The 71,708-nt window shown below is 45.4% G+C and overlaps 4 protein-coding genes across 4 annotated transcripts; 3 read left to right on the plus strand and 1 right to left on the minus strand.

Moving 5' to 3' along the window:
- Positions 1-245: 245 nt before the first annotated feature.
- Positions 246-4,757, plus strand: LOC123404116 (RNA-binding KH domain-containing protein PEPPER-like). Its single transcript, XM_045098040.1, has 6 exons — positions 246-733; positions 1,765-2,020; positions 3,140-3,288; positions 3,387-3,599; positions 3,811-4,005; positions 4,270-4,757. Exons 1-6 carry the CDS (start codon positions 314-316, stop codon positions 4,450-4,452), a joined length of 1,416 nt encoding a protein of 471 aa, XP_044953975.1. The 5' UTR covers positions 246-313; the 3' UTR covers positions 4,453-4,757.
- Positions 4,758-20,209: 15,452 nt separating this feature from the next.
- Positions 20,210-24,125, plus strand: LOC123402050 (probable alkaline/neutral invertase F). Its single transcript, XM_045095910.1, has 4 exons — positions 20,210-20,645; positions 20,889-21,323; positions 21,955-22,507; positions 23,417-24,125. Exons 1-4 carry the CDS (start codon positions 20,244-20,246, stop codon positions 23,734-23,736), a joined length of 1,710 nt encoding a protein of 569 aa, XP_044951845.1. The 5' UTR covers positions 20,210-20,243; the 3' UTR covers positions 23,737-24,125.
- Positions 24,126-26,241: 2,116 nt separating this feature from the next.
- LOC123406355 (light-harvesting complex-like protein 3 isotype 2, chloroplastic) lies at positions 26,242-28,306 on the plus strand. The gene is made up of 3 exons (XM_045099861.1): positions 26,242-26,705; positions 27,528-27,665; positions 27,838-28,306. Exons 1-3 carry the CDS (start codon positions 26,330-26,332, stop codon positions 28,083-28,085), a joined length of 762 nt encoding a protein of 253 aa, XP_044955796.1. The 5' UTR covers positions 26,242-26,329; the 3' UTR covers positions 28,086-28,306.
- Positions 28,307-28,423: 117 nt separating this feature from the next.
- Positions 28,424-32,735, minus strand: LOC123406354 (general transcription and DNA repair factor IIH subunit TFB4). Its single transcript, XM_045099860.1, has 12 exons — positions 32,539-32,735; positions 32,374-32,462; positions 31,890-32,160; positions 31,760-31,806; positions 31,493-31,530; positions 31,361-31,406; positions 31,064-31,117; positions 30,885-30,953; positions 29,980-30,056; positions 29,402-29,497; positions 28,846-28,953; positions 28,424-28,762 (listed from the first exon to the last, which is right to left on the minus strand). Exons 1-11 carry the CDS (start codon positions 32,567-32,569, stop codon positions 28,893-28,895), a joined length of 879 nt encoding a protein of 292 aa, XP_044955795.1. The 5' UTR covers positions 32,570-32,735; the 3' UTR covers positions 28,424-28,762; positions 28,846-28,892.
- Positions 32,736-71,708: the final 38,973 nt, after the last annotated feature.

Here is a 71,708-nt window from a genome sequence, read left to right on the forward strand (position 1 = left end):
CTGTGGCGGGCCGCCGTGCCTTAACGTACCGCGGGCCGACCCGATTAGGCCATGTGTCGTGCTTGGGCCTAGGAGGCTGGCACGCGGGCCGGCACGGCTCGGCCCGTATATTAATCGGGCCCAAGCGGGCCGTGCCGTGCCTGGCACGATTATGACGGGCCGGGCTGTGCGGTGCCGGGCCGGCCCGTTTGGCCAGGTATGACCCTACGGGCCACCCAAACGAAAAAAGACCGGTGGGTGTCCGTTTGGGTCGGCCCGGAGTTGCCCTCACTCGCTTAGTCCACGGTCGTGTCCCTCCCCAAAACCCTCGTCCATGGCGACCGCGGCACCGCCGCCCGAGGAGTTCGCCCGCCAAGCTATGGCCTACGTAGCCGAGGAGGAAGAGGAGGACCCGGAGGAGGTGGAGGCGTGGGTTTCCTCCGACTCGGAGCCGGACGAGCACCCGGCGCTCAAGCGGCTGGACCCTTACCCCGACTCGGAGCCGGAGCAACCGCACCAGCCGCCGCCGCCGCCGCCTGCGCCGACGAATTCGGCGTTCGAGGTGGCGGAGGAGGGGAAGAAGGCGACGCCTTGGCCTGGGTTTCCCGGCGCGAGCGTGTTCCGGCTGGTCGTGGCCGGGGACAAGGTGGGCGGCCTCATCGGCCGCCGGGGCGAGGTCATCAAGCGCCTCTGCGAGGTGACGCGCGCCCGTGTCCGCGTCCTCGACCCCACGGACGGCGTCTCCAGCCGGATTGTATGGCTCCTCCCTCGGAATTTTGGTTGGTTCATGCTAGGGTTTATTGCTCGATGGTGGTGGTTAGGACATTGGGAATTGGGAATTGAGTCGCTTGTGCCATCCTTAGTATGCGCTTGGGCGCGTGGAGCCTGAATTTCTATGGTCTCGTCTGGTCACAGTCAGGTTGATGGATTAGCAACATAAGCTAGTAGCTAAACTCGAAATTGCTTTGGGATCTGTGCATGCTCATTGTAATTTGGGCCGTGGCGTAAGCGTGGGTCTGCCACAAGCAACTCTCGGCATGTAGATCAGCAATTGCGTGCCAGCATTGCCCTGGTTTGGGTTAGTCAATTCCAGGTTTTCTTGGGAATTGCGCATTTTGGCTGTCGGCACATTGATACTGTCATCTTGCAACACTATCCTAGATGGAATTGTGTTGTTTCTTGCATAAGGACAGTGATGCGTTCTCACAAGGTCAAATAATTAAACAATCCCCATGCTCTTTCAAGTTCCAACTCACACGGAGGCGGCTAATCGTCATTAGAGAAAATGAGTAGACAACTGTAAGACCATAGAAACCAGGCTGGTCCATCATATATGACAGTTCTGGGACCTAATTTGGTTATGAAATGGACGAAACAATGGCATCAATGTTAGCTTTATAGTTCTAGTTGTTCCATGAGCTTTTTTTCGTTAGTATTTAATAGATAAGTGACTTATTGTTTAATTTAATTGCTCTACAAGATGTCTCCATTTTGGTAAGTCTTGGCCATGTTATCTCTTGGGTTCTTGTTCTAGTTTAATAGTTTCTTGCAATCATAGGAACAAAGGCATTACTAAGGCTATTTGTAGGGGAAGTTGAAATGACTTGACAAAGTGAACAATTACTCTCAGTCTCATAAGCATAAACTTTTTAAAATGGGAGGATTCTAATGCGACACATTGAGGTGGTACTTATTGTGAGTACATAAACAACAACAAAAAAGGTTAAACTGAGTTCATTTGTTTGTACTTTATTCATCGTGTTAAATTTTACATCCCCTCTTTAGGTCTTGATATCCGCAACAGAAGAAACACAGGCAGAACTGGCACCTGCTATGGATGCTGCAGTTAGGATCTTCAAACACGTAAATGACATAGAAGGGATCAACCCTGATTTCACATTACCTGTTTCTGGACCAGAAATTTGTTCTGCTAGATTACTGGTTCCTAAAGCACAAGGGAGGCACTTAATTGGCAAGCAAGGAACCACGATCCAGTTAATGCAAGAATCTACTGGTACTACCATAAGGATTATAGATAAAGGTGCATGGTTATACATTTTCATGTCAATTATTATGTGATACATTTCCAGTTTGATCCATAGAATTACCAGTCATTTTTACCACCTATGAGTTAATGATATTGATTTAACTTGTGGATGTATAACTTTAACTTGAAAAGGTACATGGTCCTACATTTTCATGCCAACTATCATGCGATGTATTTTCAGTTTGATTCATAGAATCCCTCGTCATTTTTGTTACCTATATAAATTAACGACAATGGTTTCATTCTTGGATGTATAACTTGAATGAAGCAAGGGACTATGCTTGGGCACTGTAAAGCAAACATGGTGTCCCTAACTTCTATGACCCGTTCTTGTACAAGAGTCCACCCGTATTTGAATGTCTAGTTCTTCTTGCCAAGGAAAATCCAGAAAAAACTATTGGACTGTTTTCCCAACATTGTGTTGTAGCACCACTTCTCTGGAAAGTAGCACCTGCCATCTCCCAGAAATTAGTAGCACCGGCCCTGTTCACTAGAATAGTGGAATGCACCCTGCAGTTTCACCACTGACAATGGAATGGAATTGATAGGATTCTTGTTCTTGTGTTATCTAACTTGTTAGCACAAGAATACTTGGTTTCGTTGTTAGGCTCCAATTTGACAACCAAATGGTATTTTGTGACCCTTGTAGAAAATGGTGGTTGCTTAAGGGATTTACACCAATTAGTTAACCAGATGGTTTGTCGTCACCATATCACTTGAAAATTCAGACTCATTTAATTTTTTCATAAAATATTGAGATGGAAGTCACATAAGTTTTCAGATTGGATTGCATCCCTATATGTACCAGTGGTATAATCCAAATAGATTGGATTCTTCCTTCATGCTGCATAAAGCACTGAGATATTCATTACGGCAGAGAAGCAACTTGATTTTGATCTGGTATTCGTAGCTACTAATATCGTGGAGATCCTTTTGCACACTGTAAAGAGTCTGCCTGGTAGGTTGCTATTTTGAAAAGCCAAACAAAATACATTTCATTTCGTTCGAGCTTATTTCTTTCTGCCAGCTTTTCTATTTTGGTCTCGTTTAGGTGGTTGTGAATTCAATGCAGACCACTGGATATAACACATGATACTTGATCTACCTTTCTAGACGAGCTTTTGAGTAATCAGATGGTGGAAGAAAGAATTGTGGAGATACGTGGTGCTTCCCTCAAGGTCCTCAATGCCCTAAAATCAGTACTTGGACTTCTCCGGAGGTTCCTAGTTGATCATAGTGTCCTTCATCTATTTGAAAGAAAGGTAATCCTTGTTACAGTAGTTGCTGCATGCTTTATTATAAGGATGAGAGCAGCTTGTAACGTTCTCATGGAATTGATATTTCTGTTGCTTATCTGCAGAACGAAGAAGTAGCCGAAGTTCAGAATAGTTCTAAAGAAAATCAGGTTACCAATGATTATGCTCTTGTAGTGAACCAGGACCTTTTGTTATCTGACAGTCGAAGCCATCATAACCCGAATGGCGGCAGATATTTGTCATATGGACATGACCCATCTGTTTGTGATCCATATTCACGAGATATCAGACGCCCAACTGTCTCCTTGATATCAAAGGTCTAATGCTATAACTATTACCCCTTAGCTTAAAACCTATACTATATCAGTTATTAGCTTGTAAAAAATGTGATCGGGTTTCACCTGGTACGGGCAGATTTCTTCTGTTCATTTTCCCTTTTGAGTTTTGACCCTCGAAACCTGACTTGGTGCAGTCATCTTACATCAGGCTGCTACAGTCGTTGTTCTTACAGAATGTTTTGGCTTCCAGATTACGCAGACAATGCGGATCCCTTTGCCGCAAGCAGAAGAGATAATTGGTGTCAGGGGACAGACCATTGCTCATATACGTTCTGTCAGTGGGGCGATGGTTGTCCTCGAGGAAACTGGAAATTATCTGGACGAGGTTCTGGTTTCGATTGAAGGCACTTCGTCACAGGTTCAGACCGCACATCAACTCATACAGGTTCATTACCTATGTCCTGATGAATCCTACTCTTTTATTCAGTCGCTGAATTAAATTCGGACGTTGTCACACCACGCAACACAACCCTTGCTACTCCGGTTGTCACAGCGTGGAGACCAGCCATCGACGCCTCTTAATCAAATGAAACGTCCATTACAAAACACAGGATTCATTGTACTGCCTTGCACGGTTGATTTATCGATAACAGTCATGAATCGCACGCCGGGCGTCTGTTTTTTGACCTGTCGCCATTTTTGCACGCAGGAGGTCCTACTGGGCAACGGAGAACCTCTACCGCCCTGGAGCAGACGGTACGGCAACCCTGACGCTGGCCCAGTTCGGCTGCCGTTCGCCCTGCACGGTTCTCCAGCGAGTCCGGAGTGCGCCCTGCCTCTGTATCGCGAGTATCGGTCGTCGTCAGCTGCTTACCACGGGTACAGGCTGTAGCGCACTGTGCCGAGCAACGGACCGCGCGCCTAACCCCGTCGCCTCGCCTAACCTGGACCATGGCTGATTGAGGGGAAATTGAGTGGGACGGCTTAGTTGTGATAAGACACTACGCTCCGGCAGTTCCTTGCCTATGGTAGCTCTATTATATTCGCCCTTGCCTGAAGAAAGCACAGGGGTGCTTGCTGCTGGTTCTGAAGATTGTGGCACCTGGTTTGGGTGGTTTCCATGCTGGAAGGACCCTGATTGTGATGGAGAAATGCTGTAGATTGCACATGATCTGCCAAACACTGCTTCCGCCCTTACCCTTCGACCTAGCTGGTGCATTCCTCCCTTGACCCATGCATGTCTCCTCTGCGATGAAGTTCTTGGCTGTCCCTGTGGCTGTGAGAGTGGAGCGGCGATGACGCTGCCCCCACCCCCTCCTCTTGGTTGATTACATTGTGTTCAGTTTTCGTACAAAGGGCGTGGACTCGACGTTTCAAGGCATGGCAGTGATCGAACATTTAAATTCTGGGCTCCCAAATAAAAATTCGAGCATTACACCGCACTATTAATTAATTGTAATAACCTAGAGTCAGGATGACGAACTAGGGCAGGTACAGCTTGGGGAAGAAGAACTCTGAAGAAGAGAGATGTGGAAGTGATTCATTCACTAATTCTTAATTGTCGCTTATACCACCGTGGTTACATGTGCCTCACCCCAACTCACTCAAGCGCACTCACTTAATTCAAGCACCCCTAAAAAACACACAAAAAAATTATCCAAGCCCCATTCCTCTTCCCACGTCTCTACTCTTTCAGCTTCCTCTTCCTTGGTGTCTTTTTCGTCAGTGTCGATGCCATGGCAATGACAACTATCTAAGGTATTGTAATTAAAAAAAACAAAATAGAAACTACTCGTGTGCGGAGACAACTAAATTAACAGACCTACAAAAGCCTTGGCTTCATTGAACCCTACAAAAAGCCTTAAAACCCGGGTATTCAATTTGGCTCTAGGGAGCATATGCTCCTGCGTGTTAAAATTGTATTTTACAAAATTCAAAAAGAATTAAAAAAAAATATGTTCATTGTCACACTTAAATGGCACATGCAAATCTATAGGTCAAAAACTTAAGTATTTTGGCATGTGCCAAATGAACAAGTCGAACGTCAAATGTTATCTCCAAATATTATACTCCCTCCGTTCCAAAATAAATGACTCAAAAGTGGCTCAATGTTCCACTACTTTAGTGTAAAATTGAGTCACTTTTGAGTCACTTATTTTGGGACGGAGGGAGTACTTAATTTTGTTTTTTCACCAACGAAGCACCGCTATCCCATATGGCATAAAAATTGGCAAGCACATTTCCGATCAGACCCCGCAAACGCGTCTGACCCGTAATTTTTTTGAGGGGCGCGGTAAAATCCCCTCTCTGACCTGTGAAAACACAGGTTTCCGCCTCGCGTATACGGTGTCCTGTATCCCACGGAAGCGGTTGGCGGGACAAACATTTCAGCCCGTGCCCTTTCCCCACCCCCTTCGGTCGCCGCCCCGCCATTGGTTCCGCCAGTCCGCCAAATCTGCAGGGTGAATCGCGTTGCTCGGGCGCCCCTGCCCACTTCACCGAGCCGCTGCACCGGCTCCCCCGGATCCGCCAATCCACCACGGCCGGAGAGCCACCGCTGGAGATGGAGTTGAGCCTGTGCGAGAAGTTTCTGCTCGAGGATTCAACCGATTCGGATGACTCAGATGTTGAGACGATGCTTCTCACATTTCGCCAACAGAGTTTGATGATGTTCCTTGCCGTGAAGGAGCACGAAGACAAGAACTGAAAGAGGCGGCGAGGATCGACCGTCGGTCGTCTTTGCGTTCGAAATCGCCATCTCGGGAACGAGGTGCTTATGCAAGACTACTTCGCCGCTAATCCAACATACCCGCCACACCTCTTGCAGAGAAGGTACCGTATGCGTAGATCCCTCTTTGTAAAAATTGTTCAAGCTTGCGAGGTCAATTGTCGATATTTTACTCAAAGAAGGAATGTCGCGGGCTTGAAGGGATTTAGTGCATATCAAAAAATCTCGGCAGCTATGCGGATAATTTCATACGGCGTTCCAGCTGACTATACCGATGAGTACCTTTGCATCGGAAAAGATAGTACAATTGAGTCAATGCATATGTTTGCCAAAGTGATCGTCCATGTCTTTGGTCCTGAATATCTTCGGACACCGAACAAGGAAGACACAAAAAAATTGATGGCATTTAATGAAAGAAGAGGTTGGTTTGGCATGCTAGGAAGCATAGATTGTGTGCATTGGACTTGGAAAAATTGCCCAAAAGCATGACATAGAATGTACTGTGGCAAGTCTCGTGATGCAACAATTGTGCTAGAGGCAGCCCGAAAAGACAATGAAAGACCATTTGGGGTTTTGCAATCTAGGTTTGCCATTGTTCGTGGTCCTGCTCGGTTTTGGAACAAGCGGTCCTTGAAAACAGGGCCGACCCACAGGCCGGGGCAATGGGGCGCCCGCCCTGGGCCCTTCGGAGGTAGGGGGCCCGGCCCAGCACCGTGGCACCTAGCGACTAGCGAGCCTGTTAGCACTCTCGTCGCCTCGCCTCCTACGGTCGCCTCGCCTCCAGAGTCCAGATGAGGAACAATGTCGCGGCTCCTGCAGTCCCGTGCCTGATTCGAGGCGACGAGGCCGTCGATCCCGTGCCGCCATTAATGGAGACCAATGGTGATTTCCCTTCCCCAATCTTCTCCCTCCTTTCTCAATCCCGCAGTCCTGCAGATTTGATGTTAAATAGCTGAGAGACTCCTCCTTCAGATTCGGAATTTCAGAGCAGGGGAACTGGGGAAGGACATCGCCTTCTCTACACGCCGGTGCATGGCCTGTGGCGGTGGAGAGCCCCTTCTCTACTCGCCGGTGGAGAGCCCCTCCTCCAGAGTCCAGATACGAAGCAGGGCCCCTTCTCTACTCGCCGGTGCAGGGGCAGGGCCTGCGCAGGTGCATCTCTGGAGGCTGGAGCAAGCAGGTTGCCATTTCTCATTTTCTCTGCTACTTGGTCCTCTACTCCTCTATGAAAACTGATTTATTCTTGATACAGAGAGAGTGTAGGGAGCACAGGGAAGATTTCACATCGAGCCCATATCTAGAGAGAGTGTAGGGAGCACAGGGAAGATTTCACATCGAGCCCATATCTAGGTGCTTTTGTTCCCTGTATTGACTCTCTTTTTTGCAAATTGATTGGTGACATGTCTTTTAGAAAATGTGTATCTGGTAGTGAGAAAAGGAAGAGAAAAAAACAGAAATATGAACTAATAGGATCCGATAAATTTCATGTGGCGTGTGTTTCATTGTCCCTGTTCAAAGACCATTGATCTATACTATGTACTGATTACTGAATTGTTGTTGAAATACGATAAATTTCAAATTTTTATCTGTCTACAAGGGCCCAGTTTTGTTGTCTCGCCCGAGGGCCTCTGAAATGTATGGACCGGCCCTGCTTGAAAAATATCATGACATGTTGTGTTATTCTTCACAATATGATTCTCGAAGATGAGAGAGGCATGAACTTGGAGTTCTTCTATGACAATGTGGGTAGCCATGTCAAACCGGCTAGAGACCCTAACCGAATTAGAGATTTTCTTCAGACCTATAGGTAGATTGAAAATGCAAACACCCACTGTCAACTTCAGAAGAATCTCATTAAGCACCATTGGCAAAGAGCTGGGCAGTAACACATTTCATTTTTCCATTCATTTTCATTTCATTCATGTGTGATTTGTATACGGGACAAGTTTTTTATTGAATTATTTAGTTTGCTACAGTGATTTAAATAATTATTGTACTTTGGATGATTATTGTATTTGTAATGTTGACATTTTACTTATATTGCACATTAGTAATTCTGATTTATGGGGTCTTCGGTTTGCGGGGTCGACGCGGTGTCGCCCCCACATTGCCGACCTGTAAAAAGCATCTTCTGCGAATATCCTTTTTTACGTATCCAATTTGCGGGATCTGACTCTGTCCGCACCCGCGTCGACCCGCAAAAACCTTTTTCCGCGAACTGTAAATGAATTTTGCGGGTTGGTTTTATACGGGGTCTGCTAGAGATGCTCAAATCCTTCTCTCTTCTCCCCGTATCTTCCTAAGAGCAATGACAACCAAAGCCCCATACCCCTTCCTCTCAAACGTTCGGGCGGCTTGCCTAGTCTGCCCTGACAGAAAATTGCCACCCAACCAGACCTGTTAAACGCAACCATGTCTGGCTTGACCGACAGCCCTCATATTTAGCTCATATGTGTGTGGATATAGGGACACCAAGACACGCTTGGATGCATCCGCAAGTATAGACTGACGTATGGGCCCGCGCTAAAATCGTTGGTCCGATGGGCGCTTGAAAGCACAACTTCTTCCTAGGTGGTTTTGGTAATTAATAACAACATACATTTCATTGGACTAATGACTCTATCAAGTATATTTCAGGAAAAGTTTAATGAATGGATTGGCAAATCCACTAGATGCAAGGAACATCAATTGGCAACAAACTTCAGGACTCTACATTTTGCATTTTGTGAGAAATCACATTTGAGTCCATATAAAATCCAATACTATTAAAAGGGGATGAGGTATCTATGATGATTTGGTTGCTCAAGTGCTAATAGTTAGCCACCAAAAACCCTCATGAATTCTCCCACAAAAATATTATGTCCAAACCCCAAAACCTAAATTTGCTGCCACCAAGCTTACAAATTCAACCCTACGGAGTTTTACCCTAGACATAATCCAGAGCCAACCCTAAACCTTCGGGGACACCAAGTCCCATTTTAGTGCAAACAAAAACAATGACCAATCACTTATGTCCATTTGCTAAAAATCGGAATTTTCGATTTTTGCGAATTGGTGCCACCGTGTTTGTGTAACTTCCTAGGCCTGCCAAAATTAGACTCACCGGGATTTATATATCGGTCTCACCGAAATGCCAAAATTTGCCACATTTTGCACTAGTCGCTGCAACCTAATTTTTGCTTCGGTTTCACCGAGGGCAGTAATGTTGTAACCATTGGATTTTTGGAGAAGCCTATATATACACCTCCACCTCCCTCTCATTCGTAGTGAGAGCACTCAGAACAAGCCAATACTTGTCCCATGCATTTTTTGAGAGAGAACCACCTACTTATGTGTTGAGATCAAGATATTCCACTCCAACTATAGGAATCTTGATTTCTAGGCTCCCCAAATTGCTTTCCACCCATTCAATCTCTTATACCAAGCCAAATTCCGTGAGAGAGTGATTGAGCGTCGAGGAGACTATCTTTTGAAGCACAAGAGCAAGGAGTTCATCGTCCATACCACATCTATTACCTTTTGAAGAGTGGTATTTTCTAGATTGGTTAGGTGTCGCTTGGGAGCCTCCGACTTTGTGTGGAGTTTAACCAAGAAGTTTGTAAGGACAAGGAGATTTCCTACTTCGTGAAGATCTACCCTGACTGAGGCTAGTCCTTCGTGAACGTACGCCGTGATGGAATAGACGAGGTTACTACTTTTTGGACCCATTATGGGTGGAGATCTTCATGGACTCTCACGACCGCTACCCTTCGTGGGTTGAAGTCTCTATAGCATGGAAGTAAGATAGCACCACCTATCGGAACCACGGGAAAAAATCTTCGAGTCCCTGTTCGTTTGATCTTCCTATCTCTATCCTCTACTTATATGTGCAAGTCTTTACTTTCCGCTGCTATACTCTTAGACTTGCATGCGTAGGATGTGCGGACTTGATATAATTACTAAAACTTGTCAACCTTTAAAATTGAGAAAATGCTAATTTTTTTATTTTGGTCAAGTAGTATAATTACCCCCCTATAGACATACTTCAGATCCTACAACGCCTTGTCCGGCTTGGTGAGGATGCATTCATGTTGCTGCTTCAGAGCATCGCCTCGCTCTCGTCTATACGACTATACAAGCCAATTTCGTATTGGTGGTGACGAAAGTATAGGAGAGGAAGACGTCGCAAACACATCGGAACAAAGAAAGAAGAGATCTGGAGGGGAAAGACTTCGCTTAGATCCGTTCTAGCTTCCTCTGCATCATTCTTCGACATCATCCATCAGAGATAGAGAGAGGGAGGGAGGGAGGGAGGGACGGAGGGAGAGAGAGATTACAACTTGTAAAGCTAGGGTTGTAACTCTATTCATACTTCATCCGCGTCGAAGAGTGGTTTAAACATTTGTTTTATTGTGAAAAACCACGATATCGATATAACATTCATTTGTATAATATATGTGATTGATTGTTATTCTTATTTCATGGGCAAGTAATTCTCCATAAGCATGAGAGATATATGGGATTAACGGGATTCATATATGTATATTCTCTATGTCCTTATTTGTAAAACTACATGAGTAGTTAATTATTAGCTAGGTTGATTATCTGTGATGGGCGTAATGCTTGTTAATTATCCAATTTAAAGGCTCAAACAACAGGATCAGAAGGCATATTGTAACGACCAAGATGCGGTCCTTTCCGATCTGGGGGTCGAGGCCCCGAATAGGAAAGAAGCGCATCTAAGCGTTTCGCAAGCAAGTAAACATAGCACAGAAATATAATTACAAGTAGACAATTTGGGATTCAACTGTCTTCTTATTAATAATACAGAGTACAACGCAGATACAAACAAGGTAGTTCTGGTACGGACTACAAAACAAGGAAAATGCTATGCTACCCGCTGCAGGCCCACGATCACGACCACGCCTCAGTCCTCGGGATAGTTCACGTAAAGGCGGTCTGTCTCCTCGTCGTACTGCCACGCCAGCTGGGTGCCGTCGGGATCATCTGCCTCTGGGGGACCTGTACCTGCTGGGAGTTTCGGAGGAATCCGTGAGCCACGGGGACTCAGCAATCTAAGACCTTGGTGCCAGAACTAGTTATGTTATTGGGTAAGGAAGGGATGAAGTGTATCAGGCTGTTGCATCCTATGTTTGAATAAGTGGCTAACTTACGCAAAAGAGAAGTGAAGGTGGACTACGCTAACGGTCGGGATTACTTGATCAGAAAGTGATCCTGAACACCTACCTACGGCATTCATAACCCCACCGTGTTCCCGATCGAAGAGAGATCTTCGAAGGGACAGTCACGGTTACGCACACAGTTGGCATTTTTATTAGTTTATGTTTAAGTTCTCTAATACCGGATGTTAACAAAATATTCCAAGTTGCCACATAACCGCGGGCACGGCTTTCCGAAAGATTCAACCCTGCAGGGGTGCTCCAACTAGTCCATCACAAACGAACACAGGCCGCAAAGGCATCCTCTATCACGAATCTCGTGATCTCGTCGGATTCCTTAGAGGACAACCTCAACTCTGGGGAAAACCAAAGCTTCACTGGGATTCCTATACGCAAGATATACCGCTAAGGTAAGACAAGGCTAGCAGGACCTCCCGACGTGTCGACGACCCCGATAAGAGCCGCGTATCTCAATCTCAGGACACACCGGATGGAACTAGCTACAGGTACCAAACCTCAAGTTTCCTTGTGGTGGCCCCGCAGGCAGACCAGTTTGGACCAACACTCATGAGGAGCACTGGCCCGGATTGTTGATTAAGAAACCTCGGGGTAGCTACTCCCTATGCAGATTATTATTAAGTGATTAGCAAATTAACACCAAAGTTGGGTCCTGCCGAACAAGCCTTAACACTACGCGATTTATCAAGGGGGTCCCCATAACAACCCCGAACGTGTTAGGAGCGATCATTATGGAATCAAACACCGGTAACCGGTAACTAAAGCGGCAATAACGGAACAAAGCACCCGGCAAAAGGCTAGGCCTCCCATCATTTACCAAATATATAGGTGCATTAAATAATAACATAATTTTAATATAATGATATCAAGCTCATGTCATCACATGAGTTTAAAACACCTGCAACTAACAATGCTAACATTAGTAGCTGAGCAAGCCTACCTAGCCATACAAGTTTGCTAGGAAAGAGAACGGTGTTTAGGCTCATGGCATTTGAAGATGCAATTTAATTTCAGTGGTAGGCAGCGAGCAATATGACATGGAATCGAAACTAACATAACAAGTCTAGAGATGGAATCAAGGTCATATCATCTTGCCTGTGATATCCTCAGCTTGGAATGGTTCTGGATCGTTCTGCACGTACTCTCCTGACTCCACGTATTCGTTCTCCGCTCTCGGTGCTACCCAACATAAGAATAACAGCCAATGAACAGCAGCACCACAAAATGCAACAATCACATGATGCATGAGATGAAAGTTGAGCATGCACCACTATTTCTATCAATAGCACAAGTAAAATAAACTACAACAAATTTCTGAACAGAACTTTGCACTAAACTATTTTGACAGGTATGAGAATGACATGAACAGATGCAGCTCGTAAAAACGGTGCAAAACTATATAAAGAACATTGCAAACAGAGCTACGGATCAATGGGAATCAACGAAACAAGATATGAAGCCCTACGTGAAATATTCAACACCACACACACAATTGGCACAAATCTGGTATTCCCAGGTAGCCAAGACATGTAATAACCCAACATGAATGAAATGGAGCAAGGTAAAACACCACAACATCAATTAAGCTCAAACTTTGAACAAAATGGCAAAACTACATAATCTGCCAGAATCTGCATCTTAGCTGTTTGGGAGCAACATGCAACATAGCTACAGGTCTTCAAACATGACAAATAATATATGTGGTTGTTGCCAACCAAGAACAATACAATCCCCAGCAAGAATCACAGCAAAAGGAATTAAACTCTAGAAGATACAAGGCCACAAACTTTCCCAAAACCATAAGATCTCAGGGACTTAGTGAAAATTCCTGCACCTGAGTTTCTGTTTCTGTTCTGAATCCTTTTGACAGCAATCAAAACATAATCTACTGGACTCCAAATGAGTTGAAAATTGACAGGAAGCTTCACAAACATACCCGGTTCAAAATACTAGCACTGAACCAAGGCCAGTTCTCAACAGAATGACCAGCACATCCTCATCTACAGGGGAAGAAAATGCTTCCAGCATCCCAGACTTAGTGAAATTTTCAGAGTTCAAAAATCTGGAATTTTCCAGCCACATGCCCACTATTTCTAGGCATAGTTTGCACACACATGTCACCAAGAGGTAGTTGACACCACTATGGTGTTGAGCACAAACCCCTACTATTAACACACAAAAATCCATGCCCTTGGGCTCCTCCTATACCATGGAATCAAGGACCAAACTTTCAACAAAATGTAAATGCAACTCCATAAGGTATTCTTCTAAGATGACATCTACATAGGGTGAGTTTCATGTGCACAATGACAAAGTGACATGGGGGTTTGAACCCCATGTTTGTGTCATGCACATCAACAACACCAACACACACAATACCTCACTAGCACTAGCATCAAACACAACACAATGTAACTCTATGCTAACAAGAGAGTATGCACACCCCCACATATGGGCATGTGATGGTACACACTCTCACATGCACCACAAGGATCACCCTTGGAGTCATGTCACCCTCAAGGTGCACCCCCACAAGAATCTACCCATGCTTAACTAGTAAGCTTCATCTACACATGCTTATCATAGCTAGCCACCTAGTGCATCACATACACCACAATACATGAGGTGAGGGGGAGGCATCCACACCCCACTAAATCTATACAAGCAAATAAAACTACAAGAACAACTTAGTCCACCTAAAGCTCAAAAGATGTGACCAAACATGCTCAACTAGTGCAATCTCTCACACCTTAAGGCACACCACTTACAAGAAACCACATCAACATGCACAAACTCCTACCAAGTGTAACTTCACACCACAAGATGCAATCATCATAGGTTTACAAGGCTAGCAATACATCATCTATCACTCTCTAGTGTGCAACACACACCACACAAAGAATTTTGCACCTAACTACACTCGCAGGGAAAAGGATTAAAATGCCACCTTGCTGCCCAAGCATAAGGAAGAGGAAGAGCAAAATAAAAGACAGCAAGAATAGCAAAAAAAACACATGCATCAGGGGTCCTGGGAATCGAACCCAGTACCTCCTGGTACACAGGAGCACCACCTAGCCACTACACCATCCTCACCAAGTCGACAGGTTAAGTGAAGGGAACAGGGTATCATATCCCTGATGCTCTTGCGCCGGAAATACAGTAAAACAAACAAAACAAACAGCGCCGAGGGGGGGGAATCGAACCCACACCCTTCTCATCAGACACACAACACCCCTACCGCTTTGTCTACAGCACAGCATCTGTTCGTTTAACACGCAACGAAACAGAAGTGGACTCTCCTCGCAACCTGCTGCCCTGATCAACCAAGCACGCCTGAGACAGAGAAACCGCCGGGGTAGTCTACTACGGCTCAGCAACAGCGAGGGGCCAGCCCAGCCACGGCGCGGCTACCACGAGGGGAGGAAGCCCCTCTGCGTAAACACGCCCCCACGCACTGTCTCCTGCAGATCCTTCCCCTACTGATGCACCCTACTGCAGTTCTACTCGAACAGAGGTAAGCCGCACCACGGGCAGATCCGAGCCGAGCTACGGAGGAGGAAGGAAGGGGGAGGCGCAACCTCACCTTGGGAAGGAAGGGGGGTTCCGATCTGACGGAGAGGAAGCCGGACCGGAGGGAAGAAGGCGAGCCGAGGTAGTTCTGCCGTAGACCGAAGTAGAGGTAGCAGTACGCCCGGTTTGCGCCATTGACGAGGACGAGCTCGACGGGAGGGTCGCTCCCCGGGGCTTCTAGCGCCGGGAATGGGTCGCGGGGAACCACCCCGAGCCCCCGGACATGGCGGCCTTGCCGCTCGACGGAGCACACAGGGGTAGACGCGATGAGGCACTGCTCTGTTCTCTCTGCTATCCCTACAGGAAGCTTACCTTGGGAAGAAAGGAAGAGATGGAGGGGGAGGAAGGAGATGGCGGCGGCAGGAGGGAGCCCTAGGCGAGGGGAGGGCTCGGACGCCCAGCTAAATAGGGGCCCTCGACGTTTGTGCCACGGCACCGTCAACTCCCCTCTCTCTCTCTCTCTCTCGTTCTGACGAAAAGGAGAAACGCGGGGGGAGGAGTGACGGCGTCAGGAAGGAGGAGGGGCTCGCTCGCATGGGCTCCTAGCACCGGGAGGAAGATAAATGGGCCAGCAAGTGGAAGGAAGCCCACAGGCGACCACTATAAGAAAGGCCCCAGTGGCCTTTCCCGAATAAAAGAAAAACCAAGAAGGAAAAGAAATAAAACAAATAATCTGGTGGGAATAAACTTAAAAGGAAAAATCTCCTGGTCATAGAAAAATATGACCTAAAATAAAAAAATAAGAACAAGATTTTTAAAGTATGCAAATATTTTACAAAACAGCATTAAGTTTGCTGTTTTGTGCCATTGCCACCTGTATAAAACACTCTCAAAATCACCAAACTAGCATGTCTACACACTCACCTTAATCCCTAAACACAAGACATTTTAGAACCACTTTTGGGAAGATGAAATTTGAACATGAGATAAAAGGAAAGGGAAAGGGTTTGAAATAGCAAGGAACTTTGAAAATACTTAGCACTCACTCCTACCCAACATACCCCAACATCACATGCATCACACAAGATAAAACAATACCACAACACCACAACATCACCCTAGCAAGATCACATGCAATCATAACATGACATAGAATCATAAGGTATGACAAGGATGGTATGGCATGGATGCATGCATGCAAATGCAAAATAGAAGGTGACACATGAAATCATACATGCATAAAAACTCTCATGACAAAGTCAAGGTGGTCCCATATGGAAGGTTACAAAAGGGAAAGTCCTACACTTGGGGCATTACACATATATACATGTAACGCATATTGTCCAGCAAATCCGTACGTCCAAATGTCAGGTGTTAGCCCGGTAAAGTATTGTAACGGAATCGTCTGTGACCTTAATTGCTGAAACGATGTGCATATGACAACACTGATACATGACAACAGGGTTAAAAAATATTCTACATGATAACACATCTGTATATAGTCTACTAGTGAAATCTCTAAAAAACTTATATTTAGGAACGGAGGGAGTATGTGTTATCGCTGCACTGATACGTTTGATGAACACCGTCGCCTGAATGTCCCCATGCCCAACCTCTCCACTGCACACAACCGACAACTTATTATTGCTTCTCTACTTCTATGTTGTTTACTTTTTATTCTCACAATTTTATTCTACCCTTTACTCACTTGTTTTCTGAAGCAACATCCATGCAATAATTTACACAAGACCGATTATAAGTTGTGTGCGACGGAAACACTCACATTAACACTTTACACGAAAATGCTATAACTAACCACATGTGTCTTACAAAACACCAGGGTCTCAACCCAACTCACTCAAACACTCACTTAATTCAAAGACAACCGGTACCGGACCATTCATATTCCCGCGTCTCTACTCTTTTAGCTTTCCCTTCCCCTGTATCTTACTTGTGAGTGCCATATTTAACAACTATCTAAGACATCGTAATTTTTTTAAATAAAATTACACGTGACAAGACAACTAAATTAATAAATCAACAGAAGTCGTGGCTTTCTCGGCCCCTATAAAAGCCTTCAAACCCCGCTATGAACGGCATCCCCAAATCTCTACGGGTCCTTGGATTGACCAAGGGCTTCTTTCCTAGCATCCCCAAATCTTTGCGGGCCCTTGGATTGCCTAATGGCTTCTTTTCTACTATTTCATTCTCTCCTCCTTTCTTCCTAACCATCCCTCATTGCATTCGACAGAAGAAGAGTTAGAGGGAAGATCTATCTAGAGTTCTTGCATCGATTCCACTTCCTCGACAAAACCAAACTTGCTCGGGCCGTCCCAAGTTCTCTTTTGCAGGAAACGTGAATCACCAATAGAATGTTAGAATGAATTTATTGGACGACATTTCACATTTTTACATAAACCCAGGTGTCTCCAAAAGGAAGAAAAATAGGTCAGAACTCAACAACCTTGACGTCAAATTAAATTTATTCAAAAACCACATGTTTTCTCCGAGTTTTCATTTTCTTTCTTTCTTTCTATTTTGAACTCAACGCGATGCACCAAGTTGGAAGGAAGCCAACGTGATGAGAAGGGAATCGCTTTGCCTTGTTTGCCACGTGTACCTGTAGGACCACACCCACCGCTCTATTCTCTCTTTTTATCCTTTCTTTTAGCCACACGTTTTTCACACCCCTCGTCAAAATCGTATCCTCCGTAGAACTGTTTTCTCAAGTGATGCGAGGGGTGCTGCTAGGGGTGGTCTAGCTGTTGCGAGGGCGGTGGTTCGGCTGCGACGGCAACCCTAGCTCCGGCGATGCTGCGACGGCGCCGTCGTGTTGTGAGCCGGTGTTGCGACAACGCCATCGTGCTGCGAGCCGATGCTGCGACGGTGCCACGTGCTACGAGACGGTGATTTGACGGTGTTGTCGTGCTGCGAGCCGGTGTCGGGACGACGTTATGCGAATTGGGTTGCTAATGCTGCGACGAGGCCGTCGTGTTGCGAGCCGCTGCGAACGGACCGTCGTGCTGCGAGAGGTGCTGCGACGGGCCGCTAATGCTACGACGCGGTGCTGCGAGCCCCTGCCGCAAGGTCGCGAGAGTTGCTACCAGAGCAACGTGTGTTGAAGGTGTCGCGTCAGGTTGGACGGACCAACACGCCTAGAAGCAGATCAACAAAGAAAAGATTATACGGTCAAAAACTTAGCATGTGACGGCTAGCAACACAAATGTTGTTTGATCAATGACATCCGGATGAGGCCTAGCACGGGCCAAAAAAGTATCCAATCGACCAGTGCAAATTGTTTGGATTCACCCCGACTCATTTACCTCATTTTGCAAGAAATCAAAGAGTGAAAAACAGCAATCGATGGAGTTGGAGCCCTGTAACGACTTGTAAGAGTGTAGCCTAGTTAGGGATTTGGTGTGGGTGTGGTTGTTCCGTTATCAATATTTGCATCTACTAGTGGAATTTTATAACTATTTGTTTTCTTGTATAAAAATATGGCACGTTACTGCCTATTCTAAAAAAAAACCGCAACTCATTTCCCCCTCTCTAGAAACCATTTTTTACCGGTATAATATTGGTGACGTCACGTGCTCCCGTCGCAACAACAAAGCCAGGGGCAATTAATTACCACATCTGTTTGTTTTTACAGTAAAATTACCACAGAGTTACTCCAGTCTTCACCGACCTACCCCTACAAAGCCGCGGCGCTAAACCCACCCCTCCCCCACTCCCCCATTTCCCACCCCACCGGCTCCGAGCACACCCCCCGCCTCCCACCCCGCCTCGCCGCCCCCGCTCCTCCCCGCCGGGACACGGGCCGCTCCACCGCCGTCTCCGCCCCTCCCGCCCGCCCGCAGCATTCGCCCGTCGGCCCCGAGGTACGCGCGCACGAGGCTGCTTGTCCCTCCCCCCAGCGATTTCTCCCGCTTAAATCCGACGCAGGGGCCGGCCCTCGCGGCCTCCGTGGGCGCGCGCGCGCGCCGTCTAGATCCGCGTCCGCTGGCCTCCTCGCCGGCGGGCGCGGAGCCGCGCCGTCGATCGGGCTCCCCTCTCGCCCCGCTTTCCCGCGCGGTTTCGCCGCGCTCGAGGTTTATGGGGTGGGTGGGAGAGGGTTTTGCGGTTTCGTGCGCGCGGGTTCGCTCGTCCCCCTGTTCTGGCCATGGTTTTTTCTCGCGTTCTACCTAGGTCCTCCGATCCGCTCCGCTCCGGGTCCTCCGTCCATGGCGCGCTCGGTCTCGGAGGCTGCCGCCCTGGCGGCCGCGCCTCTGCTCTTGTGGCTGGAATGCTTCGCTGGTTTTGGTCCTAGTGGTGCGTTCGCGTCGGCCGCGGTTGGCCACCGTTTACAACCTGCTGTTCTGCGTACGATAAGGGGGTGTGCTATCCTGTTTCACGTTTCTCTACTTAGAGGTCGAATTCGTTGATGAATCATGGTTATGTTGTGCATCCGTAATAATTGTTTATTCTGTACTGATTGGGTTGAGGATATAGTGGATGTTCCCGTGCTTTTGTTAACAACTTGAGATGTGGTGGTCGGTGTAAGACAGTCCATCAGCGGCTTGTAATGTTGTGCTGTGCCCCTGTGCTTTGATAGTTTTCGTAGTAAGTGATTGTTTGATCTGCATTTGGAGTCTCTGAGCATTCTGAGCAAGGACAAGCAGTATTGGTCTCTGTGCTGCACATGAGAGAAGTATTTTACAGGGCTTACTGGCCAAACATGCGTAGGTGGCTTGTGCCACAGTCACAATAGAATTATGCACTGTCCATAGCCCATCTTATTTTCAGACAGTAGGCAGCCTCAGGCAATTCTCCAAAGCTATTGTTCCTAGCAGTATGTGAGTAAATTACCAATGTTAGTCCCTTGCTGTCATTGCGTTTTCCTATGGATAAGATGATGTGTTCCTCCTATTTTGTTGGTTTACATTTTAACGACATGGTAGTTTGTTTGTGTGTCGTTCTGAAGTAAGAAAGGTGCAGTGCATGTTGGTTTTATTTTGCTCTGCTTTCATCTCTGGTTCATGTTCTGGTATCTCAGTTTGTCATTGGTAACCTTCACCAAACATATACCCGTTTCCACCTGTAAGGTGCACGAGCTACTGGCAGAATGCTGGCCTTTTCAGTTAGAATGCAATGTATTTTATTTATGTGGAGTATAGATTTTCTGAATTTCGAAATGAATTCAACTCACTCTTGGATAAAATCTGACTTGCATTTACCTTTTTTGTGTTAGCCGAGGTTTTGGTATTTTAGAACTCTTGAACTAGAAAGATGGTACTGTCCCCAATAAAAGCCGCTCGAAGTAAGGTCACAGAACTGACAGATGATACCAAGTATGATTCCTTGAATCTGGAGCAGAAGAAAAAAATGTGGCCTATTGAACGGCACAGATCTGCTGAAGTGAGTCAAGCATTCTTATCTAAGATAGAGCATGATGGTTTTCAACTTTGTCATCAGCCCCAAATCTTGGAGATCGTTAAAGGTGGTTGTACACCAAGATCTTCATCTGATCCTCCTGGAGAATCCACTGCAGACAGCAATGGAATGCACAGGCACACAATCACAGATGCTGCTTGGGAAGCCCTAAAGCAATCAATAGTTTACTTCAAAGATCAGCCAATTGGGACTCTTGCTGCAATAGACAAGTCTCAGGCAGAACTCAACTATGACCAGGTTACCTTTTCCTTCCCAGTTGAACCATCGTTTCTTTCTTCCTTGGTAGTTATGAACACCCCTTACTCTATTCTAGTATTTGTTAGAGCAAAATTCTCGAATAGCGAACATTGATGCTTTTAGTTATTCTGTCTCTTGTGTAAAGCACCTACTGTGTGTCTCATGAAGAAACTTATAAATCTCCTTGTACCCTACATACATTATTATCAACAGCGATGAAATTCTTGCCATATCCTGGAACAGGTTTTCATGAGGGATTTCGTTCCTAGTGCCTTGGCTTTCTTGATGAAAGGGGAACCAATGATAGTGAAGAATTTCCTGGTAGAGACTGCTCGCCTTCAATCAAGAGAGAAGATGGTTGATCTTTTTAAGCTTGGACAGGGTGTGATGCCAGCAAGCTTCAAGGTGCACCATTCCCACCCTACGAAGAAGACTGAAACTCTGCTTGCTGATTTTGGTGAAATTGCTATCGGGCGAGTTGCTCCTGTGGATTCTGGCCTATGGTGGATTTTTCTTCTTCGTGCTTACACCAAATATACAAGAGACAGTTCTCTGGCTGAAAGTCCTCATTGCCAAAGGGCCATGCGCCTTATTCTCAAGCTGTGGCTCTCTGAAGGGTTTGATACATCTCCAGCATTACTTTGCGCTGACGGCTGCTCCATGATAGACCGTAGAATGGTAAGCCACTCATAGACACCACTAAAGAAATGTGTTCTGTTATTATGGTTCACATTTTATCTTGTGCCTGTTTGCTTATCATCAAAATTGAAATTGTCCCATTATCCCATTAGTTCTATTACAAAGTAACTGTCCAGGCACATTCTTACAAATGCACTATTGAGTCTTGATCAAAATCGAAATTGCATTAAGCTCATTAGGATCATGTGAGTGCTTATAAGGATATTCTATGTAGGGAAAAACCACTGATGCATGATATACTACGAATGAGATAAGGAATCTGAAATGTGATCAGTCTGAACATTAGGAATCATACATTACACAATAATGCAGAAGTTTTGAAAGTATGAGCATTTTGTAGTTATGAACAGCATACTTTCAGATAAGCGAATGCCATCAATCAAAGTGTTGAAGGGATAAGGCGATTCGTTTTAGTCACGTATCACGGCTCTTATTGAGATTGGGACTGGAAACAATGTTCACATTAGATTGCATAATAATGTTGTACACGGTCAAGTAAATAGCACAGGCCATCTTATGAACTTTGGATGGGGAACTATCTGAATGTATATCTTAAGCATTTGTTCATGGCCATATTTTCTCTTGCTTATAGTAATTAAAATGCATGCAGGGTATATATGGCTATCCGCTTGAAATCCAGGCACTCTTCTTCATGGCTCTGAGGTGTGCCTTAAGTTTGCTGAAAGACTCTAATGACGACTTTGTGTACCAAATAACAAAGAGGATCAAAGCTTTGAGCTACCATCTGCACAGTTACTACTGGCTTGACTTCCAAAGACTCAATGACATCTATCGCTACAAGACAGAAGAGTACTCACAGACAGCTCTGAACAAGTTCAACGTGATCCCTGAATCGATCCCTGACTGGATATTTGACTTCATGCCTAGCCGTGGTGGCTACTTCATTGGAAATGTCAGTCCTGCAAGGATGGACTTCCGCTGGTTCTGCTTGGGCAACTTCATTGCGATCCTGTCATCTTTGGCAACTGGAGAACAAGCTGAGGCCATATTGGATCTCGTGGAGGAACGCTGGGAAGAGCTTATTGGAGAGATGCCCTTGAAGATCTGTTACCCTGCAATGGAAAACCAGGAATGGCAGATAGTCACTGGATGCGACCCAAAGAACACCAGATGGAGCTACCACAATGGAGGGTCATGGCCAGGTAAGTCTGAAAATACTTGGATTAACACCTGATAGTTCAAATGTTATGCTGGTCTGGGAGTAATGTTGATCTGTTTTAGTTACCTCTTCTGTCAATGATTGGTTGATGCATCTTGTATGATTCCTTGGTGAAGTTAGAATCTTGGTACGATAGCTCTTACAAAGTAAACAAATACCTGTCTAGCACACTCGTATTGTGTTTGATGTAGATTTTTAAGGCATTTGTCTAAAGAAAAGGGTTGTGCACAGTATCAGTATTTCCAGGAATATGATGATGACACCTTGCCCTATCATGCCCCCCCCCCCCCCCCCCCCCTAAAACACATGAGTTTGTTTTACTTTTCCCCTGTCATGGTTCTGCAGAAGTGTTACGTGTTACTCCCTGAGTATGTAGTACTCCCTCCGTCTGAAAATATTTGTTGGAAAAATTAATAAAAATGGATGTATGTAGAACTAAAATACATGTAGATACATTCATTTCTCCGACAAGTATTTCCGGACGAGGGAATAGTATTTACTTTTCTGTTCTGCTCTATACCTGTGCATGGTCTACTAGTTCATGACTTGAGGACACACTTGTGTTGTGTGGTGGCATTTTACTTTTCTGTTTGGTTTTATACCTGTCCATGGTGTATATATGAATGTCCTGAAATCAAATAACCCTCATAGGAGATTGGTAGTTTATCCCATAAAGATGATCTTATAGTGAACAGTTCCAGATGTTTGATGCATGTCGCTGCTGTTTGTTTATCGCCACATCTATGTTCATTCAGTATTAGCTCCTTGGATCTGTGCCCATTCCCCATGCATTGTATTCTCTTCTTTCCATATATGCACTGCATTTCTATATGCCAATAATGTGCTGACCCTCTGTTGTCCTGTTCGTTTCCGGGGCGCGCTTAAACTGCAGTGCTGCTGTGGCTCCTGGTGGCGGTGAGCGTGAAGCTGGGGCGGCCCCACATCGCCCGTAACGCGGTGGAGCTGATGGAGAAGCGTCTGGCCAAGGACGACTTCCCCGAATACTACGACGGCAAGACGGGGCGGTACATCGGGAAGCAGTCGCGCAAGTTCCAGACGTGGTCCGTGGCGGGGTACCTGGTGGCCAAGATGCTCCTGGACGACCCCTCCAACCTCCGCGCGGTCTCCCTGGAGGACGACGGCCACATCCGGGAGCCCGTCCTCAAGCGCAGCAACTCCTGCCCAGGCCCGCACGTCTCAAACTGGCAGTAGAGGTTCTCACTCACTCGGTTCCCATGGCGAGGAGCACATACGATACGAACATCGCGATGGATGGTGGCTGCTAAGTTGGCGTACGTGACACTTTGACAGGTTTGTAGAGGGAACTCGTTTTTTCCTTGGTCTCGCTGCTGTCACTCGTTACTTACGGTAGGAAGGAGCATTGGTACTCTAATAGGTAGGATCGATGGGACGGTGAGGAGCAAGTGGTAGAGAAGATAACTGGTGATTTGCTTGTGCATGCGCTGGTTCGCCGGATGTCCAGGCCGGTGAAAGGAGGTTTTGGTACGTAGTACTAGCTCTCATGTTTTTCGCGTGCACAGATTTTGGGTCATGGAATTGTCGAGTGGTCAAGTACCGATGGAATGATGTTTGATGGATGATGCCGAGTGTTCCTGCATGACCGACGGTGATGGTACACTGTTGGCTTTTGTCTGCGTTACACTGTTGGCTTTTGTCTGCGTTTGCAGTCATGAGAAATGGTTGGGCTGGTGATGGTGATGGTGATGCGTGGTTTAACCCGCTGTACTTGCTCGCCGATCAGTCGTTTTTCTCCCTCGCTACTGCTATCTAGCTAGCCTTCGGTTCTTTTACTGCCCTTCCGTTGGCATGTCGCTGCCACTTGCATAGCGCCACTGCCAGTCGATGCTGACTGCTATCGGGGGTGGATGGATTCGGTTGGACGGACAGGGTTAGCCCATCCTGCTGCTCCATTTGCCGTTCAGGAAGTATGGTTGAAACTAAGTGAGATGGCCCAACGGACCAGCCCATTTGTTATCACAATGCTGTGCGCGAGCACGTCATCTTCCTTCGAGAAGAACTCTCCACATCAGGATGCATGTACTTTCACGCCCCACAAAAAGGTTCAGGAAGCAAGTAATTAGAGCAACTCTAACGTGGTGATGCATTTCGTTCACGTGTATTTGATTGAGCCCGTGGACAAGAAACATAGTCTAACACAGGGACTCAATTTCATTTTATGTCCGTTCCGATCCATTTTCATCCTAAAATTGAATCACATTTGGATCGGAGGAGTATACAAAGCGGACGTTTTCTGTGTCCGACCTTAGACCACCTTTCACCCACCAATCTCTTTCTCCTTATTTTATTCGTTGGCCTAGCCCTCATCCTGCTCCTCTCCTGTTCTTCTCCTACCGCGATGCAGTGGCGGAACCACCTCCCGGCTATCCGGGGCAGCTGCCCCGGCTCAACCATGGATTCACGTTTGAATAATTGCAGCAAATGAAAAGCTAATTACCAATTTTTAGGGGCAAACAACTGATAGACATCAGCTCGTGTACTTTGCCCCGGCTCCCGGGATGAGCTGGCTCCGCCACTGCCGCGATGGGTGCCCGAGGTAGCAGCTCCAGGGGCGGCGACACTCTCACCGTCGCCGCTCAAGGCCGTTGGTCGTTCTCTCTCCCGCAAGTTGTTGCCGTCGTACCGTTGAACCTTGTCGTCGAAACTCGATGTCGTCGAAGTTCCCTGCTACCCTGCTCCTCCGCCTTTCCTTCCTTCTCAGGCCATGAAGCGGATGTCCGACGATGTGAGCGGGCGAGGTGGGCATCCTGAAGCACGTGAACCACTCCAGTCTTGTCCGCCTCTTCGGTCTCTGCATTCACCATGGCGACACCTACCTCGCTTTGACTTCGTCGAGAATGGCACGCTTAGCGATTGGCTCCATGACGGCGGTGCCACCCTCGCGTGGAAGCAACACGTGAAGGCGGCCTTCGACATTGTCGATGGCCACGTTCGCGAGAAGGCCTGCGGCATAGGAGCCCGGGGCAGTTCAAGGAAGGACTCTCACTAGGTGTTCCACGGAATGTCAGGGCCAACATGTCATAAAATGTGTGTGTTTCTGTTAGACGCACTGTTGATCCAAATAAAAAGCAAACACGACCAAGCGGGTGGACTATCCAAATAAATAAAAAGACGAACAAAATCGACGTTCGTTTAAAGAGTTGCTCTTAGCCTTCACCCGTTACACTTTGTTTGTGCCCAGTGTGTCATCTCCGCCGCCACGGGCCAATGTCGACACAACTAGCACCATCCACACCATCCACGCACGAGCCACGCGGGCATCATGCCAGCAAAAAAGACAAACAATAAGACACACAGTCAGCAAAATTCGCAAATTTGACCTACGGACAAAAGTATTTCACAAACTGAATCACGTTTGAAGAAATTTCACGTAGCTGATCTTTTTTTATAACGTTCGACAGTTAGGCGTCACACCACATTGTATGACGCATTTGCCTTAGGCGCGAGACAGTGTAGTGTGACGTCTATGCCTTAGACGTCACACTAGGTCTCGGATGCCACACAACGTAGTATCGGACATCACACAATGCAGTGTGGCGTCTAAGATAAAGACGATCAGACAAATGAATTTTTTTGACGGAGAGTTTATTTTGTGAATTAGTTTGATTTTTGGGTTAAAAATTTCCATTTTGCCACACGCAGTCCCACCCCGCACTGCCCTGCCCTGCCCAAAGAAGCCCCTCGCTCGCTCTATCCTCAAAAGGGGAAGAAAGGATAGAGAGTGAGGAGCGGAGCTCAGCTCAGCTCACTTCAGCAGCTCCCCCACATGGCCATGGCGACCTCCACCTTCTCCCCGCACCCACTCTCGCTCAAGCCCCAGCTCGGCCCCAAGCCCCACCGCCTGCACCTCGCCCCCTTCCCGCGCCTCCGCGCCCTCCGCCGCCTCGCCGCCGCCGCCGGGGAGGCCCCCGTCGAGGCGCCGCCCAAGCCGGCGGAGGCGGATCCCTCCCCCGCCGCGTCCAACGGCTCCGCCGCTCCCGCTGCTCCGGTCGCCGCTGCCGCCACTCCGGTCGCCGCGGCCAAGGCCGAGGCGGTGGCGTCGCCCAAGTTCCAGGACTCGAGGTGGGTCAACGGGACCTGGGACCTCAGCCGGTTCGGCAACACCGGCGGCGCCGTCGACTGGGACGCCGTCATCGACGCCGGTGAGATTGCCGCTCTCCCCCTTCATGCCGCTGCTAAGCAGCAGTAGTAGACAGCAGGCTAAGCATAGCGCAGCATTTTATCCGGATCCGGATGGGGAACTATAGACTCGATTTCACTCATGCCAATAACATCAAATACATGCATATTGCTTGAGGGTTGAGTTCCATTAATGGCTGCCGCGGTATGTTGTTGTCGGATGTCGTCGATGCATATGATGGATGCGAGCAGCGCCCTTTCGGAGAATCGCGCGCTAGCTCTCCGGCTCAGTTGCTGCTTAGCGTGCTTGATGAGGTAATGCTCAGGATGGCACAAACTGAAGCAGATGGATTTTCAGCTACATATATATGTGCTATACTCTCCATGGGTGTCTAGACCTATCCGAGCGCGTTGCGCAATATCCATAGAGCTAGCGTCTTCCATCTTCTGCGCGTCCAGGCGGAATTTTTCCACGGGTTCGATGCCTCCGAATGCATCACTACATTTCTGAAGAGTGTTGTTGATGGAAAGGTTCGACAACTAGACGGTTCCAATTGGGAATTCACCACTTTATATGTAAAGTAGCTCTCACATATGATAAAAGTAGGGGTACTAACTAAAGTTAGAACTGTTTTCAAAGTTCAAATCCATGTATTTTCTGAACTAATTCCAAATTGGACCACCTTGCCAGCTGTTTTTACGTTTCTGTAGTGTTTCTGCATGAAGTGGCTACTTGTTGATCATGCAGAAGCTTGTGCCACTTGTCCATCTGCTGCTGTGAATGGAACAAACATTGCATTCCTGACAATCTGATGTGGCTGAATGGCATCTTTGTTTGTTTCCAGAGGCCAGGAGGAGGAAATGGCTTGAAGATTCCCCGGAGGCAAGTAGCAGCGAAGACGCCGTTGTGTTTGACACTTCGATTATCCCATGGTGGGCATGGATCAAGCGGTTCCATCTCCCTGAAGCCGAGAAGCTAAATGGTTATTCTTGAATCCTTTTGGTTTAAATAACAGAATTATGTGCTTTCGGTCGATTCAAACTGCTGGTGTGAACGGGCGGTATGGCATTGGAAAGAACAGTGCATTCATATCTATGTACACCTTTTGCCTTTTCATTTCACATCTTCTAATAGTGTAACCAATGTCTATGCAGGCCGCGCTGCCATGGTGGGCTTCTTCATGGCTTACTTTGTCGATAGCTTGACGGGCGTGGGGCTCGTTGACCAAATGGGCAATTTCTTCTGCAAAACCCTGCTGTTTGTTGCTGTGGCTGGGGTGCTGCTAGTCAGGAAAAACGAGGACATCGACAATCTGAAGAAGCTCATCGATGAGTCAACGTTCTACGACAAGCAATGGCAGTCAACTTGGCAAGATGATTCCACTTCCGGGCCAAAGAAATAGCTCTGAAGTTGAATTTTGCGGTGGCTGAGGGGCGATGCGGACTTTCCTCCTTATGTTGTATTGTTTTCTTTTGTCAGCCTTCTTTTCCGAAAAACTTTGCAATAACTATGCCATCTTGTAAAAAGTATGAACTCAGTCATGTGCTAGAGCCTAGAGGTAAACGCTTCTGCGGGTTATTTAGCTGAACGTTTTGCTGATGCATATCGTTGCAGATTACGATACAAAATCTTGTTGTGTATGCTTGCTCGTCGATGCTGCATGGGTACATTATATCATGCAATATACGCACTAGAGATCTATTTGGGATTATAACAGCAACAGAAAAAATCCCAAAGAGATACTTAGAGAGTCTTATTTCCTTGATCAAGCCGAAGTTATCTAACTTCCAACATTGTTTTGCATCAGCTTAGCTAGATATCATGTTTGCTCCCAAAGAAGAGTGAAATATAAGAAGTTATCTATTTTCCATCATTGTTCTGCATCAGCTTAGCAAGGTTTCAAGTGGTACATTCAGGGCGAAGTTCCCAAAGAAGAATGTAGTACCAAAACTAATGTGCATTCTTCACTTGGGATAATGTCCACAAAGTTGCACTCCAGTTTCCTTGGTAGTTAATACATTGACAGCCCTTCAAATATACACACACGATCCCCTCCTCAGCTCCTCGCAGCGATTCGGCCTGTAGAAAAACGATGATGATATGAGATTAGATATTGTAAGCCATCAAAGGAAGTTCAATTCTGAAAGGCACATCAGACAAACCTGTGAAGAAACAATATGCAGTCTGGCATTTCCCTGTTTACAGAGTACTACTGCCTTTGATCTGGCAAGGAGTTTAAATCAGGCATGCTGACACGGCTGAATTCTGACCTGCAAACGTAGCACATAAAGTTAAACTTTCTGTCACTGCATCTGGTAACTATGTCGACTACACCACATCAAAGAAAGCAGGAACAACTTTACGAGAAAAACTGAAAATACAACCGTTTTACAGATGAAGGGGATAACATGAGAAAGGTAATTGTACAGATAACTGTAACCTGCTAGATCAAATGTATTTCATGACATCTTTAAACCAAAAATAGTTCAAAAATTGAACTGAAACCAAGACACTTATTTTGAAACGGAGGGAATATATACAATGGTTGGCATAATATTAAGACAAACATGAAAGAAAATTGAGAGAGCACACAGGAATGCGTAGCTGTTAAGGTAGACAAGTAAACCAGGTAGATTAACATGCCCACAAGTTAGTACTAAGTAAAATTAAATTCCCAGGGAGAAATACAAGAAATAATTAAATACTAAAGCAACTTACCCACAAGTTGAACATTTCTTATGATACTTGCAGAATATTGACAAGCAAACTGAACAAACATATCCCATGTCAATAGTCTTCTTGTGGCAGAAACATCTGTGGAGTAGAAAAACAAGTTAGAGGCTGTTGACTGTCGATGACACCGGCAAATAGGGATGTAAATGGCAAATAAATGGCGCTCGTTTAGTTAGTTTTACCAAGCTCGATAGTTCATTTTCCTCGAAAAAAACTTTATTGAACTATTAGACCATGAGTGGGCTTAAACTGGATTAAATGGGACCCAGTTTATATCCCTACCGGCAAACTAATACCAATACAAAAACCTACTTTGGTAATCCTAACCAGACATTTGGTAAAGTACAATTTCAGAAACAAATTAGTTACTTGTGTGTTTCTCATAATTTACATGATTTTTGCAGCTTTGCTGTAGTATTATGCCATGTTAAACAATTTTATAGCTAGCATCTCAGAGTTAAGTGACAAAGACTCTTGAAATGCCAGTTAACCTAATCCCTCAAGGATATCATTGCAGAAGAAACAGATATGTGTTTAGTGGAGAGAAACTGAAAAGAACTTACGAGGCGCGGAAATCTACTCCCAGGGTCTTAGGGAGGCGCAGAAAAGTTCTGGAGTGTAAGTCCGTTGCAAATACAGCCTGCATATTTGTTGAATGAGTCATGAACTTAAAAAAACTAATCATTTGTACTAAGATGAAAGTTATCACACTCAAAATATAATGTAGGCAGACACAGAGGGGAACCATATCCAAGAAGTAAACAGACAAAATCCCTTGTACTGCCAAAGAAAGGGATGACACTGAAACAAAAGATTTGCATCGCAATACAATCAGTACCCATTCTGTCAGACCATATCCAACTCAGATTTATATAAATACTAAATAGTGTCAAATCTCTATACAGATTTACAAACATATGGTGTCCTAATCTAGATAGGATTTCTAGTATCTGAAACTAGTTAGTGTTTCTAACATCTGAACTTGTCTGGAGACAATATTTATTTATATTCACCACTTGACACAGAAAGCTCCCAACTCCATCACACATTTATCATTAGCACAATCCATAAGCATATCTGTGCATTTGAATATGAAAGGCAAGTTGGTATACAAGGTAGGGTAATAGGGAACTTCTCTGTTCAGTACACAGAATAAAAAGGGAGGATGTGATGGGATTAGCAGATGAACAATAGCATGTGAATGTGTATTTGGCTTTATAGCATAACAGCATTCCAAATTATTTTAGATGATCACTTCAGAGATGCCAACCGAAACATTGCATGTGGATTTTTGTCATATTCTATTTTCCTTTTTATATTATGTAAAATATGATAGAAGAGAATGTGAGCATAAAAAGAAAAGAATACCACAAGCTTTCTATGAATATATCACACTTCTAAAGAAGATAAGAGACACCGCTGCAGAGGAAAATAACTAAATTGTGTGGTAGGGGACTGAATAACTTACAGCAAGGTATTGAAATAGACCACTTAGTTCTTGGGGCTTCATATAAACTCCTCCTGTTATATATGAAGCCTGCGAAATGAAGCAACAATATGTACTGAGCAAGGAAAAGTGTTATGTGGGCAACACTTGTAAATGACCATATAATCAGCAACATGCAAGAGGGCACGAAAGAACATCACCTGCTGCAAGAAAGCGGAGTCTTGGGTCCCCACAATACATGTATCGATTGGAACCTAAAAGATTTGTTAAACATTTGTAGTATTATGCAGCAGAAGTAGTCAGTGAATGATTTAAATAATTAAACTACGTAGTGATGTATGTCGACATGTCACAAGGTACTGCTGCTTGCAGTTCAAACTTATTAAGATTACCACAACTTGAAAAGTAACAGAATGCAAAGTAATCACAATAACAAGAAACCACCAAGGAGTCTAAATCCAAATATTGCCAAATAATAAGGGTAGTTCAAGTAATACCATGGATCGTTGAGCTGAAAATATAGAATTCATCACAGCCACATATCTGCAGATAATCTGGTTAAGTAAGAATAAGTACAAGAAAATATATATGTGCATAAAAATACAGTACTGATGAACAAGTATGCGTACTGTTCAGGTCCATCGGGAGAACCCTGCAGGCACAAAATCTGTATTTCATGTTAGCATAAGACATGGTGCTAAGGCATTTTATGTGTAAGAATACCAGTAAGAATTCAAAAGAACAAATCTTAAAAATGTATAATCAACTAGAAGCCAGGCTATTGCCAGTAAATTCTGTTCATTGCATTCCTAACTAATATATTTACCCTTGTACATCGTGAGTAAATCTACCAAAAAGGCATCGAAACCAAGTATAACTGGAAAAAAGATACTCACCCGAGGTTGCGGATGCCGACTACCAGACCGAAAAATCCTCTGTATATCTGAATATCACATATTAAGGACACAGATGCACCAAGGTAAAGAGGCCAATGCACAACGAGCAAGAAACAAGATCCTAGGATACAGCACAGAGCAAGGGACAGCGCGCCAGAAAACAGCGACGCCGCACCGCCATCAGCAACGGTGCCATTGCCGACAGTCTCACGGGCGTCTTGCTTAATTAACTCCTCCAACTTGCGGCTGGCCTTGCCCAAGGTTTCAGCAACATCTGCTGTGCCGGAGGCACCAGCATTGCCCGAGTCGAAGACGTATGCGCAGGAGCTGACACCCGCGGCGATGATGACCACGTGGTTGAGGTTGCTCAGCAGCAGGAGCGAGTTCACGAAGTGGATCAGCTGCACCCGCACAGAGCCCAGTAAATAACATCGAAGGATGAAGCATTTGGAGAAACCGAAACTTAAATCAAACCAAATTGGTTAGATCAGGGAAGAGCCCCCCCCCCCCCCCCCCCCCCCCCCTATATGCTCAAAAAATGCCTACACATCGGAAGGGGAAGCAGGTAGTGGGGAGGAGAGGGTTAGGCTTTCAGGAGCGCGGCCGTCGCGTACGTGGGACAAGAAGTCGGCGAAGGGGAGCGCGGCGCCGGCCCAGAAGAAGGGGTTGGTGTCGACGACCACCACGACGAGGCTGACGTCATCTGCGAGGCGTGTTGCCCGTCAGCTAGAGCCACGCGGGGTTGTCGCGGAACACGGTGAGGGGAGAGGGGTGCGTACCGGAGTAGAGCTTGGAGTGCGCCGAGGTCATCGCCGCCGGCGGAGGCAGAGCTGGCGCGCTCGGTGGTCAGCGGCGGCCGGTGGCTGGCTCTAACGGTCCTCCGGTTCGTGGAGCGGCGCTCGCGCTTGTTCGTAGGCGCGGCTGGGGGACGGGGAGCTGGGCGGCGCCGGCGGCGGCGGAGGAGGGAGGGGGTATGCCGTGGCTGTAGGCTGTTGAGAGGGGCTTCGACTTAGAAACAGGCCTTGCTAGTGCGTAATTAGGGCCATAGATACTCACCGGCCCAGTCTAGGGTCACGTGTTGCTGAGGCCCGCTACACACTAATAGACTGGGCCTGTGTACTGTGTGCTGGTGAGTATGCATGGCCCTGATTACGCACTAGTAAGGCCGAAAAGAAGTTATTTTGACTTGTCTAAAAAAACAGTTATTTTGACAGCTTAAAAGATAAACCGTGTCCTCCTATTTTTTCATAAACAGTTATTTTGAAAGTTACTTTAACAGCTTAAAAGATAAAATAGTTATTAAATAACTAACTTAGAAGTCTCAATAAATTTGAAGGTCCATTTATTTTTTAACCGGGAAAAAAACTTATTTTTGAGCCGCTGAAAAGAACTAGTCCTAAATGTATTTAGCTAGTGAAATCACTGTTTTGCTTAGACTGTCGCTAGCAGATCTCGCAAATTGGGCTATACGGTATAAAATCGTTGGGATCCCGAATCCGCGAGCTCATTTCCTTCATATGTATGGGATTACGTCTCGTTTTGAAGGATCCCCTTTTCTTTGGCGGAAGAGAAATTTCAGTCCTACCATTTTTCTCGTAGCCGGTGCCATGGCTTTCCGAGCTCAATTCCAGCCAAATTCACCACCGCAGCTGCACGCGAGCTATCGCACGGTGCCGCCATCAGAGAGCTGTCGCCGTTGTTGCCTACTATCGTCCGCAACCACTCGGGACTGCTAGCTAGCTATTAGCAGCCGTTGTATCGCTCGCTGGCTAGCTAGCTAGCAGCCGTTGCATCGCTCGCTGGCTAACTAGCTAGCACCAATTGCATCGCTCGCTCGCTAGATAGCTGCCACCATAGCCGCCGGGGCGAGCTAGTTGATGCTTGCTCGTCGCATACATCCCTATTGTCCTCGTCTTGCTCCACGGTGTCACCGTCATCGGTAAGACATGCACTTCTCTTCAATCCCTGACGAGATCCTCACGAGGGAAGCGGTTGAGACAGATTCAATTATAATTTAACGAACGTTTTAATGGGTTTGTGATTCAATTATAATTTAACGAACGTTTTAATGGGTTTGTGCAATTTTACTGGGACAATGAAATATTTTATGGGATCTGTTCTACCACAACAAAAGTCACGTCGTAAAATTGTGAAAAAACATTTTATAGTATCACTTAAACCGATTTTAATGGATAGGGTATACGGGATCTGTTAGAGATTATCTTAGCGATACGACTAGTTCTATCTAGCGACCTAGCGCCTAACCCCTCCCGCTGTGTACAATTTGGGCCGGCCCAACTAGGAAAGGTTTGAGAGCCTTCCTAGACTGGGTTTCTTCCCATTTTGTGCGTGTCTTTTTAGAATTTTTCAACTTATTTTTATATGTTTTCTTCATTTTCCTTTTTCCTTTTTTATCATTTTTTTTGAATTTTCCTTTTAAGTATAATTTACACGTTCTTTTATTTTTATTTTTTTGTGAACATCTTTTCATATTTATGAACATACTTTTGAAAATATGGACAATTTTGATACTTTTTTATAAAATTTTGATAATTTTCATATTTTGATTGTTCGAAAAATTCACAAATTTTTGTAACTGGTGATTTGTTATTGAATCTATGAGCATTTTTGGAAATTCACTATCTTTTTTGTTTTTGGTGGACCTTCTTTTATTTCATGATTGTTTTTGGAATAAGAAAATAGTTTTTGAATTGATGAATTGTTTTATAGTTGACAAACTATTTTTGAATTTTTCTGAACAGTTTTTAACATTCATGAACATTTTTTGAATGCACTATTTTTTTGAATATGAGAAATGTTATCATGTACGTATTTTTTCCCGAATATACTTTCAATAAGCGAGCATTTTTTTGAATCCTTGAAGATTTTCTGATTTATTGAACATTTTATTTGAAAATTAACAACATTTTCATAGTTGTAATTGTTTTGTAATCCCAAATTATTAAAGAATAAAAACAAAAGGCAAAAAAGAAACAAAAAAAGGCACAGAAAATCGGTTCCAAACTTCTAATGAATAAAACCCGAGAATGAAAAAGAAAAACACAAAAAAACAAAAAAAGGGATACCCGAGAATGAAAAAGAAAAAACACAAAAGAAGCTAAAAAATGAAGAGAACATAGAAAAATAGGTTCCAATGAAGTAATCATGGTTTTGCCGAGCGTGAAACCCTCCTACTAGTACCCATCTCGCTCGTGGTGTGCAATGCCTCCACATGTTGCTTTGTGGGCCTTTCACATGTCGCATTTCTTGCCCTCGTGCGCCTCTTGGAAGTGTCCGTTGGTTGTGTTAGCCAGGGGTAATCCCTAGTTAGTTTCCCCTTGAGTAGTTAGTTGCTTTGGCGATAGTGCTGGTTTCACAAAAAAGGCAATGGGCTCAAACAAAAAGGCGATAGTTGTGGCACACAGTAAACTATAAGCTATGTCAAAAAGGTGAGGAAGATAAGGAAGCTCCTTCTTCTAGCTAGTATTTGATTTGGTTTTCCTTGTTATCTAGATTTGGTGGGTCATTGTCCGCCACTTCAGCCAAGGTGGTGATGTAAAGAATGAGTGTGAGGTCAAATTCGACTTGGTTAGTGGTTCTCTCGTTTCATAGTTTTGTGTCACTGATCTTCTTCCTTGGCAGTACGTCATTGAAACGATGGTTTCATAAACAACCTTGCACGGGGGTGTCTTTGGCCATAGCGCGTTCAACGATCTTAGGCTCTCACCTATTGGGATATGCGACTATGTGACTTTGAACCTACAACTTTAGTCTAGCTTGTGTAGGTTTGGTCTTATGCAACTTTTTTCACCAGAGTCTAAAGGAAAAGTGACGATACAAAAGATCATACTAGAGGCAACAACATCAAACAACTTTGATGTACTTTAGGTGGTATCAGAAATCCTTCTTGTATGATCCTGCGTAATTTGTTTAGTTGATGAATAAAGTCGGCTCGCTCCAGTGATTACAGTCGTCGACTCCTTACTCATCGAGTCAGACAAACCTTTTTATAGTAGATAGTCAAGAAGTCATGGTACTAAGGCCCTAAAGAACCAACACGCCAGAACAAAAAACATCAACGATAAAAAGAATCATTGATCGAAAGGATCGAGCCTATAGACAAATGAAAAGAACAGAGATGAAGAAACACTTAATCCAAACATATTCACCAAAAACAAACACCGACCGAATAGTCAAGAGATTTTTCTTATTATTACATGCTGCTTTAGATAAAAGCATGGTTGAAATATTTTCTTGCATTATTATTTTTATTTCCTTGGAAACATTGAAAGGGTGACAAAATCTCGCTGGACAAATGCTACCCACCAAGTTCAGAAGGCAGGTGAAGTAGAGCAGACTGTAATTGATGAATTTTAATCGACGCACAAGCATCAACTGTGTGCAGCCTTGTTTTAGTTTTAACGGATGTAAACATAGTTGAAGAAGTTTGAATAAGGTGGCATGATGCCATGGGTGTATATTTACTTTGCGACCGAACCATGTCACGAAATAGAAGGTAATCTGTATTACGTCGATAGTATGCGCAAAACAACCATATTTTGTAGCAAAACCATGCCACAAGATAACAATATGTTATAGTGTAAGAATGCAAGAAAACAAGATGTAAACCACATGATGGATGAAATCAGTACATGTTGCATTGAAGTGAAACTATGCCACAACATAAAAGTATACGGGAAAGCTATTTTCGAGTCGATTCGAACGCATTGGATCTCGTCCATTCTAGATCCTATGGCCGTGCGCGATCCCGTGTTTCATTTTTTTTGCTCGGTCCCGATAATTTCGCTTGCATTTTAGAGATCGTGAACGTGATAGGCGGGGCTGGTTTCCTGATTTTTTTGGCGGGGGTTTGATCCCAATCTTTTCTCGTAAGTGGACAATAGCGATTTTTTTGGCGGAGGTTGATCCTGATTTTTTCTATTCCCTCCTATTTTAAAAGACTTGTATTTAGGAACGGAGGGAGTAATAGGTGTGTACGGATATCGATCTTCTGATGTGCATGTCCCGTACTCGTTTTAAAGTTGTTTTTAATTGAAAAAGTAAGTGCTATATGGGAATCAATCTACCATCGTTTTGGTAAAGAAATTTGGAAATTAACCGACTCACCTAGGTCTTGTTTTGTGGTGACTAAAGGATAATCCTAATATTTTAACTTGATTCATCTTTTCTTCGTAAAAAATATATCTTGGTTCATCTCTTATATAATAGCTAGCTTTCGTTCAATGTAAATAAAATCAGGTGGTTTCTCTGACTCGTCCAATGCAGGTAATTTTGTAGTTAAGTAGTAGCCCGCGGAATAGTTATCACCATGTTCATGGAATAGTTACCAAACAATTCATGTTCAAGTTATCAAGGTGCTCATCTTGTGGCTACCAGACTTATGTGCAAACAACATGGTAATATACGCACCACCGTAGAGATGATAACTCACATACAAAACACCTTAGAGAACATTTGTTCAATAAAAGAGTGGTTAAAAACATACTCCTAGTAAATTCTCATTAAATTAGCATGGTAATACACGCACATCAGAGTTGATAACTTATTTAGCCCAAACATGGTTATTTTTTACCTAGGAAAAAGTTTGAAACAAACCCGGTAACTCATATGTAAATAACATGGTAGTATATGCATAACAGACACTAGTAGGAAAAACCTTATAGGTCGGAGCCTAGTAGTAGCGCTGGAAAACATCAAGTGCTGCTGCTACTTAGCAATAGCATTGGAAAAACTATCTGCTACTGCTAACGTCCGTAGTAGTAGCGCTGGATGCATTTATAGCGCTATTGCTAAACGGAGCCCAACGAGGCCATCCACAGTATCTGTAGTAGTAGCGTTGGACTCTAAAAAGCGCTACTTCTAAGTTCCATAGCAGTAGCGCTTCCCTGGAACCAGCGCTATTGCTAAAAGGAGCCCAACGAGGCCACCAACACCAGCTGTAGTAGCAGCGCTAGCTAGGGAAAAGCGCTACTGCTAAGTGCAATAGCAGTAGCGCGCCTCTGGAACCAGCGCTACTGCTACACGTGGCTGTGGGCAGCTTTTCACCCACACACACCCCATCTACCCCTTCCTCCCCATTTGCCCTCCTTTATCCTTTCCTCCTCCATTGTTACTTCTCCACCATTCTTGCCCTTCTTCTCTCTTCCTTCTACCTATCACCCACACACACCCTCTCCCCCTTCCTTCCCCCTTTGCCCTATCCCCTCCTACCTCCATTCCTCCACCATTGTTGGCCTCATTTCACCCACACACACCCTCTCCCCCTTCATCCCCCTTTGCCCTTGTTGGAATTATGCCCTAGAGGCAATAATAAATGTATAGTTATTATTATAATTCCTGTATCAAGATAATAGTTTATTATCCATGCTATAATTGTATTGAATGAAGACTCATTTACATGTGTGGATACATAGACAAAAAACACCGTCCCTAGCATGCCTCTAGTTGGCTGGCCAGTTGATCAATGATAGTCAGTGTCTTCTGATTATGAACAAGGTGTTGTTGCTTGATAACTGGATCACGTCATTGGGAGAATCACGTGATGGACTAGACCCAAACTAATAGACGTAGCATGTTGATCGTGTCATTTTGTTGCTACTGTTTTCTGCGTGTCAAGTATTTATTCCTATGACCATGAGATCATATAACTCACTGACACCGGAGGAATGCTTTGTGTGTATCAAACGTCGCAACGTAACTGGGTGACTATAAAGATGCTCTACAGGTATCTCCGAAGGTGTTAGTTGAGTTAGTATGGATCAAGACTGGGATTTGTCACTCCGTGTGACGGAGAGGTATCTCGGGGCCCACTCGGTAATACAACATCACACACAAGCCTTGCAAGCAATGTAACTTAGTGTAAGTTGCGGGATCTTGTATTACGGAACGAGTAAAGAGACTTGCCGGTAAAACGAGATTGAAATAGGTATGCGGATACTGACGATCAAATCTCGGGCAAGTAACATACCGAAGGACAAAGGGAATGACATACGGGATTATACGAATCCTTGGCACTGAGGTTCAAACGATAAGATCTTCGTAGAATATGTAGGATCCAATATGGGCATCCAGGTCCCGCTATTGGATATTGACCGAGGAGTCTCTCGGGTCATGTCTACATAGTTCTCGAACCCGCAGGGTCTGCACACTTAAGGTTCGACGTTGTTTTATGCGTATTTGAGTTATATGGTTGGTTACCGAATGTTGTTCGGAGTCCCGGATGAGATCACGGACGTCACGAGGGTTTCCGGAATGGTCCGGAAACGAAGATTGATATATAGGATGACCTCATTTGATTACCGGAAGGTTTTCGGAGTTACCGGGAATGACGAATGGGTTCCGGGAGTTCACCGGGGGGGGGGGGGGCAACCCACCCCGGGGAAGCCCATAGGCATTGGGGGAGCCACACCAGCCCTTAGTGGGCTGGTGGGACAGCCCACAAGTGCCCAATGCGCCAAGAGAAGAAAAATCAAGAGGAAAGGAAAAAAAAGGAAGGAGGTGGGAAGGGAGGGGGACTCCTCCCACCAAACCAAGTCCAACTCGGTTTGGGGGGGGAGTCCTCCCCCCCTTGGCTCGGCCGACTCCTTGGGGGGTCCTTGGACCCCAAGGCAAGGCCCCCTCCCTCCTCCTATATATATGGAGCAATTAGGGCTGATTTGAGACGACTTTCTCACGGCTGCCCGACCACATACCTCCACGGTTTTTCCTCTAGATCGCGTTTCTGCGGAGCTCGGGCGGAGCCCTGCTGAGACAAGGTCATCACCAACCTCCGGAGCGCCGTCACGCTGCCGGAGAACTCTTCTACCTCTTCGTCTCTCTTGCTGGATCAAGAAGGCCGAGATCATCGTCGAGCTGTACGTGTGCTGAACGCGGAGGTGCCGTCCGTTCGGTACTAGATCGTGGGACTGATCGCGGGATTGTTCGCGGGGTGGATCGAGGGACGTGAGGACGTTCCACTACATCAACCGCGTTCTCTAACGCTTCTGCTGTACGATCTACAAGGGTACGTAGATCACTCATCCCCTCTCGTAGATGGACATCACCATGATAGGTCTTCGTGCGCGTAGGAAATTTTTTGTTTCCCATGCGACGTTCTCCAACAGTGGCATCATGAGCTAGGTTCATGCGTAGATGTCTTCTCGAGTAGAACACAAAAGGTTTTGTGGGCGGTGATGTGCGCTTTGCTGCCCTCCTTAGTCTTTTCTTGATTCCGCGGTATTGTTGGATTGAAGCGGCTTGGACCGACATTACTCGTACGCTTACGAGAGACTGGATTCATCGTTACGAGTAACCCCCTTTGCTCAAAGATGACTGCAAGTGACGGTTTCTCCAACTTTAGTTGAATCGGATTTGACCGAGGAGGTCCTTGGATGAGGTTAAATAGCAACTCATATATCTCCGTTGTGGTGTTTGCGTAAGTAAGATGCGATCCTACTAGATACCCTTGGTCACCACGTAAAACATGCAACAACAAAATTAGAGGACGTCTAACTTGTTTTTGCAGGGTATGATTGTGATGTGATATGGCCAACGATGTGATGTGATATATTGGATCTATGAGATGATCATGTTGTAATAGAAATATCGACTTGCATGTCGATGGTACGGCAACCGGCAGGAGCCATAGGGTTGTCTTTATACTAACGTTTGTGCTTGCAGATGCGTTTACTATTTTGCTAAGATGTAGCTTTAGTAGTAATAGCATAATTAGCACGACAACCCCGATGGCAACACGTTGATGGATGATCATGGTGTGGCGCCGGTGACAAGAAGATCGTGCCGATGCTTTGGTGATGGAGATCAAGAAGCACGTGATGATGGCCATATCATGTCACTTATGAATTGCATGTGATGTTAATCCTTTTATGCACCTTATTTTGCTTAGAACGACGGTAGCATTATGAGGTGATCTCTCACTAAAATTTCAAGACGAAATTGTGTTCTCCCCGACTGTGCACCGTTGCTACAGTTCGTCGTTTCGAGACACCTCGTGATGATCGGGTGTGATAGACTCAACGTTCACATACAACGGGTGCAAAACAGTTGCGCACGCAGAACACTCGGGTTAAGCTTGACGAGCCTAGCATGTGCAGACATGGCCTCGGAACACATGAGACCGAAAGGTCGATCATGAATCATATAGTTGATATGATTAGCATAGGGATGCTTACCACTGAAACTAAGCTCAACTCACGTGATGATCGGACTTGGGATAGTGTAAGTGAATCATGAACCACTCAAATGACTAGAGAGATGTATTTTTTGAGTGGGAGTTTAGCATATAATTTGATTAAGTTGAACTCTAATTATCTTGAACATAGTCTAAGTCCACTTTGAATATATTTGTGTTGTAGATCATGGCTCACGCGAGTGTCATCCTGAATTTTAATACGTTCCTAGAGAAAGCTAAGTTGAAAGATGATGGAAGCAACTTTGTAGACTGGGCTCGTAATCTTAAGCTAATCTTACAAGCTGGGAAGAAGGATTATGTCCTTAATGCTGCGCTAGGAGATGAACCACCCGCTACGGCTGATCAGGATGTTAAGAACGCTTGGTTAGCACGTAAGGAGGACTACTCAATAGTTCAATGTGTAGTCTTGTATGGCTTAGAACCGGGACTTCAACGTCGCTTTGAGCGTCATGGAGCATTTGAGATGTTCCAGGAGTTGAAGTTTATCTTTCAGAAGAACGCCCGGATCGAGAGGTATGAGACCTTCGATAAATTCTATGCTTGCAAGATGGAGGAAAACTCATCTGTCAGTGAACATGTGCTCTAAATGTCTAGGTACTCAAACCGTCTAGCTGAGCTGGGGATTGAACTCCCGCAAGAGGCTATCACTGACAGAATCCTTCAATCACTGCCGCCAAGCTATAAAGGCTTTGTGTTGAACTACAACATGCAAGGGATGAACAAGTCTCCCGGCGAGTTGTTTGCAATGCTGAAAGTCGCAGAGTCTGAACTCCGTAAAGAGCATCAAGTGTTGATGGTGAGCAAGACCACTAGTTTCAAGAGAAACGGCAAAGGCAAGAAGGGCAACTCGAAGAATAGCGGCAAGCCTGTTGCCAATCCGCCGAAGAAACCCAAGGCTGGACCTAAGCCTGAAACAGAGTGCTTCTATTGCAAGGGTATGGGTCACTGGAAGCGCAATTGCCCCAAGTATCTGGCAGATAAGAAGGCGGCCAACGAAAAATCAGGTATATTTGATATACAAGTTATTGGTGTGTACTTAACCGGCTCTCGTAGTAGTGCCTGGGTATTTGATACCGGTTCTGTTGCTCATATTTGCAACTCGAAACAGGAACTACGGAATAGACGAAGGCTGGCGAAAGATGAAGTGACGATGCGCGTAGGAAATGGTTCCAAGGTTGATGCAATCGCCGTCGGCACAGTTTCACTTAAGTTACCATCAGGATTAGTGATGAACTTAAAACATTGTTATTTAGTGCTTGCGTTGAGCATGAACATTATATCTGGATCTTGTTTATTGCGAGACGGTTACTCTTTTAAGTCAGAGAATAATGGTTGTTCTATTTCTATGAGTAACATCTTTTATGGTCATGCACCCAATGTGAGAGGATTGTTCATATTGAATCTTGATAGCAATAGACACATACATAACATTGAGGCCAAAAGAGTTAGAGTAAACAATGATAGCGCCATATTTTTGTGGCACTGCCGCTTGGGTCATATTGGTGTAAAGCGCATGAAGAAACTCCATGCTGATGGACTTTTGGAGTCACTTGACTTTGATTCACTTGACACGTGCGAACCATGCCTCATGGGCAAGATGACTAAAACTCCGTTCTCCGGAACAATGGAGCGTGCAAGTGACTTGTTGGAAATCATACATACCGATGTGTGTGGTCCAATGAGTGTAGAGGCACGCGGCGGATATCGTTATTTTCTCACCTTCACTGACGATTTAAGTAGATATGGTTATGTCTACTTGATGAAGCACAAGTCTGAAACATTTGAAAATATCAAGCAATTTCAGAGTGAAGTTGAAAATCATCGTAACAAGAAGATCAAGTTCCTACTGTCTGATCGTGGGGGTGAATATCTGAGTTTTGAGTTTGGTACTCACTTAAGACAATGTGGAATTATTTCACAGTTGACACCGCCTGGAACACCACAGCGTAATGGTGTGTCCGAACATCGTAATCGTACTTTGTTAGAGATGGTGCGATCTATGATGTCTCTTACTGATTTGCCGTTATCATTTTGGGGTTATGCATTAGAAACAGCTGCATTCACTTTAAATAGGGCACCATCAAAATCCGTTGAGACGACACCATACGAACTGTGGTATGGCAAGAGGCCAAAGTTGTCGTTTCTTAAAGTTTGGGGATGTGATGCTTATGTCAAAAAGCTTCAGCCTGAAAAGCTGGAACCCAAAGCGGAAAGGTGCGTCTTCATAGGTTACCCAAAAGAGACAGTTGGGTACACCTTCTATCTCAAATCCGAGGGCAAAGTGTTTGTTGCTAAAAACGGAGCTTTACTCGAGAAGGAGTTTCTCTTGAGAGAATTGAGTGGGAGGAGGATAGAACTTGACGAGGTTGTCGAACCTCTCATCCCTCTGGATGGTGGCACAGGGCAAGGGGAAACCTCTGTCGTTGCGACGCCGGTTGAGGAGGAAGTTAATGATGATGATCATGAAACTCCAGTTCAAGTTTCTGTTGAACCACGCAGGTCGACGAGATCACGCGCTGCTCCTGAGTGGTACGGTAATCCCGTCTTATCAATCATGTTGTTAGACAACAATGAACCTACGAATTATGAAGAAGCAATGGTGGGCCTAGATTCCAACAAATGGCTAGAAGCCATGAAATCCGAGATAGGATCCATGTATGAGAACAAAGTGTGGACTTTGGAGATACTACCTGAGGGCCGCAAGGCTATTCAGAACAAATGGATCTTTAAGAAGAAGACGGACGCTGACGGTAATGTGACCGTTTATAAAGCTCGACTTGTGGCAAAGGGTTTTTCACAAGTTCCAGGAGTTGACTACGATGAGACTTTCTCACCCGTAGCGATGCTTAAGTCCGTCAGAATCATGTTAGCAATAGCTGCATTTTTCGATTATGAAATCTGGCAGGTGGATGTCAAAACGGCGTTCCTTAACGGTTTCCTTAAGGAAGAGTTGTATATGATGCAACCCGAAGGTTTCGTCGATCCTAAAAATGTTGACAAGGTGTGCAAGCTCCAGCGATCCATTTATGGACTGGTGCAAGCATCTCGGAGTTGGAACAAACGCTTTGATGAGGTGATCAAAGCATTTGGGTTTATACAAGTGGTTGGAGAATCTTGTATTTAGAAGAAAGTGAGTGGGAGCTCTGTGGCGTTTCTAATATTATATGTGGATGACATATTACTGATTGGAAATAACGTAGAGCTTTTGGAGAGCATAAAAGGTTACTTGAATAAAAGTTTCTCTATGAAGGACCTAGGAGAAGCTGCTTACATTCTAGGCATTAAGATCTATAGGGATAGATCAAAACGCCTGATAGGACTTTCGCAAAGCACATACCTTGATAAAGTTTTGAAGAGGTTCAAAATGGAACAGTCCAAGAAAGGGTTCTTGCCAGTTTTACAAGGTACGAGATTGAGTAAGACTCAGTGCCCAGCAACTGATGAAGATAGAGAGCATATGCGCTCCGTCCCCTATGCTTCAGCCATAGGTTCTATCATGTATGCGATGCTGTGCACTAGACCGGATGTTAGCCTGGCCATAAGTATGGCAGGTAGGTTCCAGAGTAATCCAGGAGTGGATCACTGGACAGCGGTCAAGAATATCCTGAAGTACCTGAAAAGGACTAAGGATATGTTTCTCGTGTATGGAGGTGACGAAGAGCTCGCCATAAAAGGTTACGTCGATGCAAGCTTTGACACAGATCCGGACGACTCTAAGTCGCAAACCGGATACGTATTTATTCTTAATGGGGGTGCAGTAAGCTGGTGCAGTTCCAAGCAAAGCGTCGTAGCAGATTCTACATGTGAAGCAGAGTACATGGCTGCCTCGGAGGCGGCTAAGGAGGGTGTCTGGATGAAGCAGTTCATGACGGATCTTGGAGTGGTGCCAAGTGCACTGGATCCAATAACCTTGTTCTGTGACAACACTGGTGCCATTGCCTTAGCAAAGGAACCAAGGTTTCACAAGAAGACCAGACACATCAAACGACGCTTCAACCTCATCCGCGACTACGTCGAGGAGGAGGACGTAAATATATGCAAAGTGCACACGGATCTGAATGTAGCAGACCCGCTGACTAAACCTCTTCCACGGCCAAAACATGATCGACACCAGAACTGTATGGGTGTTAGATTTATTACAATGTAATTCACATGGTGATGTGAGGGCTAGATTATTGACTCTAGTGAAAGTGGGAGACTGTTGGAATTATGCCCTAGAGGCAATAATAAATGTATAGTTATTATTATAATTCATGTATCAAGATAATAGTTTATTATCCATGCTATAATTGTATTGAATGAAGACTCATTTACATGTGTGGATACATAGACAAAAAACACCGTCCCTAGCATGCCTCTAGTTGGCTGGCCAGTTGATCAATGATAGTCAGTGTCTTCTAATTATGAACAAGGTGTTGTTGCTTGATAACTGGATCACGTCATTGGGAGAATCACGTGATGGACTAGACCCAAACTAATAGACGTAGCATGTTGATCGTGTCATTTTGTTGCTACTGTTTTCTGCGTGTCAAGTATTTATTCCTATGACCATGAGATCATATAACTCACTGACACCGGAGGAATGCTTTGTGTGTATCAAACGTCGCAACGTAACTGGGTGACTATAAAGATGCTATACAGGTATCTCCGAAGGTGTTAGTTGAGTTAGTATGGATCAAGACTGGGATTTGTCACTCCGTGTGACAGAGAGGTATCTCGGGGCCCACTCGGTAATACAACATCACACACAAGCCTTGCAAGCAATGTAACTTAGTGTAAGTTGCGGGATCTTGTATTATGGAACGAGTAAAGAGACTTGCCGGTAAAACGAGATTGAAATAGGTATGCGGATACTGACGATCAAATCTCGGGCAAGTAACATACCGAAGGACAAAGGGAATGACATACGGGATTATACGAATCCTTGGCACTGAGGTTCAAACGATAAGATCTTCGTAGAATATGTAGGATCCAATATGGGCATCCAGGTCCCGCTATTGGATATTGACCGAGGAGTCTCTCGGGTCATGTCTACATAGTTCTCGAACCCGCAGGGTCTGCACACTTAAGGTTCGACGTTGTTTTATGCGTATTTGAGTTATATGGTTGGTTACCGAATGTTGTTCGGAGTCCCGGATGAGATCACGGACGTCACGAGGGTTTCCGGAATGGTCCGGAAACGAAGATTGATATATAGGATGACCTCATTTGATTACCGGAAGGTTTTCGGAGTTACCGGGAATGTATCGGGAATGACGAATGGGTTCCGGGAGTTCACCCGGGGGGGGGGGGGGGGCAACCCAACCCGGGGAAGCCCATAGGCATTGGGGGAGCCACACCAGCCCTTAGTGGGCTGGTGGGACAGCCCACAAGTGCCCAATGCACCAAGAGAAGAAAAATCAAGAGGAAAGGAAAAAAAAAGGAAGGAGGTGGGAAGGGAGGGGGACTCCTCCCACCAAACCAAGTCCAACTCGGTTTGGGGGGGGGAGTCCTCCCCCCCTTGGCTCGGCCGACTCCTTGGGGGGTCCTTGGACCCCAAGGCAAGGCCCCCTCCCTCCTCCTATATATATGGAGCAATTAGGGCTGATTTGAGACGACTTTCTCACGGCTGCCCGACCACATACCTCCACGGTTTTTCCTCTAGATCGCGTTTCTGCGGAGCTCGGGCGGAGCCCTGCTGAGCAAGGTCATCACCAACCTCCGGAGCGTCGTCACGCTGCCGGAGAACTCTTCTACCTCTCCATCTCTCTTGCTGGATCAAGAAGGCCGAGATCATCGTCGAGCTGTACGTGTGCTGAACGCGGAGGTGCCGTCCGTTCGGTACTAGATCGTGGGACTGATCGCGGGATTGTTCGCGGGGCGGATCGAGGGACGTGAGGACGTTCCACTACATCAACCGCGTTCTCTAACGCTTCTGCTGTACGATCTACAAGGGTACGTAGATCACTCATCCCCTCTCGTAGATGGACATCACCATGATAGGTCTTCGTGCGCGTAGGAAATTTTTTTGTTTCCCATGCGACGTTCTCCAATAGCCCTATCCCCACCGTTCTCCTTTCCTCTCTCTAAGTTACTTCTCCACCATTGTTACTTCTTCACTATTTAGCCATGCACAATCCCTTTCAGGATATATATATATATATATGTGTGAGTAAAAAGTTGTGCATTTCAATAATGGGAATATGTCTGTTTGCGATATGAAGGGATTTGTGTGAGTGACATGACCCGTGAGTTGCTTATGTTTTGCCAAAATATCGATTTATTTCCGTTTCCGCGAATTTCGAGCAAACTCGATATGTCCTATTTTTAGGCAATGTCATGCCAAATTTTTATATGCATGTATTTTTATGACCCTTTTGCTTGTTATACCTTGCAGTCATGAAGGTGAGTGGTAGGAAGGTGGAGCGATACTTGCAATCCGCGGTGATGAACATGTATGAAAATAAACGGACTGGGATTAGTTGTCTGTGTACAAGATGCAAAGAAGGAGTAATTTTGGACCCTTTTGATCGTGACAGTTTGAAGGCCCACTTGGTGATCAATGGTTTCATGGATGGCTATACTCTTTGGATAAGTGAAGATGATGATGAGGACGTCCACATGGCAGGGAATAACGACATGGGTCTAGACAAAGAGATGACCGATCGACACGAAGACGATGGTGCCGGACACGACGACTGTGAAGAGTCCGAACACGGCGGCGGGGAAGAGTCCGTACATGGCGTCGAAGAAGATTCTGAACACGACAAAGAAGCAGAGTCCAGACATGGCGGAGAAGAGTCGATGGACACGCCTCAGACTTTGACGCTACTAAGTTCAGTCGTGCAGGACCCTCATGTTCGAGACCTCCTTCGCAAGAGTACGAATAGCGACACAGTTGCTTCAAGTTTAGTTAAATCCCTATCTTCACATGCAGGGTAGTCCAGTTTCAGCTCCTCATAATCTTTCATCGCTTCATGCACCACGACGACATCGTACCCTTTTGGAACCGGAGAGCAATGCCAAGTTGGATTATGTCCAATTGGTACGGCCATGTCAACCACCACCGTCAACCTTAAGTTAGCAACTTTCACCTTTAGCTCACAAAGTGTGGTCTCTATGATATCATCCACTGGGTAGCGACGAGAAGGAGCCATCGTCAGTGCATCATCATCACCATCACGTTGGAGCTGCGTGGAAGCGACACTGCTTTTCCGATTCGATGCAGCTTCTATCATGAGCCGCTGAGATTGGCCGCTACTTTGCTGGCTGCTAAGTCTGTCGATTTGATCCTACTACAGCCGTTTTACTGCTTCTTCTATTATGCAGCCGGTCTGCAGCAGCCGCTTTCTCAGCTGCCTCCTTTTGCTTTCTCCTCTGATGGATTCTATCGGGAAATTTCTTCCTTTCCCCGGAAGACGCAAGCATACACAATGGGGAGCCTGGTAAGCCTTGTGCTCGTCCTTTGTGTTCATCATTCCCAAGGGCGCATGGGAACTCGTCGTTCTCTCTATTGGGAACGAACCGTCCCTCTTTAACATCCTTTACTACACTTCTAATGTTCTCGATGGATAGTAGGGGATTATCTTTGTGTCTTTGGTTATATATTGCCTTCCCTTGTGCGTTCTGTTGGGGAACGTCGCATGGGAAACAAAATTTTTCCTACGCGCACGAAGACCTATCATGGTGATGTCCATCTACGAGAGGGGATGTTCGATCTACGTACCCTTGTAGACCGTACAGCAGAAGCGTTAGTGAACGCGGTTGATGTAGTGGAACGTCCTCACGTCCCTCGATCCGCCTCGCGAACCGTCCCGCGATCAGTCCCACGATCTAGTGCCGAACGGACGGCACCTCCGCGTTCAGCACACGTACAGCTCGACGATGATCTCGGCCTTCTTGATCCAGCAAGAGAGACAGAGAGGTAGAAGAGTTCTCCGGCAATGTGACGGCGCTCCGGAGGTTGGTGGTGATCTTATCTCAGCAGGGCTCTGCCCGAGCTCCGCAGAAACGCGATCTAGAGGAAAAACCGTGGAGGTATGTGGTCGGGCTGCCGTGGAAAAGTCGTCTCAAATCAGCCCTAAAACCTCCGTATATATAGGGGGAAGAGGGGGAGCCTTGTCTTGGGGTCTAAGGACCCTCAAGGGCTTCGGCCGAGCCAAGGGGGGAAGGTCTCCCCTTCCAAACCGAATCCAACTTGGTTTGGAAGGTGGAGTCCTTCTTCCCTTTCCCACCTCCTCCTTTTTTTCTTTTCTCTTTGATTTTCTACCTATGGCGCATAGGGCCTTCTTGGGCTATCCCACCAGCCCACTAAGGGCTGGTGCGCCACCCCCAAGGCCTATGGGCTTCCCCGGGGTGGGTTGCCCCCCCGGTGAACACCCGGAACCCATTCGTCATTCCCGGTACATTCCCGGTAACTCCGAAAACCTTCCGGTAATCAAATGAGGTCATCCTATATATCAATCTTCGTTTCCGTACCATTCCGGAAACCCTCGTGACGTCCGTGATCTCATCTGGGACTCCGAACAACATTCGGTAACCAACCATATAACTCAAATACGCATAAAACAACGTCGAACCTTAAGTGTGCAGACCCTGCGGGTTCGAGAACTATGCAGACATGACCCGAGAGACTCCTCGGTCAATATCCAATAGCGGGACCTGGATGCCCATATTGGATCCTACATATTCTACGAAGATCTTATCGTTTGAACCTCAGTGCCAAGGATTCATATAATCCCGTATGTCATTCCCTTTGTCCTTCGGTATGTTACTTGCCCGAGATTCGATCGTCAGTATCCGCATACCTATTTCAATCTTGTTTACCGGCAAGTCTCTTTACTCGTTCCGTAATACAAGATCCCGCAACTTACACTAAGTCACATTGCTTGCAAGGCTTGTGTGTGATGTTGTATTACCGAGTGGGCCCCGAGATACCTCTCCGTCACACGGAGTGACAAATCCCAGTCTCGATCCATACTAACTCAACTAACACCTTCGGAGATACCTGTAGAGCATCTTTATAGTCACCCAGTTACGTTGCGACGTTTGATACACACAAAGCATTCCTCCGGTGTCAGTGATTTATATGATCTCATGGTCATAGGAACAAATACTTGACACGCAGAAAACAGTAGCAACAAAATGACACGATCAACATGCTACGTCTATTAGTTTGGGTCTAGTCCATCACATGATTCTCCTAATGATGTGATCCCGTTATCAAGTAACAACACTTGCCTATGGCCAGGAAACCTTGGCCATCTTTGATCAACGAGCTAGTCAACTAGAGGCTTACTAGGGACAGTGTTTTGTCTATGTATCCACACAAGTATTGTGTTTCCAATCAATACAATTATAGCATGGATAATAAACGATTATCATGAACAAAGAAATATAATAATAACTAATTTATTATTGCCTCTAGGGCATATTTCCAACAGTCTCCCACTTGCACTAGAGTCAATAATCTAGTTCACATCACCATGTGTTTCCAACGAATCCAACACCCATATAGTTATGGGGTCTGATCACGTCTTGCTCATGAGAGAGGTTTTAGTCAACGGTTCTGAAATTTTCAGATCCGTGTGTTCTTTACAAATCTTTATGTCATCTTATAGATGCTGCTACTATGTGCTATTCGGAAATACTCCAAATATCTACTCTACTATACAAATCCGTTTCACTACTAATAGTTATTCGGATTAGTGTCAAAGCTTGCATCGACGTAACCCTTTACGACGAACTCTTTAACCACCTCCATAATCGAGAAAAATTCCTTAGTCCATTAGTTACTAAGGATAAATTTTGACCGCTGCTAGTGATTCAATCATGGATCACTCTCTGTACCTCTCAACATACTTGCTGCAAGGCACACATCAGGTGCGGTACTCAGCATGGCATACTTTAGAGTCTACGGCTAAGGCATAGAAGACGACCTTCGTCTATTCTCTTTATTCTGCCGTGGTCGGGTTTTGAGTCTTACTCAAATTCACACCTTACAACGCAACCAAGAACTCCTTCTTTGCTGATCTACTTTGAACTCCTTCAAAACTTGTCAAGGCATGCATCTTGTTGAAACTTCCATTAAGCGCTTTCGATCTATCTCCATAGATCTTTGATGCTCAACATTCAAGTAGCGCAATCCAGGTACTCCTTTGAAAACTCCTTTCAAACAACCTTGTATGCTTTACAGAAATTCTACATTACTTCTGATCCACAATATGTCAACCACATATACTCATCAGAAATTCTATAGTGCTCCCACTCACTTCTTTGGAAATACAAGTTTCTCATAAACCTTGTACAAACCCAAAATCTTTGATCATCTCATCAAAGTGTATATTCCAACTCCGAGATGCTTGCACCAGTCCATTGAAGGATCACTGGAGCTTGCATACTTGCTAGTATCTTTAGGATCGACAAAACCTCCTGGTTGTATCACATACAATGTTTGCTCAAGGAAACCGTCGAGTAACCAATGTTTTGACATCCTACGTGCAATATTTCACAAATAATGCAGCAACTACTAACATAATTCTAACAGACTTTTAGCATCGCTACGAGTGAGAAAGTCTCATCATAGTCAACTGTTTGATCTTGTCGGAAACATCTTTGCGACAAGTCGAGCTTTTCTTAACAGTGACTTATCACCATCATCGTCTGTCTTCTTTTAAAGATCCATCTTTACTCAATAGTCATCTGAACATCAAGTAGTTCTTTCAAAGTCTACACTTTGTTTTCTTACATGGATCCTCTCTCGGATTTCATGGCTTCCAGCCATTTGTCGGAATCTGGGCCCACCATTGCTTTCTCCATAACTCGTAGGTTCACTGTTGCTCAACAACATGACCTCCAAGACAGGGTTACCATACCACTCTGTAGTAGTACGCGACCTTGTCAACCTACGAGACTTGTAGTAACTTGATTCGATGCTCGATGATCACCATCATCAGCTTTCACTTCAATTGGTGTAGGCGCCACATGAACAACTTCCTGCGCCCTGCTACACACTGGTCGAAGTGATGGTTCAATAACCTCATCAAGTTCTACCACCCTCCCACTCAATTCTTTTGAGAGAAACCTTTCCTCGAGAAAGGATCCGTTTCTAGAAACAAACACTTTGCTTTCGGATCTGAGATAGGAGATGTACCCAATTGTTTTGGATATCCTATGAAGATGCATTTATCCGCTTTGGGTTCGAGCTTATCAGACTGAAACTTTTTCTCATAAGTGTCGAAGCCCCAAACATTCAAGAAATGACAGTTTAGATTTCTCTAAACCTCAGTCTATAATGTGTCATCTCAACGGAAATACGCGGTGCCCTATTTAAAGTGAATGCGGTTGTCTCTAATGCATAACCCATAAACGATAGTGGCAATTCGATAAGAGACATCATAGCATGCACCATACCAAACAGTGCGTGGTTATGACGTTCAGACACATCATCACACTATGATGTTCCAGGTGGCATGAACTGCGAAACAATTTCCACATTGTCTTAACTGCATACCAAAACTCGTAACTCAGATATTCATATGATCATATCGTAGACAGTTTATCCTCTTGTTACGAAGAACTTCACTCCGAAACAGAATTGAACTTTTCAATATTTCAGACTTGTGATTCATTAAGTAAATACTCTAGTATCTACTCAAATCGTCATTGAAGTAAGAACATAATGATATCCACTGCGTGCTTCAGTACCCATTGGACTGCATACATCAAAATGTATCACTTCCAACAAGTTACTATCTTATTTCATCTCAATGAAAACAAGGCCTTGCTCATGTGGTATGATTTGCATGTCACTAGTGATTCAAAATCAAGTGAGTATAAAGATCCATCAGCATGGAGCCTCTTCATGCAATTTATACCAACATGACTCAAGCGGCAGTGCCACAAGTAAGTGGTACTATCATCATTACCTCGTATCTTTTGGCACCAATATCATGAACATGTGTAACACTACGATCGAGATTCAATAAACCACTGAAGGTGATTATTCAAGCAAATAGAGTAACCATTATTCTCTTTAAATGAATAATCGTATTGCAATAAACACGATCCAATCATGTTCATGCTTAACGCAAGCACCTAATATCAATTATTTAGGTTTAACACCAATCCCGATGGTAGAGGGAGCGTGCGATGTTTGATCATATCAACCTTAGAAACACTTCCAACACGTATCGTCACCTCGCCTTTAGCTAGTCTCCGTTTATGCCGTAGCTTTCATTTCGTGTTACTAATCACTTAGCAACCGAACCGGTATCCAATACCCTCGTGCTACTAGGAGTACTAGTAAAGTACACATCAACATCATGTATATTAAATATACTTCTTTCGACTTTTGCCAGCCTTCTTATCTACCAAGTATCTAGAGTCGCTCCGCCTCAGTGACTGTTCCCCTCATTACAGAAGCACTTAGTCTTAGGTTTGGGTTTAATCTTGAGTCTCTTCATTAGTGCAACAACTGTTTTTCCGTTTCAGGAAGTATCCCTTCTAGCCCTTGCCTTTCTTGAAACTTAGTGGTTTTTACTAACCATCAACTATTGATGCTCATTCTTGATTTCTACTTTCGCAGTGTCAAACATCGCGAATAGCTCAAGGATCATTGTATCTATCCTTGATATGTTATAGTTCATCACGAAGCTCTCACAGCTTGGTGGCAGTGACTTTGGAGAACCATCACCATCTTATCTGGAAGATTAACTCCCACTTGATTCAAGCGATTGTCGTACTCAGACAATCTGAGCACACGCTCAACGATTGAGCTTTTCTCCTTTACTTTGTGGACAAAGAATCTTGTCCGAGGTCTCGTACCTCTCAACAAGGGCACGAGCATGAAATCACAATTTCATCTCTTTAGAACATCACTTATGTTCCGTGACGTTTCAAAACGTCTTCGGTGCCTTGCTTCTAAGCCATTAAGTATTTTGCACTGAACTATCGTGTAGTCATCAGAAATGTGTATGTCGGATGTTCATAGCATCCACAGACGACGCTCGAGGTGCAGCACACCGAGTGGTGCATTAAGGACATAAGCCTTCTGCGCAGCAACGAGGACAATCCTCTTCAAAGTTTGCTACTATCAACTTTCAATTAAATTTTCTCTAGGAACATATAAAAACAGTAGAGCTATAACGCAAGCTACATCGTAATTCGCAAAGACCATTAGACTATGTTCATGACAATTAGTTCAATTAATCATATTATTTAAGAACTCCCACTCAAAAAGTACATCTCTCCAGTCATTTGAGTGGTACATGATCCAAATCCACTATCTCAAGTCCGATCATCACGTGAGTCGAGAATAGTTTCAGTGGTAAGCATCTCTATGCTAATCATATCAACTATACGATTCATGCTCGACCTTTCGGTCTCATGTGTTCCGAGGCCATGTCTGCACATGCTAGGCTCGTCAAGCTTAGCCCGAGTGTTCCGCATGTGCAACTGTTTTGCACCCGTTGTATGTGAACGTTGAGTCTATCACACCCGATCATCACGTGGTGTCTCGAAACGAAGAACTGTCGCAACGGTGCACAGTCGGGGAGAGCACGATTTCATCTTGAAATTTTAGTGAGAGATCACCTCATAATGCTACCGTCGTTCTAAGCAAGATAAGGTGCAAAAAACGATTAACATCACATGCAATTCATAAGTGACATGATATGGCCATCATCACGTGCTTCTTGATCTCCATCACCAAAGCACCGGCACGATCTTCTTGTCACCGGCGTCACACCATGATCTCCATCATCATGATCTCCATCAACGTGTCGCCATCGGGGTTGTCGTGCTACTCATGCTATTACTACTAAAACTACATCCTAGCAAAATAGTAAACGCATCTGCAAGCACAAACGTTAGTTTAAATACAACCCTATGGCTCCTGCCGGTTGCCGTACCATCGACGTGCAAGTCGATATTATCTATTACAACATGATCATCTCATACATCCAATATATCACATCACATCATTGGCCATATCACATCACAAGCATACCCTGCAAAAACAAGTTAGACGTCCTCTAATTTTGTTGTTGCATGTTTTACGTGGTGACCATGGGTATCTAGTAGGATCGCATCTTACTTACGTAAACACCACAACGGAGATATATGAATTGCTATTTAACCTCATCCAAGGACCTCCTCGGTCAATTCCGATTCAACTAAAGTTGGAGAAACTGACATCCGCCAGTCATCTTTGAGCAACGGAGTTACTCGTAGCGATGAAACCAGTCTCTCGTAAGCGTACGAGTAATGTCGGTCCGAGCCGCTTCGATCCAACAATACCGCGGAATCAAGAAAAGACTAAGGAGGGCAGCAAAACGCACATCACCGCCCACAAAAACTTTTGTGTTCTACTCGAGAAGACATCTACGCATGAACCTAGCTCATGATGCCACTGTTGGGGAACGTCGCATGGGAAACAAAAAATTTCCTACGCGCACGAAGACCTATCATGGTGATGTCCATCTACGAGAGGGGATGTTCGATCTACGTACCCTTGTAGACCGTACACCAGAAGCGTTAGTGAACGCGGTTGATGTAGTGGAACGTCCTCACGTCCCTCGATCCGCCCCGCGAACCGTCCCGCGATCAGTCCCACGATCTAGTGCCGAACGGACGGCACCTCCGCGTTCAGCACACGTACAACTCGACGATGATCTCGGCCTTCTTGAACCAGCAAGAGAGACGGAGAGGTAGAAGAGTTCTCCGGCAGCGTGACGGCGCTCCGGAGGTTGGTGGTGATCTTATATCAGCAGGGTTCGCTCGAGCTCCGCAGAAACGCGATCTAGAGGAAAAACCGTGGAGGTATGTGGTCGGGCTGCCGTGGAAAAGTCGTCCCAAATCAGCCCTAAAACCTCCGTATATATAGGGGGAAGAGGGGGAGCCTTGCCTTGGGGTCCAAGGACCCTCAAGGGCTTCGGCCGAGCCAAGGGGGGAAGGTCTCCCCTTCCAAACCGAATCCAACTTGGTTTGGAAGGTGGAGTCCTTCTTCCCTTTCCCACCTCCTCCTTTTTTTTCTCTTTGATTTTCTTCCTATGGTGCATAGGGCCTTATTTGGCTGTCCCACCAGCCCACTAAGGGCTGGTGCGCCACCCCCAAGGCCTATGGGCTTCCCCGAGGTGGGTTGCCCCCCGGTGAACACCCGGAACCAATTCATCATTCCCGGTACATTCCCGGTAACTCCGAAAACCTTCCGGTAATCAAATGAGGTCATCCTATATATCAATCTTCGTTTCCGGACCATTTCGGAAACCCTCGTGACGTCCGTGATCTCATCCGGGACTCCGAACAACATTCGGTAACCAACCATATAACTCAAATACGCATAAAACAACGTCGAACCTTAAGTGTGCAGACCCTGCGGGTTCGAGAACTATGCAGACATGACCCGAGAGACTCCTCGGTCAATATCCAATAGCGGGACCTGGATGCCCATATTGGATCCTACATATTCTACGAAGATCTTATCGTTTGAACCTCAGTGCCAAGGATTCATATAATCCCGTATGTCATTCCCTTTGTCCTTCGGTATGTTACTTGCCCGAGATTCGATCGTCAGTATCCGCGTACCTATTTCAATCTCGTTTACCGGCAAGTCTCTTTACTCGTTCCGTAATACAAGATCCCGCAACTTACACTAAGTCACATTGCTTGCAAGGCTTGTGTGTGATGTTGTATTACCGAGTGGGCCCCGAGATACCTCTCCGTCACACGGAGTGACAAATCCCAGTCTCGATCCATACTAACTCAACCAACACCTTCAGAGATACCTGTAGAGCATCTTTATAGTCACCCAGTTACGTTGTGACGTTTGATACACACAAAGCATTCCTCCGGTGTCAGTGAGTTATATGATCTCATGGTCATAGGAACAAATACTTGACACGCAGAAAACAGTAGCAACAAAATGACACGATCAACATGCTACGTCTATTAGTTTGGGTCTAGTCCATCACATGATTCTCCTAATGATGTGATCCCGTTATCAAGTAACAACACTTGCCTATGGCCAGGAAACCTTGGCCATCTTTGATCAACGAGCTAGTCAACTAGAGGCTTACTAGGGACAGTGTTTTGTCTATGTATCCACACAAGTATTGTGTTTCCAATCAATACAATTATAGCATGGATAATAAACGATTATCATGAACAAAGAAATATAATAATAACTAATTTATTATTGCCTCTAGGGCATATTTCCAACACGTTCAACATTCCCACATGCCCGTAAAACCAGTTTCTTGACCGTTCGATCCATGTTAAGGGCTCTGGAGTGATATTGTTAGCCAGAAATGGTGCCTCAAGTGCGTCCCACATAACCATGTTACCGGCGTAGCCAGCAGGCCCCATAATATGGTGGTACTTCTTCATACATGCATTCCTCTTATTTGTTGCAGACTTTTTCAAGGCGTCCTCCGATTTCTTGCACACCACAGATTCGGTCCAGTAGTCTTTTATCTTCTCATAGCTGTTATCGAAATCTGGAGTCTTATCTTGCAAGATAAAATCCTGGTGCATATTTTCTTCCAGCCCCTGAATAGATCGCCCATCTTCTTAAGAGCATACTCCTTGACTTTTTTTCTCTAGGGCCCCTTTTCGCCTCTTCATTTCCTCCTCATTTGGCTCCTACTCATCTGGATCCACCTTTGGCGCCGGTAGGGTGAAATGAAGGATGAGCTTTCTCCAAAGGTATTCTTTGGCTAATGTGCCGAGATACGAGACTCATTCCGCCCTTGGCTTTAGCCATTATAGAGTGGTGATAGAGATGTGGTCCCTAACAACAACTCCGCATGCCATCACAATTTTCTTCTTTACATCCGCGGGAGTAATCGGTTGCCCGCATTTTGAGACTCTTTCGATCATGTACCTCTCACCGTCATCCATCTTCTTGGTTGGCCTCATTTCGTCCGTACTGAAGTTTTTCTCGATCCGGAGGGCTAAAAGAAGAAAGAACGTTAATATATGTATATAGACAACAGAGGATTAATTTATTAATATATATATGCACCTCGCCCGAGCCGTGGGCATCTACCTCATCGGAGCTTCTACCTCCTGTGTTGAGGGACTCATCTCCCTCGCCGGACTCGTTCAGAAACTGATCGGTGACATCGCCAACAATAAAATCATCCCTGCGGATGACACCATGCATCATGTGTTTCTGATATTCGTCTCTGTCATATATTGGATCCATAGTATCTGCAAATTAATTAAACATAAAAAACTTAATTAACTAAACAACTAAAAATCCTGCTTATATACATCAAAATATCGAGTGTGTCATGTTTGTGAACCATATACTTGTTTTCCCCGCAAGCTAGAAACAGTGCAATATTTAAGAATGTCATGTTTGTATTATAAAGTGTGTATACATGTCAAATAAATTATTTACTTTAATTCTAAAAATGGTCGCACCAAATAAAATTGTTTTGTATCAACTATAAAAAAAATTAAGAATCCTAAACAAAATGTTCATCTCAATGAGCAAGACAAATATTGAAAAAGTTTAAGAATCCTAAACAAAATTTAAGACAAATATTCATGGATGAGGAGAGAAGCCTACAAGAATCGTAAACAACTTTTGGCAATACAAATATTGAAAATGTACAATATCTCATGAAAACTAAATCGGAGAGGGGGTGCGGCGACGATGAGGAGGCTCGGGGGAGAGCACGACGACGATGGCACGGGTCCCGCAACGACGATGGGGGCAAAAGGTGGACGATGGTGTGGGCGCGACGGTGGCGATCGACAGGAGGAGCTCACGGGCCCGGGGATGGAGCTTGGAGGTTGGCGACAACGAGGAGCAGGCTCGGCGACGGGGAGGAGGGCATGCGAGGAGGTCCGGTGCCGGCGAGGAGGACGGTGATGACCCACAAGTATAGGGGATCTATCATAGTCCTTTCGATAAGTAAGAGTGTCGAACCCAACGAGGAGCAGAAGGACCTGACAAGTGGTTTTCAGCAAGGTAATATCTGCAAGCACTGAAATTATCGGTAACAAGTAGTTGTGTGGTGAGATGATTTGTAGCGAGCAACAAGTAACAAAAGTAACAACGGTGCAAAAAAGTGTTCCAATCCCTTTTGTAGCAAGGGACAAGCTTGGACAAAGTCTTATAGGAGGAAAAACGCTCCCGAGGACACACGGGAATTTCTGTCATGCTAGTTTTCATCATGTTCATATGATTCACGTTTGTTACTTTGATAATTTGATATGTGGGTGGACCGACGCTTGGGTACTGCCCTTACTTGGACAAGAATCTCACTTATGATTAACCCCTCTCGCAAGCATATGCAACTACGAAAGAAGAATTAAGAGAAAGTCTAACCATAGCAGTAAACTAGTGGATCCAAATCAGCCCCTTACGAAGCAACGCATAAACTAGGGTTTAAGCTTCTGTCACTCTAGCAACCCATCATCTGCTTACCACTTCCCAATGCCTTCCTCTAGGCCCAAATAATCGTGAAGTGTTATGTAGTCGACGTTCACATAACACCACTAGAGGAAAAACAACATACAACACATCAAAATATCGAACGAAAGTAACTACTCACAAAGCATGACTTATCTCATGTCCTCAGGAACAAAAGTAACTACTCACAAAGCATAATCATATTCATGACTAGAGAGGTAATGAGTAGCATCAAGGATCTGAACATAAACTCTCCCACCAAGTAATCCAACTAGCATCAACTACAAAGAGTAATTAACACTACTAGCAACCTTACAAGTACCAATCGGAGTCGTGAGACGGAGATTGGTTATAAGTGATGAACTAGGGTTTGGAGATTAGATGGTGCTGATGAAGATGTTGATGGTGATGAGTCCCCTTTGATGAGAGGAGTGTTGGTGATGACGACGGTGACGATTTCCCCCTTCGGGAGGGGAGTTTCCCCGGCAGGATCGTCCTGCCGGAGCTCTAGATTGGTTCTGCTCAAGTTCCGCCTCGTGGCAGCGGCGAATCCTCCGAAAAGCCTCTTCTCGATTTTTTCCAGACCGAAACCCTTCTTATAGCAAAAGAGGGGGGCCAATAGGCTAGCAGGGAGCCCACAAGCCCCCTAGGCGTGACCAGGGGGGTGGCCACGCCTAGCAGGCTTGTGGCCACCTAGTGGCGCCCCTCTGGCACTTCTTCGGCCCAATATTTTTTATAAATCCCAAAAAAAATCCATGGTGATTTTCATGGCTTTTGGAGTTGCGCAGAATAGGCATCTCAAACTTGCTCCTTTTTTAGGCCAGAATTCCACCTGACGGCATTCTCCCTCTTCATGTAAACCTTGCAAAATAAGAGAGAAAAGACATAAGTATTGTATCGTGAAGTGAAATAATAGCCCAAAAAGTGATAAATATCAACATGAAAGCATGATGCAAAATGGACGTATCAACTCCCCCAAGCTTAGACCTCGCTTGTCCTCAAGCGAAAGCCTAGATCAATAAACATGACCACATGTTTAGAGAGAGGTGTCGACAAAACAAGATACGAACATGCAGGCATCATGATCATGATTAGAACAACAATACCAACATATAAGCTCTTATGCTAAAGTGACAAATCCTTCACAAAGTAAAGTATGGATCAAGAACCTTACCGAGAATTAACAACCGATAGCCTTTAGTCATTGAAGCAATTGCAATTTATCACAACATCAGAAAGAGTCAAATAAGAGCTTGTAAAGCAAATCCACATAGTCAATCATCTTTTCGTTCTCTACAATTGCTACAACTCACGTGGTACTCATGAGATCAAAGTTTCAGCTGAACACAGAGAAATATAGGGGCTTATAGTTTTGCCTCCCAACTTGTCACGCCCAAGATGCGACCCTATACTCAATTTGGCACGAAGGCCTCGTCAGAGATAGAAGCGCATCTCGTCGTGTCGCAAGAATGGATATCATTACAAGTACATGTACTGAAAATAAGAGGTATATATAGAATTGGCTTACACTCGCCACAAGCTACATCAGAGTCACATCAGTACATTACATAATCATCAAGAGTAAGAGCAGGGTCCGACTACGGACGAAAACAAATGACAAAAGAAGAACGACGTCCATCCTTGCTATCCCAGGCTGCCGGCCTGGAACCCATCCTAGATCGATGAAGAAGAAGAAGAAGAAGAAGCAACTCCAAATGAACAACCAACGCGCTCGCGTCGAGTAACCTTTACCTGTACCTGCAACTGGTGTTGTAGTAATTGTGAGCCACAGGGGACTCAACAATCTCATTTCCAAAGGTATCAAGACTAGCAAAGCTTAATGGGTGAGGCATGGTTAAGTGGTGAGGTTGCAGCAGCGGCTAAGCATATGTTTGGTGGCTAAACTTACGAGTCCAAGAAATAAGAGGGGGAAGATCTACGCATAGAGGACGTGAACTACTGATGATCAAATGAATGATCCTGAACACCTACCTACTACAGACATAACCCCACCGTGTCCTCGATCGGAGAAAGAACTCACGAAAGAGACAGTCACGGTTATGCACACAGTTGGCATATTTTAATTAAGTTAACTTCAAGTTATCTAGAACCAGTGTTAAACAAAGTTTCCACGTTGCCACATAACCGCGGGCACGGCTTTCCGAAAGATTTAACCCTGCAGGGGTGCTCCAACTAGTCCATCACAAATTACCACAAGCCGCATAGAAATCCTCAATCACGAAGCTCGCGATCTCATCGGATTCCCTAGTGGAAAACCTCAACTCTGAGATTACCCAAAGCATCACCGGAATCTCGATGCACAAGATATCTCGTCAAAGGTAAAACTAATCCAGCAAGGCCGCTCGACGTGTCGACGATCCCGATAGGAGTCGCGTACCTCGTTCTCAGGACACGGCGGATGAGCTAGACATCGGGATCGCTAAACCTCCGGGTGACCAGAGGGGCGCCGGACATCGCTCAGGTGGGACCAACACTCATGAGGAGCACTGGCCCGGGGGTTGATTAAATTATCCTCGGGGTCCGGAAAGTCCCTATGCAATTTTATTAGGTGTTTAGGAAAATGTAGTACCAAAGTTGGGCCTTGCCAGACCAGCTTTAATCTAAAACGAATTATCAAGGGGTCCCCATAACAACCCCGATCGTGTTAGGAGCGCTCATTTATGGAACATAACACCGGTAGCCGAAAACTAAGGGGGCAAAGGTGGAACAAAACATCAGGCTAGAAAGGCCAAGCCTTCCACCTTTTACCAAGTATATAGGTGCATTAAATTAAATAGCATTAATATGGTGATATGACAAGGGACCCATGTTATTACATGGAAGCAACTGCACCTGCAACTAGCAACGCTAACAACATGGTTAAGCAAGCAGTAACATAGCCAATCAGTGGTTTGCTAGGTCGAACAGGTTGAAGGTTTCATGGCATTGTTGAGAGGCTGATATTTAACATGTGGTAGGCAACGAGACATAAGCGAGAGAAGCAATTAAACTAGCATGGCAATGATAGTAATGGTATCTGGGGAAATGGTCATCTTGCCTGAGATCCCACTAAGAAGAAGAATGACTCCGTGAAGCAGACGAACCGACGTAGTCGAACGGTCCTCACATCCGACACACTTGCGGAACTCTATCGAGACGGAGGGAAACGGAAACAAGCATCAACACACGATATTCACCACACGATGCAAGACACATATGATGCATGAACGGTCTAATGCAAGGCATGACAATCAGAACAATCAAACACTACACATTAAGTGAAGCTCGATATGCAACGAGTTGCATATCGACGAAACTCCACATCTAATTATTTAGTTCACTCCCGATTAGATACACGGCAATATTAAATGTTGTTAACATGGCAAGGGGTGAAGCGGTGAATCTACATGTCATCCTAGTCGGTCAACACGTGGATCATAGAACGGAGCTACGTGCAAGAGACATGCAACACGAGATAATTATGTCATGAATGCTTCATGCATGCAAGCTCATTACACCACGGCAAGGAGGAAAAAATAAGCATGTGTCGCCACGGCGAGCGAAAGGGAACCATGGCGGCAAAATGGAAACGATGCCACGGCAACGTTCCTATCCCGATAACTCATCGAGATATCGTGCCAACGTATAGGGAGCGTGTGTGGGAACGTTAAATAAGATGGGGTGATCCCGGTTACCGGGTTCCCACGTGTCGGGGGCACGACGAGAAGGTAGACAACATGCAACGGGCAAACATATATAGCCGCATACATACATACATTCATACATCACTAGTACAGGGTACACGACATGTCCCATCGGTATACCTTCGAAGCGTGCAATCGGAGGGGATCGGGTCGGTGAAGGGGATCAACGATTGTCGTGGACATCGTGGAAGTAGTGGATGTCGTGGAAGTCGAGGTACTTGGTCTCGTCGACGGTAGTCGTACTCTCGGCGTCGTGGTTCTCGGGTCTTCGGCGTCGGTAGTCGATCACGTCTCCGTTGATGTTCGGGGTCGTCGAGGACGTAGAGGACTCGGCGAACTTGTCGGTTTCATGAAGAAGGGGATGGTGCACGTGGTCTTCGGCGACGTTCCAACAGGCAACCGGGCACGACAACAGCAAGCGGCAACGACAGCAAGCTACATCAGCAACTAGCACTACAGCTAGCAACAACATCTAACATCATCTAGCTATAGCAGCTACTAGCATCAGCAAGCAAGCTAGCATGGCATCTAACAGCCACCTAGCAGCAACTACATCTACACAACAACAAGCATGCCAAGCATCAAGAGCAAACTAGCAGCAGCATCAGCCATGGCAAGCACTAGTAGCAGCTAGCAACTAACGGCAGCAGCAAGCTACAACACGAAGCAGCCTAGCAGCATGAACAGCAACAACAACAATGCGTGGGCAACGGTGGCCATATTATAGGAACGCAAGCGGCGGCACAAGCAAGCAACACCAGCAAGCAACGACATGTAGCAACCAGCGGACCACAGCGACGACGGCATCAAGCATCCGCACGCAGCAGCTAAGCAGCAACTAGCAACAACTATAGCGGCAAACCACATCAACCACAACATCTACATCTGCTTCAGGCTACACTAGCAGCAGCAGCAACCAACACACCTGCGCAGGCAGCAGCGGCATACAACAACATGCAACAGCAAATGCAGCAACAACGGTAGCAGGAACCAGCACAAGCAAAGGCAAAAACAGCCACGACAACAGGAATAACCGGCAGCAACAGGCAACAGCAGCGGCAGCTAGCACGGCACAGCCAACAGCAACAGCAAACAACGGGAGCCAGCATCACACATCGGCAGCAGTAGCATGGAGGAGATCCATGGAGCGTAGGGCCACGCGGGAGGCCAAGGGCGCGGCGCATCGGGAGGAGCCGAGAGGGCCGAGAGGAGCCCGGCGTCGCCAGGGAAGGCACGGGGCGGCGCTGAAGGTGCTACGGCAGGGACGACCTCGGGCCGGCGCGGGACCTGGGTGCGATGGGGGCGCGCGGCTCAGTCCGGCTAGGCCCCACGGCAGTGCGGTGAGGGGAACCCTGGCGGAGGTCGCGAGGGTCGCCGGCGACGAGGGCTCTCATCAAAGCGGCCAGGAAGCAGGAGGGAGGGGCGAGGACGAGCGGAAGGCGGCGCTGCGGGCGGGGGGGGGGGGGGGGGGGGGGTGCACGCGGCTACAGGGCACCGGGCGACGAGCGGGATCGAAGGGACCTGGAGGGATCGGGCATGGGGAGAAGCACGGGATCGGGGGGAGGAAGGAACGGGGGAAAGAGATGGGGAGGAGACGAGGGATGGAGGGGCTGCGTGCGCTAGGGCACGGGAGGCTACTGGGCCTGGGCCGACTGGCCTGGGCAGGCTCCCTCTTCCTATTTGGTTTTCTCCCCCTTTTAAAAACAGAAAACTCCACAAAATGAAAAAGGTTTAAACAAAAATAAAATAAATAAATGCTTTTGGCTTCTTGAAAATAAAATATACCGCAACTATAGAAATAGTTTGGGCATTTTTTTAAACGAATAAAAAAAATAAAAAAATAAAAACCTCTTTTAAAGAATACATTAAAACCTTTTGACGAATTAAAATAAAACCTTTTTACAAGAGAATAAAATAAACCCTCTTTTATCTAAAGAGTAAAATAAAAGCTCTTTAAAGAAGAAAAGGAAATGAGACTGTTTAAAAAAAAGGAGAAACAAAAGAAAAACCCAAGGTTGCCCCCACATTTAATAAAAGGATCTTTTAAAAGAAGACGAATCTTTTGACGGGGTTAAAACTGATCTTTAGCAAAAACCACAAAAATCGAAATAAGAGGGGGAGAGAGGGGGAGTTCCTATCGCACTAGACTCTGTGATCACTCGAAGCACAACACTCCAAACACCACACACGATGCAAGATGCCATGCATGATGCGACGATGCAACTAAATGACGATGCAACAAATAAAACTAATCACACGACGGAAACGGAAATAAAAGGGGGAATCTTCTGGAACGTCGGTCTCGGGGTGTCACACAACTGCTTACCTCAAGGGTAATGTCAACAATAATAATTCATGAATACTTACTTCCAAGTTGACATATGAATATAGATCTTTCCCTAGCATATGACGTTAGCCAAGATAAAGGCGAAACAAGGAATTGGTGAAGATCACCATGACTCTTTCAAGGGAAAAAAGTAAAGGTACAAGATAGGCCCTTCGCAGAGGGAAGCAGAGGTTGTTGATACGTCTCCATCGTATCTACTTTTCCAAACTCTTTTGCCCTTGTTTTGGACTCTAATTTGCATGATTTGAATGGAACTAACCTGGACTGACGCTGTTTTCAGCAGAATTGCCATGGTGTTTTTTTGTGCAGAAATGAAAGTTCTCGGAATGTCCTGAAAATTTACGGAGAATATTTCTGGAAAATATGAAAAATACCTGCGCAAAGATCCACTGGAGGGGACGGGCCAGTGGGCCACAAGCCCTGTAGCCGCGGCCTCCCCCCTGTCGGCGGCTACCAGGCTTGTGGGGCCCATGTGGCTCTGCCGCCCCCAATTCCAGTGCTATTTATTCCGTTTCGTCACGGAAAAAATCAAGAGATAAGTGTTCATCGCGTTTCACGATCCAGAGGCGCCGCCACATCCCGTTCTTGCCCTGGAGGGCAGATCTGGAGTCTGTTTTGGGCTCCGGATCAAGGAGATCATCGCCATCGTCATCATCAACCTTCTTTGCTCTCCAATTCCATGAAGCTCTTCATCGTTCGTGAGTAATCTATTCGTAGACTCGCTGGGCGGTGATGAGTAGGATGAGATCTATCATGTAATCGAGTTAGTTTTGACGGGGATTGATCCCTAGTATCCACTATGTTCTGAGATTGATGTTGCTACTACTTTGCCATGCTTAATGCTTGTCACTAGGGCCCGAGTGCCATGAATTCAGATCGGAAATAATTATGTTGTCACCAATATATGTGTGTTTTAGATCTGATCTTGCAAGTTGTAGTTACCTACTATGTGTTATGATCCGGCAACCCCGGAGTGACAATAACCGGAACCACTCCCGGTGATGACCATAGTCTGAGGAGTTCATGTGTTCACCAAGTGCTAATGCGTTGGTCCGGTTCTTTATTAAAAGGAGAACCTTAATATCCCGTAGTATCCATTTGGACCCCGCTGCTACGGGAGGGATGGACAATAGATGTCATGCAAGTTCTTTTCCCTAAGCACATATGACTACACACGGAATGCATGCCTACATCACATTGACGAACGGGAGCTAGCCACATATCTCTCCGTGTTATAACTGTTGCATGATGAATGTCATCCAACAAATCATCGATCCATTGCCTACGAGTTTGTCCCACTGCTACTGTTACTTGCTTTGTCCTGCTGTTGCTGCCACTATTGTTGCTACTACTGTTACTTGCTGTTGCGGTTACTTGCTACTGTTGCTACTTGCTACTGCTGTCACTACTGATGTTCCTTGCCACTGCTGTTACTCCTTACCCTGCTGCTACCTGCTACAATACTTTTCTGGCGCCATTGATACTTCAGTTAGGAATAATCTGCCGTCAACAGATTCTTTCCTAGCACCGTTGCTATCATACTACCTTTGCTGCTTATATCCTGTTTGCAGATACTAATCTTTCAGGTGTGGTTGAGCCGACAACTCAACTGCTAATACTGGAGAATATCCTTTCACTCCCATCGTGTTGAACCAACAAATTTGGGTTGAATACTCTACCCTCGAAAACTGTCGCGATCCCACACGCTGGTGGGCCATTGCAAGACAATTGCTAATTGTTGAGCAAGTGGAAGCAGTTGTCATGCACTTTTGAGGTTTGGATGCGTGTCCTCTTAGTGCGGAGAAACGTCATTTTATATTGCCTCGTGTGATAAAGAACTTTATTATGCAGGCTGTCGCTTTTATGTCTTCCTCATCACAGGTTCGTACAAAGCTTATTTTCCACACACTAATAGATCATACATATTAGGGAGCAATTTTTATTGCTTGCACCGATGACAACTTACTTGAGGGATCTTATTCAATCCATAGGTAGGTATGGTGGACTCTCATGGCAAAACTGGTTGAGGGTTTGTGGATGCACAAGTAGTATCTCTACTTGGTGCGGGAGTTTTGGCTAATAAGAGGTGGAAGCAATCGTCACATGCTAAGGGATCTCTAATCATATAACATTGTTCGGAACCAAGCAAACACAATTCATTATGTTTTCTTCCTTGTCCAACATCTACTTCTAAGCATGCAATAGTTTAGTGAGTGTTCACAATCATAGATGGTGTCAAAGATGATATATTTATATGTGAACCTCTCCTTCTTTATCACTTCCTATTAATTGCAGCAATGACCAAGGTCTACGTTTGTCTACCCTCAACAAGTTTCAATCAACATTCTTTTTATATGTGAAGCCATCACTCCCCACAAGATCATTACATGATCTTTCATGCTTTTGTTATTTTCTCACTCTTTTTATCATGACACGAGGCAAAGCCCTTAACTAAGACACTCTTTATTATATGGCTCACGAGCTCGAATACATCAGGGGTGACACAAAGAAAAACTCAAGACTAAAACACTAAGACTTTTAATCTACTAGAGAAAGAGAAAACTGAAAAGGAACAAACTAAAACAAAGGTAAAGGCAAAATATGTGATGGTGATACGATATTGGGGCAACTCCCCCAAGCTTGGCACAAGCCAAGGGGATTTCCCATACCCATGCTTAGTTGTCTTCCTTTGGAGATGATGGTGGTGGAGTTGTTGCAACCTGGGTTTGATCCTCCGTCTTCCAGGGCATAGGTGCTCCATCATGGAAAGATGACCGAGTCTCCGGAATCCTCAAATCTGCAGCCAACCGTATTGATTTAAATCTATACTCATACTCACAGTTTTGGTTCTGCAGGTCATAGATCTGGGCTTGGAGGTGATCAATTCTATCATAGAGCCTGGAGAGGTGCTTCCCAATGTCATTGGCATCAATCTTGTGCTTGTTGGTGAACTCCATGATCATCATGTGGTTGGCGTTGAGTCCACGCTCCACCATCCCTTGGCACTTGAAGACCTGTTGCTCCAGTGCTTCGAGCCTCGCCTCCACGCTTCCGGTCTTCTTGCCCCCCTCAACATCATGGTGTTGGGGAACGTCGCATGGGAAACAAAAAAATTCCTACGCGCACGAAGACCTATCATGGTGATGTCCATCTACGAGAGGGGAATTCCGATCTACGTACCCTTGTAGATCGCACAGCAGAAGCGTTAGTGAACGCGGTTGATGTAGTGGAACATCCTCACGTCCCTCGATCCGCCCCGCGAACCGTCCCACGAACCGTCCCGCGATCCGTCCCACGATCCGCTCTGATCTAGTGCCGAACGGACGGCACCTCCGCGTTCAGCACACGTACAGCTCGACGATGATCTCGGCCTTCTTGATCCAGCAAGAGAGACGGAGAGGTAGATGAGTTCTCCGGCAGCGTGACGGCGCTCCGGAGGTTGGTGGTGATCTAATCTCAGCAGGGCTCCGCCCGAGCTCCGCAGAAACGCGATCTAGAGGAAAAACCGTGGAGGTATGTGGTCGGGCTGCCGTGACAAAAGTTGTCACAAATCAGCCCTAATACCTCAGTATATATAGGAGGGAGGGAGGGGAGGAGGCAGCCTCAAACCCTCAAGGTTTGGCCGAAATTTGAGGTGGACGAGTCCTACTCCAATCCTACTTGGAGTAGGATTCCACCTTCCCACTTGGAAACTCTTTCCACCTTGTGTTTTTCCCTTCTCAAACCTTATGGGCCTTAGTGGGAACTTATTCCAGCCCACCAGGGGCTGGTTTATCTCTTCCCATAGCCCATGAGACCCCTTGGGGCGTGACACCCCTCTCGATGGTCCCCGTCACCCCTCCCGGCACTCCCGGTACACTACCGATGAACCCGAAACTTTTCCGGTAATGCCCGGAAACTTTCCGGTAACCAAATGAGGTGATCCTATATATCAATCTTCGTCTCCGGACCATTCCGGAAACCCTCGTGACGTCCGTGATCCCATCCGGGACTCTGAACAACATTCGGTAACCAACCATATAACTCAAATACGCATAAAACATCGTCGAACCTTAAGTGTGCAGACCCCGCGGGTTCGAGAACTATGTAGACATGACCCGAGGGACTCCTCGGTCAATATCCAATAGCGGGACCTGGATGCCCATATTGGATCCTACATATTCCTAAGATCTTTGTCGGTTGAACCTCAGTGCCAAGGATTCATATAATCCCGTATGTCATTCCCTTTGTCCTTCGGTATGTTACTTGCCCGAGATTCGATCGTCGGTATCCGCATACCTATTTCAATCTCGTTTACCGGCAAGTCTCTTTACTCATTCCGTAATACAAGATCCCGCAACTTACACTAAGTCACATTGCTTGCAAGGCTTGTGTGTGATGTTGTATTACCGAGTGGGCCCCGAGATACCTCTCCATCACACGGAGTGACAAATCCCAGTCTCGATCCATACTAAATCATTGAACACCTTCGGAGATACCTGTAGAGCATCTTTATAGTCACCCAGTTACGTTGCGATGTTTGATACACAAAAAGCATTCCTCCGGTGTCAGTGAGTTATATGATCTCATGGTCATAGGAACAAATACTTGACACGCAGAAAACAGTAGCAACAAAATGACACGATCAACATGCTACGTCTATTAGTTTGGGTCTAGTCCATCACATGATTCTCCTAATGATGTGATCCCGTTATCAAGTGACAACACTTGCCTATGGTCAGGAAACCTTGACCATCTTTGATCAACGAGCTAGTCAACTAGAGGCTTACTAGGGACAGTGTTTTGTCTATGTATCCACACATGCACTGTGTTTCCAATCAATACAATTATAGCATGGATAATAAACGATTATCATGAACAAAGAAACATAATAATAACTAATTTATTATTGCCTCTAGGGCATATTTCCAACACATGGATGTGCAACATCCCCTCACGCATCTCAATAGATTGAGGGTGTTGCAGCACTCCCGCGAGGTAGGGATTGATGACCTTCTCAAAGATCTTGTCCTTCGGAGCTTTTGGTAACGCCATAGCGATCTAGATCTGCAGCAGAAACAGGCTCAAAACGAAAACAGAGGAAATTTGCGTGATACGAGGGTCAGACCTTACGGGAGAATATATAATGATTTTTTCCAGACCAGAAGGAGTACTCCGCACGAAAACGGAGTCCAGGAGGCACACGAGGTGGCCACAAGCCCCCCCAGGCGTGGCCAGGGGGTGGGCCCGTGCCTGGCAGGCTTGTAGCCTCCTCGCGCGCTTTCCAGACTACTTCCAATTTTTCTATTTTTCTAAATATTCCAAAACAAAGAAAAATTCCTACTGGAAAAGTTTTGGAGTCAGTTTTCTTACCGAATCACATACCTCTTCGTTTTCGGAGTCTGAAACAGGCTGATAAATACCCCTTAGGTATTTTTCCGGAGTTATGGTATTGATAATATTGCTTTCAACATTTATGGGAGTACCTGAGATATAATTCTTGATTCTCTGCCCATTTACAACTCTCGGACAATTACCTTCCGTGTTGTTGATCTTGATAGCACCGGAACGATATACTTCCTCAACAATAAAGGGACCTTCCCATTTAGAGAGAAGCTTGCCTGCAAAAAATCTTAAACGAGAATTATATAGCAAGAGATAATCACCTACATTGAACTCACGCTTTTGTATCCTTTTATCATGCCACCTCTTAACCTTTTCTTTGAACAGCTTGGCATTCTCATATGCCTGAGTTCTCCACTCATCAAGTGAGCTAATATCAAACAACCTCTTCTCACCAGCAAGTTTGAAATCAAAGTTGAGCTCTTTGATTTCCCAATAAGCTTTATGCTCTAGCTCAAGAGGTAAATGACATGCTTTACCATATACCATTTTGTACGGAGACATGCCCATGGGATTCTTATAGGCAGTTCTATAAGCCCACAGTGCATCATCGAGCTTCTTAGACCAATTCTTTCTAGACCTATTGACAGTCTTTTGCAGAATTAGTTTAATATTTCTATTGCTTAGCTCTACTTAAGCACTGGACTGAGGGTCATAGGGAGACACAATTCTATGGTTAACATCGTACTTAGGAAGCGTTTTACGGAAAACACCATGAATGAAATGTGAACCACCGTCGGCATTAGATATCTAGGGACTCCAAATGTAGGGAAAATAACTTCTTTAAGCATCCTGATAGAAGTGTTGTGATCAGCACTACTAGTGGGGATAGCTTCTACCCACTTAATGACGTAATCAACAGCAACTAGGATATGAGTATACCCGTTGGATTTTGGAAAAGG

This window comes from Hordeum vulgare, chromosome 6H (genome assembly GCF_904849725.1).
Source record: "Hordeum vulgare subsp. vulgare chromosome 6H, MorexV3_pseudomolecules_assembly, whole genome shotgun sequence".
NCBI classification, from domain to species: domain Eukaryota; kingdom Viridiplantae; phylum Streptophyta; class Magnoliopsida; order Poales; family Poaceae; genus Hordeum; species Hordeum vulgare.

Excerpts from the sequence above, each read along its gene's own strand:
- LOC123402050 (XM_045095910.1), top strand. The coding sequence starts at position 20,244 with ATGGTACTGTCCCCAATAAAAGCCGCTCGAAGTAAGGTCACAGAACTG. Across the intron at positions 21,324-21,954 it reads CCATGATAGACCGTAGAATG|GGTATATATGGCTATCCGCT; the intron begins GTAAGCCACTCA and ends AAATGCATGCAG. Across the intron at positions 22,508-23,416 it reads CAATGGAGGGTCATGGCCAG|TGCTGCTGTGGCTCCTGGTG; the intron begins GTAAGTCTGAAA and ends CTTAAACTGCAG.
- LOC123406355 (XM_045099861.1), top strand. The coding sequence starts at position 26,330 with ATGGCCATGGCGACCTCCACCTTCTCCCCGCACCCACTCTCGCTCAAG. Across the intron at positions 26,706-27,527 it reads GGACGCCGTCATCGACGCCG|AGGCCAGGAGGAGGAAATGG; the intron begins GTGAGATTGCCG and ends GTTTGTTTCCAG. Across the intron at positions 27,666-27,837 it reads TGAAGCCGAGAAGCTAAATG|GCCGCGCTGCCATGGTGGGC; the intron begins GTTATTCTTGAA and ends ATGTCTATGCAG.
- LOC123406354 (XM_045099860.1), bottom strand. The coding sequence starts at position 32,569 with ATGACCTCGGCGCACTCCAAGCTCTACTCCG. Across the intron at positions 31,118-31,360 it reads TTTCAGCTCAACGATCCATG|GTTCCAATCGATACATGTAT; the intron begins GTATTACTTGAA and ends CAAATCTTTTAG. Across the intron at positions 29,498-29,979 it reads GGAGTAGATTTCCGCGCCTC|ATGTTTCTGCCACAAGAAGA; the intron begins GTAAGTTCTTTT and ends TCTACTCCACAG.
- LOC123404116 (XM_045098040.1), top strand. The coding sequence starts at position 314 with ATGGCGACCGCGGCACCGCCGCCCGAGGAGTTCGCCCGCCAAGCTATG. Across the intron at positions 734-1,764 it reads ACGGCGTCTCCAGCCGGATT|GTCTTGATATCCGCAACAGA; the intron begins GTATGGCTCCTC and ends TCCCCTCTTTAG. Across the intron at positions 2,021-3,139 it reads CATAAGGATTATAGATAAAG|ACGAGCTTTTGAGTAATCAG; the intron begins GTGCATGGTTAT and ends CTACCTTTCTAG.